At 39.7% G+C, this 72089-nt stretch overlaps 2 protein-coding genes across 2 annotated transcripts; one reads left to right on the forward strand and one right to left on the reverse strand.

The window, feature by feature from the left end:
• Window positions 1-17415: 17415 nt before the first annotated feature.
• On the forward strand, window positions 17416-26956 carry LOC131254357 (protein DETOXIFICATION 53). Its single transcript, XM_058255347.1, has 2 exons — window positions 17416-17565; window positions 25565-26956. The coding sequence occupies exons 1-2, from the start codon at window positions 17416-17418 to the stop codon at window positions 26954-26956; spliced, it is 1542 nt and encodes a 513-aa protein (XP_058111330.1).
• Window positions 26957-30296: 3340 nt separating this feature from the next.
• On the reverse strand, window positions 30297-46985 carry LOC131253582 (UDP-xylose transporter 3). The gene is made up of 8 exons (XM_058254635.1): window positions 46800-46985; window positions 46552-46702; window positions 41522-41706; window positions 39163-39230; window positions 38554-38686; window positions 36824-36985; window positions 36093-36365; window positions 30297-30668 (listed from the first exon to the last, which is right to left on the reverse strand). The coding sequence occupies exons 2-8, from the start codon at window positions 46670-46672 to the stop codon at window positions 30555-30557; spliced, it is 1056 nt and encodes a 351-aa protein (XP_058110618.1). The 5' UTR covers window positions 46673-46702; window positions 46800-46985; the 3' UTR covers window positions 30297-30554.
• Window positions 46986-72089: the final 25104 nt, after the last annotated feature.

Here is a 72089-nt window from a genome sequence, read left to right on the forward strand (position 1 = left end):
TTGAGCCTCCATCAGTAGCGAAGTCACGCGAGCACACTCGGCTCTGGCATCAGCAGTGACCTTTCTAGTGAGTCCCAACTCGCCTAACAGAATTTCAGCCCGAGCCAAGGAAGCCTCAACTTTTGTTCCTGGCTTAGCTGTCTGCTTTTGAGCGGCAATCAGATCTGAGCAGGCCTTAACCAAACAAGGGGCCAACTGCAAAAGGAAAATGTGACGCTAGACTAAGTCACCAATAAAAGAAATCACAAACACAAAAAAAGAAAGAAAAATCACCGACGTTACCTTAAGAAGTATCTTCGCTACATGACCAAGAGTTTGTAGCGAAGAGGTGTTGTAAAGACTAGCGAAGTCTCTCTCGCTCCCATGAGCGATGGCACAAGGGATCATCCCCGATATCACATGCTAGAAAAGCGAAGGCTCCTGTTGAGTCATCCCCCCTCCTTAAGTCTCCCCTCTCTGCTCCTCTCTTAGTTCCGAGACTCGTTTTGCAACGGGTCCCGACTCAGAAGCCACTTGAGACTTGGCAGGAGCCGCTCCTGCCTTTTCCGCCCTCTCTTCAAGGGCAGAAAGCACGACGACGGTCGAGACGAGTGGAGCAGGGGCGATTGGGGCGGATGACTCCTTAGCCTTCGGAGCTGTCTTCACCTTCTTTGAAGGTCGAGGCTTCGACAGAAGCACCGACCTTGGAGGAGCCTTCATTTTTTACGCCGGTTTAAGAAAGGGCCGAGCTTCAACCATCTCTATATCAGATAAGGAAAAGAGTTAGGGAAAATCCAATAGAAACACGTTAGGAGAAATAGAGGATACCTGTCACGGTAAAGTCTAGGACCGAGAGAAGAAGACGCTCTGGTTGAAGAAGAGCCTTCCAAGACTGATCTTTCGGACTTAGTGCCCTCAGATCCTTGATCCGAGCTAGAGCACCAGCTCCTAGCTTCGGCCTTCTCTTGGGGATATCTGCAAAACGTGTTCAATCAGACTCAAGAATGTTAAAACAAAAAGATACGGAGAAAGGAAATGCCGAGTCACCTACTTTAGAAAACGCCTGGGGAATATGAGACTCGAAGAGCCTAGGCTCGGCAGTCTCTCAGCGACCGCATGCTTAGAACCACCTCTCTCTCCAGTGTTTGTTAGAGGTAGGAGGGTCGGTTATCAAAGGACCACCCTTGTTCCGCCAAGTGCACAAGAAGTACCAGCCTAGTTATTGAGGGTTTGGTCGTACTTTGTACAGATAAAGGTACTCGTCCATAATCAGTGAGGGTTACTTTGTCTCAGCCTACAATATTAAACATCCAAACAAATTCCTTCACCCGTTCGGCATTATCTGCCCAAGAGCGATTTGGAGTCGGGAAAGAAAATCTCGAGCAACGGGTTGGAGGGGTAGACGTAAGTCACATTGCATTGCGACCTGAAAAATTGCGACCATCCCATCAGGAGGATGGTCAGACAATTCACTTGGAAGGGGGAGACGAATAATAACCGAGTCAGAGACATGATACCCGACTCGAATCCTGTCTAAATCCACTTCAGTTAAAACCGAAGGCACCGGACCTCTCTGATTATCTCCAACTTCTCCTCCCTCGGCAACATCTCCCTCTTCGTCTGACGACTTAACGACCCTGGCCAACCTTCTGAGAGGAACCGATTTAGTGGTTTCTTTTAATTCCTCATCCTCTTCTTCCAAATCATCCCCAGGAAAACGGAGGTTGGGTCTCCCAGGGGCAGTCACCAGAGATGCCCCTTCGCCGGAAGGACCTGTCGAAGCAGGACGTTCCGCTGAAGTTCCAGACATTCTTTCAGAGAACCTGAAAGCTTCTTTGGCACTAATCGCCATCTCTGCCAGCAATAAGGGTGATTCTGAGACATTCCAGAGATGTCCCGTTTCGTCCTCATCACCGAAATCCCTTCCCGGGGACTTGAAGAATGCATTGCCATTAAAGATTTGAAAGGGAAAGAGAGGAAAAGAAAACTCACTGGAGAAGCAAAAAATGCACAGTTGGGGAAGTAAAAAGGAGAAGAAGGGCGAAAATAATGGAGGAAGTAGCGAAATGCGAAAACAGGCAGGGAGAAGAAGAAAGGAAGAAGAGAAAACGGGAAGGGAAAGCATGCGCGAAAATGGAAAACAAATCCCGCTCTCCCCTTTTATACCTGAGCCACGTGGCAATGACATTTAAGGAGGAGTCAAATCGATACCTGCTTCAACTCCCCCACCCGACACGTGGCGCACGCCGACTAACGCAAGTAACGCCCTCACCACGCGTTCGATACTCATAAACAGACGAAACGTTCTGACGGCTATCCGCTCGTGCGACCTCGAGGACCGAACCGACGCCAGTCAAGAACGACACAAGAAGCATTAAATGCCCCATCATAACCTCGGTCTCCAGGGCACACCGACTCAAAAAACTTGTTACTCCTTAGTGTCGATAGAGCTAACACAAGGAGTAGGGGGCTTACTGTTAGGGAAAAAACACTAAGTCCGGAGACCCGGTTATGGAATGGACTAACTCTATCGGCACCGCCCGAGAGTCTGACGCAACGTGCTGGACCGAGACGAGACAAAGCCTAGAGGAGAGATTTAGCTTGGATTCCTCGAAAACGAATCCCGACCAAGACCTTAAGAGTCAGAAGTCATAAGCAAAGTAAGATACATAAAGTTGGCTCGATTAACGAGGTAACAATCTCTAAAGAGGCTGATTGAGGCCCTAAAGCTAAAAGCAACCTGACCGACCATAAAACTGACCTATACAAGGCCGGTTACAGTGTTGATTATCAGATTAAGGAAGAACATCTGCCATAAGCCGATCCTGTTCCGTCCGACAGGAGGCAGAAAGCTTTATCTTTGCAACCAGCCGAGACTCGTCTGTTACTTGAGTTGGTTAAGGCCGAGCCGAGTGAGGAAAAAATGGTATAAGCTTAAATACCATTCTGAAAATCTTGTGAAAGGATTCTCGATCCCGAGGATAGATCCTCGGGATCGAGAAGCATCTGTAAGTAGATTACGACTAAATCAAATCTCCTAGAAATCAGGGAGAGGATCCCTGTACGGCGGGATCCTCCATCTCTTATAAATGAGAGACACTTCAAGGGTGAAAGGTACACAAAAACTCTCTCCCCTAAACATTCAACACTATAAGATCCAGATTTCTAGCTTAACTTTGGCATCGGAGGGTCCCCTGCTCTAGCCAGGGTCTCCTTTGTCTTCTTTCGGTGCAGGTACTCAAAGGTCTAAAGAGGGTGGACCAGATTTTTGCATCAACAAATAATATTTTTTTAAAACAAATTAATTAAAATATTAGACAATTACTCCTTAAAAAGTCATATTGTGTATCAAGCAATTTATTTGGGAGAAAGAAATCTGGTGTATCTTAATAGCCTGAGTCATTGGAAATAATGTGGACCACTGAAACCCAATGGCATTGGAATTTCCTATGCCTTCAACATAGACAATTTATACTCAATTATAATTAATTTATAAGAAATTTATATATTGATCGGGTTCGGGTCAGGTCGGGTAACTTGACCTCAACCCGAGCCCAACCCAAGTGTTATCGGGTTGGCATTTGTATGGCCCAAGCCTAAGATCAAACCGGATACATCCTGCCCAAGCTCAACCCAATGTCAGGTCGGTCACGAGTTGATCAAGGTTAAACCTCTAACATGCAATCTTCCATGCATTGTATTTGACCGGCGGGTGCACGGATTAAGTCAGACAGGGTAACAACTTAGTATACGAGAGTCTGGCCGATCCACTCATAACGTTGGTCATCCATCCATTTAAACAGGTGGCCCACCTCATGACTGGACCGTCTCGATAATGTGGCCCACCTAGATGGATGGTAATGAAGGAATCAAAATGCTAATGTGATCATTTCTCAATCAATCCGATGGCAAGTGCATCAACGATCCAGACCATTCATCCAGTGGGCCTTATTGTGAATGATCTATCAATAACCACACCTATTTGTGATATTGACTTGGTTAGGCTGACCCAGGTCAGGCCTGAGTCCATCCTGATTTGTGCTCGGTTTCGAGTGAGCCAGAGCCACATGGGTTGAACCCAGGCTGAGTTTAGGCCCACTAAACATTTTGAGCTCGAATGGTTGCATCAAAGGCCCAAAAAGCCGGACCCTAAATCAACATTGGTGGCCCAAATTTTTTTATCGTGGTCTCCTATCCAACCCCAAATGTAATATTCTAGCTCATTTGCTGGTCTGGACCTAGACTCGGCTTATTAGACGATTCAGATCAATATTAAAAGTTCAATAAAAAAGATGATTCAGATCTAGTCCGTCAAAATATGGCCCATCTCCCTAATTTAGGAATGAGGCTAATATATCCCCACGAGGAATTGGAAGGCCCACATCTCCCTTCATCACTTCATGCAGGTCTTCTCTAACCATTTGTTTGGCATGCGTGCGCTTCCATAGGGCCATGGCTATCAACGAGCTAGTTAGGGTCATCTAAGCCTGGCTAGCCGAATAAAACCTCGGCCTGAGCCCGGATAAACAGTGGGGGAGTGAGCGTCTACCTGCCTACCGTTGAAAGCTTCTCAGGGTATCACACAAGTTATGTATTCAACCTAATGGAGAGTTGTATATGAGTCAGACGGAGTGGATCTTGACACAGCTCGGCTCGGCTTGACTAGTAGCTAACCACAGCTCAGCTTAGCTTAATCCTCGAGCGTGACTAGCTAGCTTGCCTCATCAGTCAGCAGCTTGGGCCAATTCGAGCCTATGTGATATTTTCTTAAACAAAGAGTAAATCTTCAGTTTCTCACATAATGCAAAACCATAACAATAATTTAAGGGTATTTCTTTAAACACTTGGTGGGTAGCACCAAAATCAAGATATGATAGTAGTTTTATAATGTAAAGTTTTTTTTTTTTTATGATTTATTTCGTATCCATTCCTTCTTAAGCATCAACTGATAGCGCGGAGAATGTATACACCCAAAACAACACTTTGTTGAGCCATTTCATCAAACACTCAACGAGCAGCGGCAGTATCAAAATAACCAGAGTCACCAAGCTAGTTCGAGTTGAGGTTCGATACAAGTCGAGTCGACTTCGGATAAGCTCAAACTCGACTCGAAATTTTTTCGAGCTCAAAAACTAATTCAACGCGGTCTAAATCCAATTTCGAGCCAAGGGGAGTCCAGTTGAGCAAGTTGACCGAGCTAACTCGGCTGGTGTACAACTCTATTGATGATTGTGGTTTCCCTTCATCCAGGTCTGCTTGACCCTAGAAACAGGTTGGATGACAGAGAAACAAAACTGTGGACCCCAGGAAGATTTCAATAGGGGATGTCATTATCCCCATTGTTCCATTGTTTCATGCGGTGTGGTCCACTTGAGATTTGGATATACTTCAATTTTGGGTTCATGACCTAAATTGCTTTGGAAAAATGGATAGACGGTGTGGATAAAACACATGCATCACAGTTGACTCCACATTGTACTGCCACCATGGTGGTAGGTGGTGGCAGGGTCACCAGACAATCCACGACCGTGTAAATAGATCCCATGCTCTTCATTACCACGTGGGATCAAAGTGGCCCACCTATGATAGACAAGCATGAGCTTTCTACCATAGATTACATATGGCCTGAACATAACTACGATTGGACACCTACAGCCAATGTAATTTAGCTCATACCGAATGAATGGTAAGAATAAAATTGGTCCATTTTATGGGCCCTTATTTGATGGCTGTGATCACGCTATCAGTACTGGATCCTCCTATCTAATGTCCAACCTTCACCAAAGGTGGGCCAACTTGGCCTCGATTGATTTCGAGATCATCTGGCCTGAAAAGTGTCCTTATGCACCATCACATCCAAATGGGGCTCATCATTCCGGCCATCCACAATGTTGATTTTGAGTCCCTATCATCGACTGAGATTTTTCAAAGTAACCCGGATTAGAGTTTTTTAACCATTGATCAATCTCTATCATCGTGGTCATATCGAGAGTTGCGAAACAGACCATCTTGAAGATCTAGTCCATTGAATTTGGGGCCGCTCTCTAGTTTGGAAATGGCCCCATCGTGAGAAATTGGTGGGGCCACATCTCCCACCGTTACTTCATGCACTGATCTTCTTTAACCACCGGGGTGCATGTGCATCTGTATGGCATGGGCTGTCAACAAGTTGGATTCGGATCATCGAAGCCCAGCCCGTAGAAGAATCCTGCCTAAACCTGGCGACCAGGGCTGGCACGGGACAACTCGATTCGTTCCACATGTTTAGATCGGACTCGATCTGTATTTAGTGGGTGAATTAATTTGAATTGAGTTGAAGCAAGTCAAGTCCTGCACTCTCCCACAAGGGATATTTACCGGTGTATCGGGGGTGTGACTACAAGAAGGCTCTGGCGTAGGAAGAAAAGTCCGAAGGTTCGATGGGTCCACTCATACGAAAACTCCCTAATAACCTTCTGACTTGCACGCAAGGTGTTATTGCCGAAGCCGAGCTGACTTCGGATTATCTAAGCCTGGTCCGTAGAACAATTTGGACCCATGCCCGGGCCGTGATGATAATATATGGCCTGAACTGAATCCTACATAAACCTGGCAACTAGAGTTAGGCATGGGACAACTTGATTCGTTTGATATGCCGACTCAACTCTAACTGAGTGGATGAGTTGATGCGAATTGAGTTGACTTCGTTCAATCCGAACTTAAACTGAGTCAAGTTCGAGTCACCCAGTAACTCGACTCGACTCGACCTGAAATCCAACTTGGTACTGACTCGACTCCTACGTGTATATTAAAAAACTCAGACATTTCAGATTTGAGATGCCATGTAGCTGTTGAAGAGGCTACAATTCTAGCAAGTGAATGTAGGTTTTGAGTTGTGATTTCAGCTTGTGGATATCTGCCATACCTGACTCAACTCAGTGCTGACTTGACTCGACTCTGTACTTGTGACCAGGTCAGACTCGGACTTGGATTGGGTCTGACGTGCTAGACTCAATATCAAGTCAGATCGAGTACAAGTAAAGCCTAGTTCAAAACCAAATGGAATCACATGAGCCCTAACTTCGCCTAGCTTGACCTGATGCCTATCTCTACTGGTGACCCACTTTTGGAGTAGTGGTGATTGAATGTACGCCATTAAGAGGACGTGGCTTCAACTGTGGGGCTCACCTTGATGTATGCGTATTATATCCATACCGTCCACACATTTAAGGCATGGGCCACAAAATGCAGCATGTCCATATCTCAGGTGGAGCACCACATGAAACAGCGGTGATTGAACACCCACTATTAAAAACTACTTGGGGCCACAGGACTCTTTATTTTCTATCAATCCTGTTGATCTGATTACACAAACTAGATGAAGGGACCACACCAATATCAGCTTTATCCAAAACTTTTGTGGCACACAAAAAGTTTTTAGTGGTCAACTGTCGTTGTTTACTGTAGTGTGGACCACCTGAGAATTGAATATGCTACAAGATTATACTCATCCCCTAAAATGATCTGATGAAACATATGGACGGCGTGGATATAAGGCACATACATCAAAGTGGGCTCTGCAGTCAGAGATCCACTGAAGCTGGCCCACTGTAATGTTTATTTACCATCCAACCTGTTGGTAATGTAAGACAGGCGTGGATATAGTTAATAAAAATAAATAAAAAAAATCAGATTGTTCTAAAGCTTTTGTCGCACTCAAGAGTTTTTAACGGTCAATCACCAATATTCCCATACGGTGGGGTCCACCTGACATTTGTATCTATTTAATTTATTCCCTGTAACCTAAAATAATATTGTAAAACGGATGGACGGTATGGATACACAAAAGATACATCAAGGTGGGCCCCACGGTTACGGCCTGACCGAACCCGCTCCTCATGCGTGCATTTTCACAAGTGCCAACCTGGCACATGTGCGGGAGATGTAACGGTCTGGCCCTTTGTAACACCTGCTTATGCACGTGACTCTCAATGAATAATAACTGAGTAATTTCGCGCGATATGTTGAAAATATCGTGATATTTCTAAAATCTCGGTTATATTTTTTCATTTGACAGTAGCCCAGGTGGAATCCAATTATCCAAATCTGAAGTTGAAATTGTGGATGAGACGGAGGAATGAGAGAAAAACTTTGGTACTCTGGTACAGTTCTGCCCTACAAACACATGCACATTAAAAATTGTACACTTGGCATGTTCAAACTCAATCAACCGTCCAAATCATGGATTCCACTATAAGTGGGCCACAACCAAAAAACGACGCTGAACCAATGAAATACCTTGCCGATCAACAGACATCTAATGAGCAACAATCAACGGTTCAAATTTGGCAGGCAAATATCCACTAATGGGAAGTAAAGATCATTCAATGAATCGGAACCATTTGGGGTTTCCATCTAAAACTGATCCAACGATTCAGATGGTTTAATCCGAGTTACATGCATGTGATATAAAGTAATTTCTGAGTGCATGCATATGAACTATTACATACTCTGGCACAGTGTGATGGTACATACATATGCACCCAAAGACTATATACATTGCACAAAAATAACTACATCAACCGTCCAGATCATGGGCTCCACTTTAAAAAGGCCACACGCCAAGGACAGACACTGAACACATAACCCAATTAGCGGATGAACAGAAATCTAGTGAACGATCTTCAACGGTTGAAACTTGGTAAGCAGACATCCACTAATTAGAAACTAAAATCAATCAATCAATCAGAACCATTTTGTGTTATGGCCCATCTAAAGTGGGTCCCATGAATCAGACGGTTCAATTCGAGCTACACATGCGATATGCAGCAATTTCTGAGTGCATGCATATGAACCATCAGAATCTGAAAGAGCATAATCATGCAAGTGGGCCACTGTATTTTTCAATATATTGATGGCCCTTCGTTGATCCAAAAGCTACTTCTCCTTGGTGGGAGGCCTATAGCTACTGATTAGGGACCTTAATATAATCCAGATTGGCTTAATAGAATCTCACTAATCACATAGTAACTGGTCCATTTGTTTATTCAAGTTCTTCGGGAAAATACTATAAAATGTGGAAAAGCACAAGGAACTGATTAGATTAATGGGGCCGTTTACAAAATTAAATAACGAGGGGCACGATCCGGTGGTACTGATACCACCGTAAACTATGGTAGTACCAGATTAGTTGTAGGACCCACGAAGTGTAATCACATCATCCAACCCGTTCATCAGATGTGCCACCCGAAAATAATCTCATTATAGAAAAATTATTTTGATCCAAAATCTAAGTGGGCCACAACACAGGGAACAATGTGGGAGGAGATACTTACCATTGATTTTTGTCGACGGGTTGTTTATATTGAATCCGGTCTGTTCAAACCATTCATCAAACCTGGATGAAGGTTAGGCCAAAAGAAAGATTGTTTCGTAACTCAGGTGGGGGATGGTGTAAATCAAGGGTGGGTGTCCCCTCCCACCTTCTTCTCTTTTCTGAGGCCCACCTGAGATTTATATCGAGCTGGTTTTTGGATCCATTAAGGTTATTGATGTGACCCATCTGATGGACGGGTTGGATTTGATATATACATCACGTAGGCCCCACACATGCCCAGTACTACCTAAAACTTAGGGTGCTACTGGATTACACCTCAAATAAAAGGGGCCAAGGGCCCACTTCCATTGAGCCCACTAGCAATTTGATTAGTGGACAAATAATAAATCTAATGCTTGAACCATGACCCTCATCATATTAAAGCATAAAATAAGTACAATTCAAGCTGAATTAACTGGGACTTTGTCCATGGTGGGGCCCACCTAGTCAAATCGCCTGACTGGATCTGTCCGTAGATCTGGGCCGCCAGCACACGGATAGTACAAAGGTACAGCTAAGATGGACGGGCGTGAATCTGCCGGCACGACCCGACCGCCACCGTGGAGAATATACGGCCATGACAGGTTATTGTTTCTAATCCATTTAATTAATAAATAAATGGGGTCAATAGGGGTATGTAGTGGGCCGGGTTTGATCGCGGCATTCTTATTTGTTGGGGGCCCACCCTCTAGCTTGAATATCAAGACCAACTTGGACCATCACACCCACAAAGAGGCCCATTAGTGGGCCCATGTTGGGAGGCCCATCGTCCAGCTTGAATATGAAGACCAACTTGGACCATCACACTCACAAGTAGGCCCATGTTGGGCCTGAACAAAAAAATGATCTAACACTTTGGGCTTATCCTGCATGTGGGTCCCATGGTTCATGGGCCATTTAGTTTTAACTACGTTATATCAACGGTTTGGATCTCTCAACCATTGAACTTGCTTGTACAAACTAAATTTGCAAAAGCTCATTTGATAAATAACCGAATGTTTTGCTGTTAGGATTAGAGCTCGGCGTCCAGCCGAGTTGACTAAGTTAGAGCTGACTTAACTCGATCCGGTTTAGAAATAGGCCTGACTGGACTTGGCATCGTGTCCAACATGCTTGACCCGATTCAAGTTCGGGTTTAGTAGTCCGACCCTGTCAAAAGTACAAAAGTCACATTGAGTTCGCACCGAATTGGAATTGGATCAAGAGATGAGGAAGGGAGGGAGGGAGTGGAGAGGAGAGACAGAGGAGGGTGGTGATGGTAGTGGGTGGCTGTCGGGCTTGGAAGAGGAAGGAGGGAGGTAGGGAGAGTTTAGAATTGGGTTCAGTTGGGTGCTGCGAGTAAGGTCATGGTTAGAGATACTTAGAAATTAGAGTTTTTTATGATATATATATACTCGAATATGAGTCGAGTATGATCGGATCGAGTTTTGAGTCGAGTCGGGTCAAATTACTAGGTAATTTGGACTTGACTCAGTTAAGTTTGGATTTGGCAAAGCTTAATCGATTTGGACCGACTCATCCATTCGGTTTAGATCGAGTCTGTCTAAATGAGTCGTAAGACTCGAGTAAGGTGAGTTGAGTCTTTCTGTGCCCAACTCTAGCTAGGAACTTCGAATCAGTGGATTTTTTTATTTTTTATTTTTGGGTGCATGTACCATCCACTATGAGAACCTTTCAATCAATGGTTTGGTTCGATAAACCATTGGCCCCACTTGTACAAACTGATAGCAAAAAACCTCTATTGATAAAATGCTCAAAATTTCCACCATTAGGATCTTAAACCTCATGCGATTTTGGTACCCGAGCCATCTACCATGAAGTCCATCATATCAACGGTGTCGATCGCTGAAATTTTGGCACCACTTGTGCAAGCTTAAAAACCCAAACCGCTTTTGATAAATACCCACATATTCATGTGGGGGTTTTAGCCAACAGATCCCAAAACAAGGGGGTTTGGCGAAGCTCCTCCCCCTCTCACTCTGACTCTCCCTCATCCTCCCTTACCCACACAATCGTCTTCCTTCCTCTTTCCCTCCATCTCTGTCAGTCCAATCGGCGAAGCTCCTCCCCCCCCCCCTCTCTCTCTCTCTCTCCCTCCCTCCCTCTATCTCTCTCTCTCTCCCTCAATCCTCCCTTACCGACACGGCCGCACCGACGCACGGCCCGTCTTCCTCCTCTCTGTTAGTCTAGGCTCGATCTCTGCTCGAACTCGGCCGAGCCCAGACTGACAGGTTATTGTTTCTAATCCATTTAATTAATAGATAAATGGGGTCATTAGGGGTATGTAGTGGGTCGGGCTTGATTGCGACATTCTTATTTGTTGGGGGCCCACCCTCCAGCTTGAATATCAAGACCAACTTGGACCATCACACCCACAAAGAGGCCCATGAGTGGGTCCAGGTTGGGAGGCCCATTACCAACTTGGACTTCTTAATTGTTGGGAGGCCCACGGTCCAGCTTGAATATGAAGACCAACTTGGACCATCACACTCACGAATAGGCCCATGTTGGGCCTGAACAAAAAAATGATCTAACACTTTGGGCTTACCCTGCATGTGGGTCCCATGGTTCATGGGCCATCTAGTTTTAACTACATTACATCAACGGTTTGGATATCTGAACCATTGAACTTGCTTGTACAAACTAAATTTGCAAAAGCTCATTTGATATACAACCGAATGTTCTGCTGTTAGGATTAGATCTCGGTGTCCAGCCGAGTCAATTGAGTTAGAGCTGACTCAACTCGATCCGGTTTTGAAATAGGCCTGACCCGACTCGGCACCGTGTTTAACATGCTTGACCTGATCCGAGTCCGGGTTTGGTAGTTTGACCCGGTCAAAAGTACAAAAGTGGCATTGAGTTTGCACCGAATTGGAATTGGATCAAGAGATGAGGAAGGAAGGGAGGGAGTGGAGAGGAGAGACAGAGGAGGGTGGTGATGGTGGTGGGTGGTTGCCGGGCTTGGAAGATGAAGGAGGGAGGGAGAGTTTAGAATTGGGTTGGGGTCGGGTGCTGCCAGTAGGGTTATAGTTAGAGATACTTAGAAATTAGAGTTTTTTTATTATATATATGCTCGAATCTGAGTCAAGTCGAGTCTGATCGGATCGAGTTTTGGGTCAAGTCGAGTCAAATTACTAGGTAATTTGGACTTGACTCAATTTGAGTTTGGATTGGACGAAGCTTAATCAATTTGGACCGACTCACTTATTCTGTTCGGATCGAACCCTTCTAAACGAGTCGTGCGAGTTGAGTCTTCCTGTGCCCAGCTCTAGCTAGGTTCTTCCAATCAGTGGATTTTTTTATTTTTTATTTTTGGGTGCATGTACCATCCACCATGAGAACCTTTAAATCAATGGTTTGGTTCGATAAACCATTGGCCCCACCTGTACAAACTGACAGCAAAAAACCTCTATTGATAAAATGCTCAAATATTCCACGGTCAGAATCTCAAACCTCATGCGATTTTGGTACCCTTGCCATCTACCGTGAAGTCCATCGTATCAACGGTGTCGATCGCTGAAAATTTGGCGCCACTTGTGCAAGCTTAAAAACCCAAACCGCTTTTGATAAATACCCACATATTCATGTGGGGGTTTTAGCCAACAGATCCCAAAACAGAGAGGTTTTGGTTAATATATACTAATATACCTGAACAATGAAATGGTCAGACTTAGCTGTATCATCATCTGTGATACAGCCATTTGTTTCCCAGAAACATGTTACATGTGTAGAATATCCAATTCGACCAAAAGGTGGACCACACCAAGATTAACCTGATATGGGAATCACGTAGATCCACTCATTGTGTGGTCCAACCAGTGCACTGAATCATACCATTGGTTGTCAACTGATTTTGATGTTGTGTCCCAAAAAATTAGTTTATCCGTCTGATCTTCATATCAGGTGATCATCATGGTGTGGTCCACCTTTTTAACGGATTTGATAATCTACAAATGCAATGGTTGTACCATAAGATGTATGTGAAATAGCTATATATATATATATGAGGGGGCCCACCTAGTGAAATCTCTTAGGAGGCCCATCACCCTACAATCAGCAAGATAAATATTTTTAGAAGAAAGTAAACACATTCATAGCTGAAATCAAGGAGTAATAGGACAAGCTCTCATCATACTTTTATGCCCCTCGGTGGGCCCCACCTCACATGGCAATGGCCAAAGAGGACCCCTTCTTTTTGGAGGGGAATTAGATGGTCCTCGGCCCGAGGACACTTTGTTTTTGGGTTTGGTGATCTTAACCGTTGGTTTCTAGGCCCCGCCGTGGATGGCCATGTGTTAATCTCCTCCGTAGACAATCTTGTTCTTTCAAGTTGTGGCCTCAAATGTAAGGTTCCAGCTGTAAAGTGGCCCAAGATCAGCGGCTACGATCCTCGATCATGGATTTTATTTGGGCGTCGTCCATCCACTGACGTCGTAGGAAAATCACGATATTTTGAAATGCTTCTCATATTGTCGCGATATATTGATACTTAACTGTGAGGTCCACATTGCTTTGATCGGGACGGTTGATCTCATCAGACCCACAGGAAGAAGATGGATGGCCTAAAATACTGCCAGACTGGAGGAACCTAAACATTGAATTTCTGCCCTTTTGTAAAGAACGGTATCTGTATTTTTAGTCCATTGGTTAAAGGATGATCAGAAAATTTTAATTATTATCCTGTCACAGTATTCAACATAATATCAACGGTCTAGATGGATGAAATACGGGCTCGATCTGTAGAAAATGATGCATCAGGACGACTCCTTATCAGAAGAGTATCCAGTGTCTATGCACGTTGTCCGAGAAATCGTACAATGTAATCAAAATCTCGTGATAAATACGAATTATATGTTTGGATTCTCGAGCAGAGGACTTGCATGTTATACTCGACCCTTAATTCTGTATAAGTGGGCCCATAATTCAATGATCCAACCGTTGATATGATGGATCTATCTTGGATGGATCTTGCATTAAAATATTTTAAAATTTGGTTGTCCCAGACTTCCGGTATTAGACTATTAGCCTATTAGTATTCACAGGCTACAGATTGAAGGGAGATGCTTCGCATCACACCACCGGTCCCAAGAACGAACCGTGGGATGATCTTGCCTTTTATGGACCGTCAGTATTTTCTAACCGTCCATATGTATACCACTGCTCCAGCTGGGAGATTCTTGGTGCATCAGCTATCCAAGCCGGGCCCATCTTATTAACGCTTTGGATCATGAAGCCGTCACTCCTCACTAGACCTCCATTTGAAATCACGTCTTCAGTAAGGCACACGTGCGAATATGACTTAAGTGTGCGAGATCCGAGCTTTCCATCACTGTACAAAATAAACTGCGGCGTAGCCAATCCGAGTAGTGAAATGGCCTGATTTTTATGATAGAATATCTAACTAGTGTGGCCCACCTGACGGAAGGATTAGATCTCAAAAACGTGTTCCATATTCGCACGTATGCTTGCGTGCATACGGGAAAGGCTCCGCACGCGTGTATGCCCAGCAAGCTGTAGACTAATGAAATGGTAGGGATCGTAGTGACGGCAGTTTAAAATCAAGCAAGTTGGGCCTCGGTCAAGTGCAACACACTCATCCACCGTACATGTTGAATGATGCAAGAGACCATCTGGATCATGGGGCCCACTGTAGATGGGGCATGGCAACATAATCACATCGTCCCGTTGGAAAGTCCATGGTATGGAATGGACGGTTAAAAAGAGAAGCAGCAGCGGCCTGGCTTCAACAAGAAAAATCAGACGGTTCTGATCGTCCCAGCAGTATGATTTTCGACCATCGTCCTGAAAAGAGGGCCTCACGATTTAGATGGTTCATAATCGGCGAGAGCCTCACGATTTAGATGGTTCATACTCGGCAAGCATGTATGACTTCGCTCTGACTTTTCCGCAATGGGCCATCATTTGACGGTCTGGATTTGTTTGCATGCATGCATGCACGCGTACAACGGACGTGGTCACGTGAGCCATGCTCGCGTACCTCGTATACGGCAGGCAGATATACCGCTAACCAGTCGCTACACGTGGGCAGAGAGCATGAGATCCACACCGTCCATCAGGTCCGCTGCCTCATATTCATTATCGAACCCGAAAATCAAGCTGACAAAAAGTCCACGCAGACCACACCGTCTAGAAAAGTTGGGATGACAACCCACCGTTATTTACGTATGGACTCGTCGTATTGTTTATATGCCATCCAATCCATTAATCTAAGTTACTTCATTAAGATGAAGGAATGTACAGAAATTCACGCTATTTCAGATCTAAGGTGGGCCATAACACGTGAATTTAGAGGTTTGACGGTTGATATTACACTATTCCTTATGATCTGGTCCACGTTCATTTTGGATCTTACATAATTTTGGGATCGGTCCAAAAAACGGATTTGTGCACCTGATGGACGGATGGATCGCATTTACATAAAGTCGTTCCCCCTACATTAGGGGTAGGTACTCGCCTAGGTACCCACGCGATGTATGCTCGGTTTTGCAAAGAGGATGGCTGACCACCATTTCGAAACGCGTTTGACTCACTACAGTACACGTGGCACAAATGTGGCCCACCGTAAATCGACCATCGCCTGAAAGCCACGCGAGTTAGGTGATCCTAGCCATCTGATTTAGTCAATTGGATTTAGACCACGGAACACATCAAATTGATGGTCAGGATTGTCGGATTCGATGTGGTACGCCCTATTCACGATGGGACCCACGATTTGGACAGTCCAAAATGGCAGAAGCTTGTACGTCACCTGTACGTCATCTGAGCTGTGACAAACTCACATTGCAGTCGTCCATAAATAAATAAATAAAAATCTTCATAATCTGGCTGACCAGTGTATGATATACATGCACTTAAAAACTATACCGATGTCGTACGATTAAGTAAATTCAAACGGTCCAAAATTGTGGTCACAGATTAGATGAATAAAGAAAATAATTTTAATAAAATCAACCTTTTAAATCGATGATTTGTAGATATTTATTGGACGGTTAAGATCAAAACTATTAATGGTCCAAATTCAATAAATGGATGCCAATTAATCAGCGTTTGTCAACGAATATGATAATAAATCCATCACCTATCCACATTATCTTCCACTAATTGGACGGCTTACTTTGAATTATTATATGCACCATGTTCAATTTCACAGTACCCGAGTATGAACCACACACATTTCCAGAGTATTAAATATTTCTCAATAAATAAATGACTATGGTTAGTTGTATCCTTGTAGTCATGCATCCATTCCCACTATTTCAATTTTCCAAACACACTCCTGCGGAAATTACGATACACGTAGCTTGTATCTTTGTATACATGATCTTGGCTTCTGAAAGTGGGACCCACAGATTGGTAATCCAGATACTGGAATGTTGTATCCAAACTTCAAAGTCGTATGGGTTCAAAGATATCTTCGAAAAAATGTTATTAACCTTTCAATTGTTGGGGTTCAGATGTACGGTTGAGAAGGGATAAAACAATGGTCCATGATGAATTGAAGGGTCTTTGAAGATGGTTTTTAGTAATAGCGATATATCTAATGGAGATGAAATATCAATGGTTTAGATTTTATAGAAAAGGGTGTTATTTTCTAAATTGATAGGTCAGATATAGTGTAGAAAGATGGGACTTGTATTGTTTTTCGCTTCCCTGTCTAAGAACACCACCATGGGGTAACGACAAACGAAGCTTTGAAGGTGTTAAGGTTTCTTGGATATCAGCTGGCAAGTTTAAAAAAAGAAGAGAGAGAGAGAGAGAGAGAGAGAGAGAGAGAGAGAGAGAGAGAGAGAGAGAGAGAATAATAACAGAGAAGAAGAAGAAGAAGAAGAAAAAGAAGAAAACGAGACGAGAGAGACCCAAGAAAAAAAGGAAAAAAAAAAGAAGTGAGACTAAGATTGGAGAGAGAAGCTTATATTTTATGTAATCTCATTGATTAGACAAGACCCATTTCTTGTTTAGTCTCCTTTTTGTTTAATCCTACTTTCAACAATTCATTTCTTACTCTCTCTTTCTCATCAGTCTCCCTTTCTTCTTGGGTCTCTCTCTGTATCTCTTCTACCATGTGCCCAAGCAATGAGTCCCAAACATCTTTATGTGGTGATCATTGTATTGTCTCTAAAGGAGGAGAGAATGGAGGATTAGAGAGAGAAGGAGGAGGAGAAACAGCAAAGATCAATCCTCTCTTTGCCTACTGGCCGCCCTTCAACGAGGTAATCCGATAACTCTCTTTCTTTCTCCTCCTCTCACAGAGTTCATGATTTTTTTATTTTTTTTTCTTCCTTAATGATGTGTTATGAGAAATGGGTAAGAAAGATTACTTCATTTCTCTCTCCTTATCTATTTTTCTTCCTTTCCTCTATCCAAATTAGCAATTTTTTTTTTTCATCCAAGGTATTGGGTTTCTTGCAAGTTAATGAAAGAAAGCAAGAGAAGATCTCTCTCTTATGTTTGGGAATTACACACTTCAAATATCACAATCTCTCTCTCTCTCTCTCTCTATTTATCTATCTATGATATTTGAAAGATATATATAAGTTCGTGTTAAAAGATCACAATCTCTCTATGGTATTTGAAAGATATAAGTTCGTGTTAAAAGATCACAATCTCTCTCTATGGTATTTGAAAGATATAAGTTAGTGTTAGAAGATCACAATCTCTCTCTATGGCATTTGAAAGATATAAGTTATTGTTAGAAGATCACAATATCTCTCTTTCTTTCTCTCTCTCCTATCTATCTATGGTATTTGAGGCAACACCAACGTTTCTTTTGGCTTAATGGCTGTGTAATAGGAAAGAACAGTGGGTGATGATACAGTAGAGCCGTGTATTATTACATTACACGTGGCATGGTTATCTTTTGATCAGGATTTTCTATCTAGTGGGACAGAACATGCATGGAAATTGATACAGTATATGCATAGATCGGATGATCTTAGCTGTCTATGCAGTTGCCTTTAAATCAACGGCTGGGAAGAAAAAGAGATGACAATAATCGACATTAAGCGATTGCTATGGCTTTTAAATAAATATGATTTCTTAAACATCGTCCATATGTAATGAGGCCCACCAGTTGGACAGTCCAGATTGATGGATAACCCAGCCATGTTATAGAGCGTAAAGAGATTACTCTACCATACTACGGTTCTTTGAAAATGACCTGAAAATCTGTTTTGTGCATGTCATTTGCTAAGTCCTTTTGACCAGGGCAGACAAAATACACAGTCACCGTACATTTTTTAGTTGACTAAAATACCCTCAAGCCTGTCCCCACTTTTTGGTCACCTGACTTCTTCACCTTAATTACCATCAAGATGGTCACATCATGTTAGCCGGACTTTAGAGAATCAAGGGTATTTTTGTCATTCAAACTGTATAATATTTGGGGTTTGCATGTTTCCATGAACACCTCAAACTTATACATTGTTTGGATGACTAAAAGGGCATTACAAATAAAATTTTTACTACTAAAAAGGCATCATACATACCAGAACACAATAGTTGAAATCCGTTCATGATTCATGTGGTCACCGTAATGTGTATGGTACATCTAATTTATCCATAACGTGCTTCCTTTGCTCTTATAACCTTAAAAAATAGCTCGTATCCCCGCATGAGGGAAGGATGAGACCTGTACCATTAAAAACTTTTAGATTGCATTTGAGACCCACTGTGATGGGTGGAGAACATCCAATCCATCTGATGTGTGCATACTTTAATTCACACACTAATGGATGACACCCATTAAATTTTCTTCACTTGCTGTCCATCACCCACAGCATCACCCTTAGACATTATTTTCAAATGTCCATCCATCCATTTATTTTCTCATTTCTTAATTATTCTATTTTTGCTTTAATTCGGGTGCGGGAATCCTGGGTAGTACTAGAAAATGTATGTGCATACACACCATCTCATGTATAATATTATAAATAGGATATGTGCCGTATGAATGTACACACGCGCGCGTTGGTAAGCACTTCACATGCATGGCATTCCATATTATGGTAATGGATGTGCATGTTTGTATAGATATTTTTATTTTTATTTTTTAAAAAAATCATATATTTGGATTTTTCCAATTTCCGCTATTAGGTTTTTGCCTGCTATCTTAGAAAGGAAGTTATCGAGTTGGAAAAGTTAATGTTCCACTTTTATTATAATTTGCAAATTCAGTGAGCTCTGCGTTGTACTTGTGCCGATTCAATGTAAGAACGGTCACGGGCCTAAACCGGGTTTTTCTTATCGTAGGTCGATGTCTCAAATCCCGGACCGGTCTTCCACCCATCTCGTGGATTGTTTCGGTCCAACTATCATTCAACTAATTAAACTAGTTCCTCGATGACAGGACTCCAAACAATTAGTTAAGTCAACTCAACTTGATGGGGATTTAAAGCCGAGTCGCTGTAAAACTCAACTCAGAATTGTGTCTTGGTATTGACTTGACCAGACTCAACCAGTTTAATCTGTACCGGGTTGACAGGGATTTTTTTTTTGTTAGCTTCACTGTCAGTTCACACATCACTGTTAGCCACCGCCACTGAGAATCAATACCAAGACCTCAGTGTTGAAAGAGGTATCTTTCACTCAGTCTACCACTAGAGCTATGGATCTGGGTGTTACCAGGTTGATGGGGTTGATTCATGACAAATCAAACCGACTCACTTGCATGAAACAGTTTGATAAAATGTGTCAGGAGGGAGAACAACAACTATAATCGGTTATATCCACAAGCATTGCTTGTGTTTACTTTCTTAAATTTATAGATTTTGTGTATACTAAACATTAATGACTTATAAAATATAATTAATTAAATGATTAAATATTGAGTTGAGTCAACTGACAAATTCCTCAACCAATCTGATGTGGTTGCATCAATGGAAAATGGCCTCAGATCAATGGCTATCTCTTGATGATGTATCCATTAAAAATAAGTGGGGACGCACCTAGCGGTGTACAGGAACCAAGCTAGCATGGTTAGTTCGCTCTCCTCGACTAGAAAAAGCTTGATTCAACTCGGTTCGAAGCTGAGTTCGAGCTGAGTCGGGCTGAATTTTTGAGCTCGAAAATGAGTTCGAGCTGGCCCCAGCTCAACCCAACTCGGATCGAACCCAACTTGAATCAAACTCGGATCGAACCAGTTCGGTGACTCAGTTACTTTGATATTGATGTTGCTCACCTAGTGTTTGATGAAATGACTCAAAGAAGTGTGGCTGGTGGCAAGAAGGATATGTATATGAAACCAACACATTTTTTTTTTCCTTGATTTTTATGTTGCTTAAAAGGTGTTTGATAAAATACCTATAAAACCATTGTTGTTGTCTCAAATACAGTGAGATTTTGAAGGTGCAGTCTAGGTATTTGTGAAAATGTTGCAATGGTGAACTCGGTTCGAACTCGCCCGAGCTACTGATCGAACTGAGCCGAGCTGGCCAGTCAAGCTTGAGGACAAAGCTGAGCCGAGTTCGAGCTGAGGTCAGCTAGTGGCTGAGCTGAGTCGAGTTGAGGCCAACTCGACTTGGTTCAACTCGATGTACACCCCTAGATGCACCATAGAGGTAACTGCATGAAAAGGTGGATCCTAGGGCTAATTTCATCATAGATTAGAGTATTTTAGTCATTCAAAAGTTTTGAAAATATAATTGATCTAAGAAAAGAAAAATCTGAAAGTTTATTTTGACTTTTAATAATAGTATAGATATATGTATTGATAACAACAGGCGGCAACCCATTTACTAAATCAAAAAATATCCAAGTCAAAGCTTGACTAACTATCGGATTCATAGGTTCATGATCAACCCATAAAAATTCTTATGTGCTTAAGCTCAGCCTAACTTGACCCACTCATGAAATAAATGAAAAGGATTTCCAACATACTTTTCCTACTTACATATGACTACTGTCATTTATTTATACCGAATATTGAGTATGACACACATGGAGAGAGTAAGCAGTTTTCAAGATGCGGAAGGAGGGAGTAGAGATTAGGTGAGACAACCGAGGTGGGTGGGACCCCTGACTGTGGGGCCCAGTGTGATACATCCATGCCATCAGTTAAAGCTCATTTTAGGACATGATACAAAGAATGAAGCAGTTCTAAATCCCAGATGGACCATTGTATAGGAAACAATGGTGAACGACCATTACAAACTTCTTGTGGGCCACAAAAGCTTTGGATCAAGATGGTATTTGTTTGGTCTCTTCACTTATGTGTTTGTGACCTTGTCAATAGGTTGGATGGAAAATAAACATTACAGTGGAATTGATGAAGTTTTTCATGGTGGGGATTCAATCACAACTGTTTCCTATTGCGTGGTCCATCTAAGATTTGAGTAAGCATCTTTTTTAGGATCATGTCCTAAAATGAGCTCTTAAAATGGTTGGACGGTGTGGATTTAAGACACATACACCACTGTGAGTCCCACAGTTAGGGGTCCCACCCACTTTGGTGGATTGGGGGTCTCACCTAATCCGCCCCCCTGGAAGAGGGCATATCAACTCTAATAAGGAGAGTTATTTTGATATCCTAGCATAGTATGACACTTGATAACATACATGCATTGCTCTGGATCTTTTTCAACATATAACATTGGCCTTTAATGCATGATAACCTTGATGCTGACAAACTTGACCCTTAATGCATGACTCATCCATTAACACATGATAACCTCGTTTTTGACAACCTCAACCCCTAACACATGAAAATCTCGATCTTGACAACCTCGGCCCTTAATACATAACAACTTAGACCCTGACCCTTAACAGTACAAGGACGTCGTTTGTGGGGCTAACTATCAAGTATGTGCTAAGGGTTGAGATAGTTATGTGTTAAGGGTCTAAGTTGTCTTGTGTTAAGGGTTGTAGGGCCAACCATGGTATATGTGTTGAAGAACTACTCTGTCTATTGAATTCAAAATTTAATTTAATGCAATGAGCCAAAGAAGAAGTTACATCCAAAAATTTTGTGGCCCCCAAAAAGTTTTCAATGATAGGTTTTTAATCTCATTGCTTTCTATGGCTAAAGAATGAGTTACATCCATAGATAAGGTGGACCCTACCATAAGAAAATAGTTAGAAGTGAACGGCCACCAGCTGATATTATGATGAAATAGAAAGTCCTAAATTAATCTTATTAGAGGAGTCTTAGCATGATTACAAGTAATTTTAAAAAAAAGATGAAATTCTAAAAATTTTAAAAATAAAGAAATATGAAAAAAATTAGAATGATTAAAAAAAATTTTTTTCTTAAAATTTCGTTTTTGAATTAGAGGTGTATTTTTTCTTGCGAAAAAGGACACACACAACCCATTGACCTTAATATCAAAAGTTATGGTCAATTTACAATTCCCCTATTTGGATTGAATTTCTTCGAACCGAACACACCTAGGCCCAGCTACATCATGCCCTACTTAAAATTGTGCCTACATCTAATAGATTACTTTCGCTTTCTTTTTATCTTCCATGCTAAGAATGTATCTATGCCATGTCCCGTGCTAATGATCAACACAAATATCACATGTGTTGCTGTGCTCACGCTTCACGATTATGGGAAGGCTAAAATCAAGCCCCCACATGTGCAACGTGGCTGGGGTGAGCAATATCCAGTCGTTCATCTTGTGAGTGCCTTGATTAATGTCCATCGGTTCATTTTAATCATTCTTTTATTCATCACCGGCTCACCTGATGAGTGGCATGCCTTATTTTTTGGCCTATGGCAAATTCACTGTGGGTCTCTTTAATGAACGGTCCAGATCTTCCATTGGTGCCTTGCATTGTAATGTTTGGCACTTGCGTTTTCGTGGCCCACAGATGGGGCATGGAGCATTCCATGAATGGGAATTATTTGATAATATGAAAGAGTACAATGGTCAGTGTACATCGAGCTGAACCAAGTCAAGTTGGCCTCAGCTTGGCTCGGTCACCAAGCACACCCAGCTCGAACTCAACTCGGATCGATGACTGAGCCAGCATCTCCAGCTTGGCTCCGCTCGATCAGCAAACGGACTAGTTTGAGTTGAGTTCGAGCCAGTTTCGAGCTTTTGAGCCGAGTTCTGTGGCTTGCGAGCTTATCGGGCATGCGGCTTACCGGTGGTCGGACTCGGACTGGCGAGTTGCAGCAGTGGCATGGGCGACTGGGTAGGGGAGTTGCCGCTGGACAGTAGATGTGGCGACCAAATAAGGGAGTTAGGGACTTAGGGTTTAGGGAAATGGTCGGACGGCGGTCGTGCGGGTAAGGGAGGAGAGAGAGAGAGAGAGAGAGAGAGAGAGAGAGAGAGAGAGAGAGAGAGAGGGTTAACCGGTTAGGGTGAGAGAGAGGGAGGAAGGTTAGGTTAGGTTAGGGTTCGTGCCGGCGGCTGTGCAGGTAAGGGAGGCTGGGAGGGGTTTTTTTTTTTGAAGGGTATATATACCCTGCACTGAGTCGAGTCGAGTTCGAGCTATATTCGATCCGAGTCGAGTTGAGCGGGTGTAAGATCGAACTCGGCTTGAACTCGTTTTCGAGCTCCAAAAATCAGCTTGACTCGATTCGAACTCAGCTTCAATCCGAGTCAAGTCGAGCGAGCGAACTGAGCTAGCTCGGTTCGTGTACACCCTTAACAATGGAAGATACATAGGCCCTTAGAAATTTCACACGTGTCTTAAATTAAGCAAATTAGATTTTGAAATCAATAATTCAGAATCAGTCCAAGGGCGTGTTTGGATGGTGGGAAAGTAAAGAAAAGAAAATAATATACATTAACTTCTCATGATGGTACATTTTACTATTTTTTATATTAAAAATAGTAATGAAAAATGTATAATAATTTATTAATATTTTATATAATAACTCTTCATCATGAGATATTAAATAACCAATGTCTTAAAAATATTAAAATTTATAAAAATACATGTTTAAATAATGTTTATCAAGAATTTAAAAACCTTTTAACAATATTGTAAACGTTAAACTTAATGATATTATTATGAGATTTTCAAATCTTAGCATATATTAAAATATCACCATGGATACGTGGTACTGTTGCAAATCTCGAAACATAGGATATAGTTAAATGTTATATTTATTTATTAATTTAAAATATGTAATTATTATTTTGATGGAAGTGTTCAGGATATTAGCAAAACCTCAAATTTTAAAAATCACTTCAGAAAATTTCAACCCAAAATTGTTGAGAATGAGATTTGTCACCATGATACTTATATGGTCTATGTGACTCCAATTGGATGGCCATTACAAATTTAATTTTTTCTTTCTTTTTTCACAATCTACGCATATACTAGTTAAACAAACTTCTCATTTGAAATTTGTATATATACTTGGATATCATCAATCTTCTTGAATTTATAGAAATAAAAAAAATATTAAGAATTTGAAATATTTATAGAATAAAAAAAGAATTTCATAAAATAATTATTACGATTTTTATAGTTAAGATTTTCTCTCAAAGAAAAATGATTATTATCTAATAATTATGAGATTTTCACTTACTATTCAAATAAAACCTTATAAACGAAACCTATATTTTTACCTTGCTCCGTCTTGGAAACATTTATTCACCATATTAAAGAATCCGTTATTTAATTTATATATTTGAAATTTAAATATACTTAACTATTTATAATAAATATTTTTGAAATTATTTTGGCGATATTTTCCTTATAATACCTGGATAAAAGATCATAATTTTAAAATCTCCCAGAAAATTTAAGGCCTGGAATTCTCGAGAACAAGATTTGTTACTATGGTGGGGAGTCCATTCAATCCAGGCCGTTCGTTAGGTCCAGACCTCAGTTCAGGCATGGCCATGTGAAAATTACACTGATTAGATGAAGCTCTCCATTTCGAAGTTGGCCTTTTACAGGGCACGAATTGAATGGTTAGGATTTTCCAATCAAGAAGTTATTTAGAACTGCAAGCAATCCATCACGGCCCCCATCAAGTGGATAATTTCAAATTGATGGCTGAAATAATTTCTACAAACAATTTTGACCGTTCATTTTGTAGCTGACTGTCTAAATTCTCAAAATCTTCTGATCACTGTACTTTTTGCTCAATGGTCCCTGAAAAGTGAGAAGATAAAATGGACAGTCCAGATCTATTCATTGGACTATCCATATTTCCCTATACAAGTAGGAGCACTGAATCATTTCTCCTCCTAACTTTTTCGATTGAATTTTCTTATATTAATTACATGTTCTTCGCGTGTATACTAGCAGGTTTCAGAGGAGCTAACATCCCTCGGCAAGATCACATACCCCATAGTAATAACAGGCTTTCTCTTATACTCAAGATCCATCATATCCATGCTTTTCCTGGGCCATCTAGGAGACATTGAACTAGCTGGTGGGTCCCTCTCAATTGGGTTTGCCAACATCACTGGCTACTCAGTCATCAAAGGTCTAGCCATGGGAATGGACCCCATCTGTGGCCAGGCCTATGGGGCCAAGAGGTGGGCCATCCTCAGCCAAACCTATCAAAAGACCCTCATTCTCCTCCTCCTGGCTTCCATCCCTATCTCCCTACTTTGGTTGAACATGGAACCAATCCTACTCTGGCTAGGCCAAGATCTAACCATCACATCAACGGCCAGGATCTACATAACATTCTCACTGCCTGACTTACTGGGCCAGGCCCACTTACAACCGTTGATGATTTTTCTAAGGACCCAAAGTCTAACCACACCTCTCACTCTAGCAGCTACAGCTGCACTTATACTACACCTTCCAATCAACTACCTTTTGGTGGTCCACTTGAATTTGGGTGTGAAGGGTGTAGCTCTTGCCTCAACATGGACCACCTTGAATTTGAATTTGGGCCTGTTGGTTTACTTGGTATTCTCTAAGAAGGCCCTCAAGCCTTGGGACGGCCTGACGGCCGTCGGGTTTTTCCGAGGCTGGTGTCTGCTACTGAAATTGGCAATGCCGAGCGTGGTGTCGGTCTGCTTGGAGTGGTGGTGGTATGAAGTGATGTTGATCTTGTGTGGGCTGCTGAGCAACCCACGCGCAAGTGTGGCGGCGATGGGGATTCTGATACAGACGACGGGCTTGATTTACGTATTCCCCTCATCAATCAGCTCAGGCCTTTCAACTAGGGTGGGCAATGAGCTAGGCGCCGGAAGGCCCACCAGGGCCCAATGGGCCACAAAGGTGGGCCTTGCAGTCGCAACGGCATGTGGTCTATCGGCATTTGCTTTCACAACCGCCGTGAGGAACGTGTGGGGGAAGATGTTCACATCGGAGCCGCAGATCCTTGTGCTAACATCCATAGCGCTCCCGATCGTTGGATTTTGCGAGCTCGGCAACTGCCCACAGACAGCTGGATGTGGAGTCATGATGGGTAGTGCCAGGGCCACAGTTGGGGCCCACATAAACTTTGGCGCGTTCTATCTGATCGGATTGCCGGTTGCAGCGATCCTGGGGTTCGGTCTCAAGATCGGTTTTTTTGGGCTTTGGTTTGGGCTTGTTGCGGCCCAGGCTTCATGTGTGTTTATGATGGTGAGAGCCATCAGATGCACTGATTGGAAACTTCAAGCTGAGAGGGCTAAGGAGCTGACAGAGGCTGCAGAAGGGGAGAATGATGACTTGGAGGCTAGTCTACTCCTTCACTGAAAGAAGAACATAGTCCTGAAATTCTATGAATAATCAATTTCTGAGATAGGCTGTCACATGAAAATTGTGAAAGCAACATGTTGTTTCGGAAATTTATTAAAATATACATGAAATTCAAAAAAAATTGCATTTTATATCAACTAATAATAGTGATAACTCCATGTTTGGTAGGAATGTGTTGGTATTTTATTATAGGAATTTTGACCAAAATGACCTCGTGGTGTGGCCAAATGCTCTAAAAAACAAGCTAAAATAAAATAAAATTCCTATGATGACCCTTTGACCATTATAAAAAAAAAAAAAAAAATTAGGACGAAATCACTCCAGCTTGGAGCACTTGGGCTGTAATGATGTAATTGAAGTATTTTATACTCTGTCCATCTGTTTTATGAGCTTATTTTAATGCTGGACTCCAAAATTGAAGTGTATCTAAAGATTAAGTGGACCAACCCACAGGAAAAAGTGTGAAATTCATGCTACTATTGAAAATTCTTGTTGAACCACAAATGTTTTGTATATGATTGAATTTTGGGACCATGCTTTAAAATAATTTGTAAAAACATATGTGCGGCATGGATCAGACACATATATACATGGACGGCCCCACAAAACTTACTATGCATGGTTGTGGTTTATCGCAAGTCGAAACGGAGTTTAATTGTGTGCATGAGAAGCTTCCAAGGAATCAAATCCTGATGCATGACATTACATTCGTTTGATCACGAGGCCCATCTAAAGGTAGATCCAATTCGTTGATAATGTTCGCAGCCTAGAATTTCTTTAAGAAAATGTTATCTGCATGTTGTTACAAACTATCTATGGCCCATAATGAAATGGAATTCTCAACGGTGACCGAATCACTACCTACTGTTTCGTTATGGTGTGGTCCACGTGATAGAAAGATGTTAGTCATTCTCCGAAGACCAAACTTCTTTGTTTGGAAGCTTCTTCTCTAGGACCCACCACTACCCTGGAATTGTTGTTTGACATGATCTTCTTTGGCGTCTTCTCTTGAAGCTTCTTCTCTGGCATCAACTTCAACTGAAAAAAACAATATTCAGCAATCGAAATTCTGTATAGATGATGGTCCTCCGTAGGTGGAGCAAATTTGAAATGGTTTTCTTTAGTTTCATTTTTTGTTTTCCGTATAGATGATGTTGTGGTTGTGAATTGAGGTTGTTACCGAGGGAAGATGTGATTTTGATTAGGGTTTTGAGGTTGTGGATGTCATGTGGAAGACAATGAAGAAGGAAGAGTGGTAATTTTTAAATGAATTGAGTTGGTTGTCACATTGAAATATGAAGGAGAAATTCAGTAGTGGCTGTAGGTGTAAGGGTCGAGATTATCATTCAATAAAGGTCGAGGCTGTGAACATATATGGATGACAACATAGACCCATAATGGATGATAACCTTGACCTATGGTGACTAATTGTCAACCTCAATTCATAATGGATGATAACATTGACCCGTAATGGATGACAACCTTGACCTGCCTTAACGGAATGCCAACCTCAACTGATAATGGATGACAATCTCGACCCATCATGACTTGTTGACAACTCCACTTGCTCGGATCAATATATTACGAGTCGTACAGAAATAAAAAGGAATGGCAGCGCAATTTACCCGAAGTGCTCTGCCCAGTTTTAATGCCTGCACAGTTTACCCAAAGTGCTCTGCCCAGTTTTTAATGCCTGCGCAGTTTATCGGAAGTGCTCCACCCGGTTTTTAAAGGGCTACATGTTAGAAGATTTTGCCACCTATCCCATTAGAAAAGAGATGTTTAGAAAGATTAGTTTCAAATATCTGTTGGATTTCCCAGTGGATGGGTGGATGGTTCAAGGTCAAATAATACTTTGCCTAGTGACATGACTTTTGATATTCAAGGCACCATCATAAAATTAACTAATATAGACTTTACACTCATTATGAGACTTAGGTGTGAACCTCATAGATCAAAGGAGTTTGAAATGGGTCAACCAATAGAGCCAACGGGGAAAAAAAGAAATAGAAATAGGGAGACTTATTTGCCAATAGGACCTGTGAAGAATGAGCATTTGTTATAATTCCAAGCCATAATAAATGTGTATCAACCCTTGATATTAGAAATTCAGATCTAATATCACTTGTCAATCCTGCATTTTGCATAAGCATGTTTAATGAAGATGAAACAATCAAAATAGAAAACAACCAATCAAGCAGTCACAAACACGTGATTTTACATGGAAAACCCTAGCGGAAAAAAACCACGGCACAAAGTGACAGAGATCTCCATTATAATTGAAACCGAGTCATAATATCTTCTTCGATTACAGAAGCAACCCGATCTCCCCTTGCAATGCACGTCCTAAGAAAAACCTTACTCCTTGAAAAAAGTCCCTTCTCAAGCCCTTACAAGTGTCGAAAACCTTTTCATCCTACAAAACCCTTGCTCTATGAGAGAAAACACTTGTCATCACAAGCCCTAATTGAATCGGGACTTAAATAGCCTGACTTACACAAAACTATGTAATAGAATCGGCAACGTTCAGCCTCACTATCAGTTGAACTAACAGTCTTGCTCCGCTCCCAACTTCTGATTGAGAAATCCTACACTATAGTTTGGACCGAACTTGTACGTCAAATCGAACCCAGTTTGGTTCAATTGACAGAACCCTGCTTCAGCTCCCAAACTGTGTAAGATTCTGCACAACAATCCCTCGTGACCTTTAAAGGATTTTAGGTACATTTATCATCCACATGAAGGTGAGGACATTAGCAAACCTTATAAAACTGTATTTGAAACTCGGGGAGATGAAAACCTATTAAAATTAGGCTGTTCAGTTCTCAAATGAATACTTCTTTTGAAAAACATAAAATGCCAACAACTCTGTCAATTCCCCGACCTGAGTCATGCTGGCCAGCGAGTCTCTAAGAAACTTGGCTTGAATCTTGCCAAATTGAGTTGACTCGGCTAAGTTTCCGTACTATGATCCATTGTTTGTGGAGCATGGCAAAATAATATGATCTCAACCATCTGATTTCTGCACCGAAGTGGACCATGGATCTTTTCTGTTTTTTGTCCATTGAACCAGTCACCATCAAGTTATTAGTTTGGGAACATCCATTCGAATCAATGTTTAGCATAGGTCCTCCACATTGGGGCCCAAGGTTTCGCTGGCCAGGATTCATGCCTTGTGGAAGGTGGATGAATTTTGCTCTTAAATCTTCAATACCTTCTCCTCTTACAAAGCTACAAAATCCTAATCCACATACATACATAGGAATTAGGCTTTCATAGGAGGGGCCATGACAACCAAAGAATCATCTCTTTTAACGCAAGAATGACACCTAATTAATTGAATCAATCATCATCGAACATCAGACCCTACATATCAGATGAATAATAATCAATGTCAGGTCATAAACAATACCCAAAACTGCTAAGAAAATACATTTCTTTCCGTCTCCTATAACTACATTTAAAGAGTTCTTTTAATGGCCCGCTATTTGTAGATGCAAAGCATATGGACATTTTCCTTGCTGAAGTCTACATGTTTGAGACTATTTTGTCCATTGATTTTCTCTAATGTCGATGATTAGAAAGATTGGAGATATCATGCATGTAGATCTTTGTCTGAGCTCCACACCGGGGCTTTAGGGACAATATCCGCAATGGTACCCGATCCATTTTCAACAGTCAATAGAGGATCGGCTTCAGCTTCTTTTGCCTGAAAACAATTCAAACAGGAGGATGAGTGCACAAGCATGACAGAAGAAACTACTTCAAGAGAAAACTGGTGAGGCTCATTCCTTCCACACCCATGTGGTGTGACCAACTAGATGGACATCTTGATCACTAAGTGGAGGGCTGAGTTCCTAGTTTAACCTCTCTTATAAAGAATCAAACCAAAAGACTTTTTGTACAAAAGGCACCACCAACTAGCATAGTTTGCACGAAATCGAATTCCAATTTGAGATGCTCGTCTTTGAGAGCCAAACACAAACACACTACATGCTGGCATGTGAACCTTGTACATGAGTTGCCTCATACACGCCGTAGTTTTAACTTCTAAAACTCAAAAACTCAACTTGATATCTAGCTAGGTTGGGTTGACTCAAAGACTTGGAAGAGTCTTTACTTGATTTAATATTTAATAATTAAATTAATATTATTTATTAATAATTTAAATAGTTATATGCGTATACAGTGTAAAAATAATGGATGGACATGAAAGAACGTGGTGCTTGGTTTAGTGGTTAGAGGCATTGTTGCCATTCCTTGAGATCATAGGTTCAAAACCCATTTCTTACTTTCTTGTTAAAAACACTTTGCAAGTGACTTACTTTGAATCATGTTGAGTCGAGTCGAGTGAGCGAGTTGACTCAATGAGTCACACCAACTCAAGGCCAAGTCAGGCTTAGAGCCAAGTGTCACAAACACTCAGCTCGAAACCTTGCCAAGTCGAGTTAACTCAGATGAGTTTCAAATCAAGTACTGAGTTTTTTAACTATGATACATGTATGTCAGGTTTTAGGAAAGTTTGTCTCAAATTAAAAACACAGTGCAATTATGCATTGGCAAACACACGTCTATTTTTTGTTGCAAGGAGGGGTCCTTTCTGACCACTTACCTTGGTCTTCCATTATGCATTGGCAAACCTACTAAACATATGTGGGACAAAGTCATTGAGAGATGTGAGAGGAAGATGTCCAAATGGAAATCGAGGTATTTATCTATGGGTGGGAGAATGATTTCGATTCAGCTGTCTATGTCAAACCTTCCAATTTACTTTATGTCGCTATTCAAGTGCCCAAAATCAGTTCCAAATGTCTTGGAAAAGCAGAGGGATTTCCTGTGGAAAGTCTCGGAAGAGACAAATTTCATCTTATGAAATGGGAAGAGGTGTGTAAACTGCAAGACCAAGGAAGAGCAGGTCTGAGGAAGCTAGAGGAGATTAATCAATTGTTGCTTGGGAAATGGGTGTGGAGGTTTGGGGTAGAGGGGGGCGCTAGATGGAGAGCGACGCTAGAAAAGAAATATGGGGTAGATGCTTCTGGGTGGTGGACTAAACCGTCTTCATTGTATCGTGCTTCTTACTTATGGAGGTCGGTGGCCTCCTTAAAACAAAAAGTTTGGGATGGGATGGGTTCTGTGTTGGGAAATTACGAAAATATTCGTTTTTGGGAAGACGTGGTTAGGAGAGTTTTTGAGTGTATCTTTCCCCAGGTTAGCGAGGATAGCTCTTGAAGCAAATGTAAAGGTTAGTAGCTGTTTCTCATGGCAGGGCAAGGAAGTTATCTGGACTCCCCTGTGCAAAAGGAGTTTGGATGAAGAAGAATTCCAAGAATGTTCCTCGTTACTTTTGTTGTTGGGTAAGGTTGTTCCGGTTGCGTCAAGTAGATTCACTAAGATGGTTAAAAGAAAAATCAGGAAAATTTTCTGTTAAATCAATGTATCGGGTTTTAACTGAAGAGGGGGAAACTGAAGGGATTTTCTTGACAGCATATGTTTGGCAATATGGCACTCCATTGAAGGTAGTGGTTTTGGTTGACTTGCTGGAAGGAACAAGGTGCAAACCATCGACAATCTCTGTAAGAGGAACATGGTTCCTCTGAATATATATTTACTGTCATCAAAACACGGAATCAGTGGACCACTTGTTCATTCATTGTCTTTTTGCAAGGGATATATGGATCTCCTTCTTTCAGCTCTTTGGGGTACAGTGGGTGCTTCCGGCTTCCATTGATAGTTTTCTTCTATCATGGCATGGAGGGGGTATTGGGAAAGCAGAGAAAAGATTATGGAGGCTGAGCTGCTTAGTGGGTTTGTGGGCTATACGGCTTGAACGGAATGGCCAGTCCTTTAAGAGTAGAAGTGAGAAAGTGGTTTATGTCTTCATAAGGGCCAAATCTTTTGTCATAGAATGGGCCTCCGTCTCAAATTCTATGTTTCAGTTTCTGTTGGGCTGGCACTAGTGTTTTCTTTTTTTTCATTGTTTTCATTTCTATTCTTTTGTATATTCTGGCCATGGTCCTTTCAATGAAATATTATCACCTTTCAAAAACAATTAAAAGCATGCGCATGGGAAAACACAGCTGAATCCAGTACTAAACCCTAAGCCCGACTAATATGCACGTGCCCAAAGGGTAAGCAAGAACGCAAGGGTCACAGAGGGGTAGCATAATTCAAAAACCCAAAAACTTGACTCGATGTCCAGCCGGGGCTTGGGTCAACTCGAAGATTCTATTCAATATTTAATTAATAAATTAATAAGAATATTTAAGTAATAACAGCTATTAACAGGTTATAAATATAAAAATTGACATAATGGCTATGGATGAAATGTACGGCTCGTTGGTAGAGTTGGTTGACTCTTTTACAAGGGTCAGGTGTTCTAATCTCTCAGTCTGTTATTTTGTTTTTTTATTTTGAAAAGCAACGACAATCAGTGACTTGGCTTAGATCATGCCAAGCCAACTCAACAAGTCCATCCAAGTTGAGGGCACCGGCAAGTTTCGTGGTGACTCTGCTTGAAATTTCATCAAGTTGACTCAAGTGAGTTTCAAGTCAAGTCGTGGAGTTTTAGAACCATGAGTAGTTGCCAAGCGCAAAACACATGCATGCATGGAAGTTTGTGCTCGAGTGCATAGCTGCAGATAAGAGAAATGAACCCGGTGTTCCACGTTTAACAAACACCACTTACATGCTAACACGGTCATGCCCTGCTGCATGTTTGCCCAACTATTGCATGCTAACCACAAACGGGCTTTGCAAATAGTTAGGGTCTTTGAGCATGCAGCGTGAGACATATAGTTGCGAAGCATGAAGTGGTGACAGATTCGGATGCAGGAGAATTGACAGGTCTATTTCAAAATTTTGTGAGTAGAAACAGCTAGGAAGCAGGAGCACAAGTCAAAGCACAATCTGGAGCAGGAGTGGCATGTGGGTAGAGCCTATTGAGCTCACTCAAAAGGCTAAAAAACTTTGCCAAACTTCCTTCGCCATCAATTTCATTTGCACATTGTGGCCCACCTACATGATTCTTCTTCATCTTCTTCTTTTAATATTTTTTAAGGTAAGCTGGGTTCAAACCTGAGATTATAAACAACCAAACTCCAAAGACTCATGACACTAATTATTATACTACCAATGTGGTGGGTGCCATACTGACAATTCTCATTCTCGGTAAATTCACGGGAGATGTTCAGATTGAGGGTTTTCTCAGGATATAATCAAGAAAATCTTGCCAAAAATAAAAAAATATTTATTCTAATTAATAAATAAAAATTTAACACAAACACGCGCACGCGCACACTCACATATATAACAATTCCTTAAGGTTTTATTATTTCTCACGATAAAAACATGATATGTCATAAATCTTCCAATATTTTGAAAATCTCGTGATAATATTGCAATAATAACGTTTACTGTATTTTTCACGATATTATGTTGAGAATGTCGAAATCTTGGTGATATTTGTCATATTGGTGGGTGCCAACGAGTGGAAGATAGCACGTGCACAAGCTTGTGCACACTATCATATGATAATTCAAAATTTACACGGACAATAAACAGTTTAGTAATCGTTTCAAAATAAAAATAAAAATAAATAAACCATTGAGTAAATGGTGGGCAAGGCGTGCGAACACAAAATTTGAAGAGTAGGAAATAGAACTCCATCAGGTCAGGCACCTAAAAAGGGATTGCAACCTAACTCCTGCTTCAGCAATAGAAACAATGCACCGGTAGAAGGCTTTGATTCTGGTCAAAGTTATGATGTTTCGAATCGAAACATCATGCTTAAAATGAAAATGTGAGTTTGACCTAAAGCGGGGATGCAAATTGATGAAAGACATGTTTGATACCTTATCCCCAACCTGCACATATCGATACAAAAGCACACAAGAAAATTGAAACATGTGGTTGGTTTTAACATGAGGCATACAGCTTCCAAATCAGATACCTCACATGCATTAAATATTTTGGGTGTGAATATGACATTAAATATTTTGGTGTGAATATGAGGGGGTTTGAGGTTGTATCTTGACTTGGGCATATGCATGTGTTGGGCATTTCTTAAAACATTATCCAATATGACACTCCTTTCGAAGGATTATGAGCAAAACTTTCATCATCCATGCATTGGAAACAAGAAAGGGATTTTTACAGCAACATCCTTCAAGAATGTTTTGACCAAACAATACCTTGATTAACTGAAACACTAAAAAGAAGTTTTTCAGGAGGTGAAATGACCAAAATGCCCTCATCTATTTTTTCTAGAAAGTGGTGAAGTCGAGCATCATGGGGTCCACATGGTGTGTATCAAATCGAACTAATAAATATCAAGGTTGATCCAGTCAGCAGGTGCACCACACCATAGAATGATCTAAAACACCCAGAAAACTCTCAATTCATGTGTGGTCCACCTGATTATTGTACTTCCTATTTTTTGGTTCCTTTTATCACCTGTACATCAGTTGGATGTCATACACACCACATAGGCCTCACAACACTTGACTTCACCATTTCCTAGGAAAGAGGATGAGGGCATTTCAGTCAATCCACCATCCAAAAAAGCACTTTTTTGGCATTTCAATTAGTCAAGGCATTGCCTAGAATCAGTATTCTCAGAAAATTTAGCATTAAAACTCCCAAACAACAACCCATTCAGTCAACTCATTAGACAAGGTTATTGAATCACACAAGCAACCAAAACTTCCTATTTCCAACTGGACAGTTCCAAGGACAAGACATGGTTCTACCGTAGGTGGAAGTCTGCCAGCAGCATTTTTGACAGTCCACATGCACCTCCATAATCAGCCACATGTGACAGCCTAGCACATGGATGGTGTGATCATCCAAGCCGTGCATCCAGTTTTTAAGCCACTGCTATTTTTGTAAATGTGACGCACCTGGTGAGTTGACATGCCTAATGCCAAAAGAGTAATCTAAGCAAAGGGCCCACCTGATGCACAACCTGGATGCCCCACAGTGTGCCAGGTCAGCACCTACAACTGCATCTGAGGTGACTCATCGACTTATCGAAAGTCATGCTACCACTATATCATTTGATGAACAAATGAGCACTCAAAAGGACAATATCTGATTAATGGATGAAATATACGTAAAAAGCAAGAGCAGATGGTACCTGTGACAACTGTGCAGTTGCTTCACTAGCCTTCTGCTGGCTCTCGATCGAGCAGAAGTAAGAATAGAGGATCATTCCAATTAGAGCAATCAGTATACCGAAGATGTTCCGCCAGCTAAATGGATCGTGAAGTAAAACATATCCAAACGCCAAAACCAGACATGTTTTCAGATGTCCCAAGACCTGATAGGTGACTGGTGATGTCTTTCCAATTACAAGAAATGTACTGAAGTTCACAGAAACAGAGATCAGGCAAGATAGGACAATGAAAACCTGCAATTAAAATAAAATACCCATTAAAAATTATGAACGAAGAACATATGGGGACATAGCAGCTACAAACATGAAGAATGTTACTTGCAGACATGCATTTGCTGTGTGCCAAATCCAGATACCCTCACATGTTAAGAAGTGGCACTAGTGTGTGAGGACTTGGCTATTCATATGCACCGTGAATGTGCTCTAGCTCAAAAATCAAACGAGTCTGCTCATCAGGTGGGCCACACATGTATGTTAAATGTAGACCATTGGTTATTATTTTTAGCCATCCACTTTTTTTGTAAAACATGCAGATGCACCTTGAGCAGACTGAGCTGATTTTTGGCCGCGGCACATTATCAGTGGATCCCACCTGTATGAACAACCTAGATCATGTGTGCTAGGTTGCACACCACAGATTGCATCTCTAAGTAGTATTTATCAAAACATTCTATCAACTATTCAATGCTTACCAGCACTTGAGGTGTATACTTGAAAGCAAAAACATTCTGATTGGTCAAAAGCCCATCAAGAAATGGACCAGCAATGAACAGTGTCATTGCTTGATAGGGGCAAGATTGATACAATAGTTGGGTCGAAGAGACCTTAAACCTCTTCTGAATGGTGTTTGTCATCTGGGAACTTGTTAAGATCTTAAACAATACACATTATCAAACCTTACAACCTTGCAAATGCTAAAAGATCACTGAGACAGATGTTTGCATCTGAAATAGCATAACACATGATTCTATTTACACGTGCACTAAAAAAGGGAAAGGAGGTACCTCAGGTCCTGTGCTTTAGCAAGTATATAGATTTACTGAGGTATGGGATTCCATACATGTGGAGCCCATGGTTCAGTGATACAGATCATGGATCTGATCAGCATCGAATCAATGGAGGATGCCAATAATTCTCAGATTGGAAGATTCTTACTTTTTTCAGCAGTGGCTTACTAATAGATGGTTAAAAGAGAATTACAGCAATGAAGGAAGATAGAGCGAAGATAAATAGGATCTTCCAATCTAGGCATGTGAGAGATCCCCATTCACAACAGGGCCAATCAGATCAATGGTATGGATTGAAGAACCATGTTCCCCATGCATCCACATTTAGAGAATCATGCACCCCAGCAAGCTATGCTATCATTGAGGTTCAGGATAGCCATCATCTCAAAAATGTCCCCATAATTGGGAACAAAGTTGAGGATGAAAATCATCAGAAGCACAAAAAGGTCTTCTGAGAAAGTATTTATAGGAAAAGGCAAAACAACTGAAAATTTTCAATCTGATAGCAAATGCTCATTACATTGCTGGAGTTCTTATAGCTTCCTGCCTTATATAGAGTGAAGATCTTTCATCCCTTCAAGATGCCTTGTTGAAGAGATTAGAAGAAGAGTGCCATCATTGTATTCAGATGGCATGTAGTAAGTACATAACTATACATGTTGCGTTACACCAAGTTTAAATCCAGCTAAAAGGATGTTGGACAAGTTTAGGATACTACAGTTTGCTGAGGTACCCAATTCCCTACATGAGGAGCCCAAAGTTCACCCAATTCCAGACACGAGCAACCCATAGTTACCAAGACCATTGAAACGATGGCTCCACCATTGATGGCGGATGCCACAAAGATATCCCAGATTGGAAAATCTTAACCATTCAATATTTGGCCTTCTGTCCATTGAATGTGAACCTTTGATGTATTTTACTTCATCGTCTATCTTTAAATTGAAGGCTCAAGTCTACCAATCTGGGAGATTTTGGGGGTATCCCCCATCCAAAGTAGTCCACCAGATCAACAGTTTGAATCACTGAACCATGGGCCCCATATGTAGGAAATCAATTATCTCAGCAATCAGCAAAATAGATATTTTTGGGAGGACCTGAAACTATGGTTCCTCATGGATGTAGCGTAGATCCTGACACTCAGAAACCATGTAAATTCTAGTTGACCAAGGGTCTGTTTGTTGCATTTTCAGCATACTCAATTCTTTGCAAATATGTTGTGATCAGAAAATACATCTAGAAAGTGACAGCAGTTTCGCTTTGAGACCAAACATCTTTGTTGGAGACCATTTAACCCATTATTTGAAAATTCTACCACTTTGCTTTAACATGGAGTCTTTAGGCTAAGTGAGTTCATCCAAAGGGTGGAAATCTTGCAAAAACTCCAGCAAAGGGTACACATTGAAAGAGGATACAATTTGAGCAACGCAAGTTGTAATAACTGCAAGCAGAGATAGTACAGAACCCAGAACATTGAGCTGCAGGTCCGTCACAGTTGCAATTCCAACACCCAAAAGAAGGATGATAAGTGAAAACTGGATGCTCCTACTGTAAATTGAGAAACAAACTATTAGCCAAAAAGAATCATAACCAGACAAGATAAATCAAAGGATGAATCACGTATAAAGTTTTGTGAGTTAACCAATTAATACGCATGACTGATACAAGAGAGCTTTGTCAGCAAGAATATGTGCTTGGTGTCGATTCGAGTTCAAAAAACAGAAGTTCAGAGATGTGAGAGCAATCAAGGAAGTGGGTAAAGAAAAACATCAAGAGAAATATAGAAATGGGTGGGACAAGTGGATGCCTTAAAACTTGTAGAGAACATTGTTCAGCACAATGCAATCACAAAGAAATGGAAACACCACTCTCCAGTGACAAATATCTTCATGAAGAGAAAAGGTGCATTTCCATCAGTGGTTTGCTACAGAGATGAGGGAGAAAAGTTCTGCAACATAAATCCATATCTAACAAATCGACATCTTTACCATTTCAACATAAATGTCAACAGTGTACAGACGGACCTGAACTTTTTCCTGAAGAAAAGAGTCTCCAGAATAACGGTGCATGGAATGATGGCTAGCTTTGTCATCTGCAGAGAAAAAGAGATGGAACAAATGATGAGAAAATTAATTCCCTGCTCTCCAAGACTAGGAGGAGAATTGGAACATCTGAGATTATGAAGGACATAATTTCAACAAGATAGCAGACAAAATATTCAAGCAGATTAAACAACACATACCTCCATGATAAGTCATGTGGAACCCATGGGTGGTGAAATCCCACCACGGCGTGCGTGGGTGTGTGGCGGGTGCGTGTGTTAAAAAAAAAAAAAAAAGTCATGTGGAACCACATTTGAGCATCGAACTAGGGCCAAGGTGGACTCAACGCCTCTATTATTGAGAGATCTGGCCATCCAAACTGTGTTGGGGGCTGGATCTGAAATCTGGACCAGTTTTGGACCCATATAGATAATCAGATGGTCCAAAATGGTGTGTATATTTCAGTGGCTCCACATGTGGTCCCATATGTGTGGCAGCAAGAAAAGTTCCAACCATAGGCCTCTGAAAGTCATGCAGTGAGTATTAGAATTTTATGTTGCCTTGACCTTTTATTAGATAGTTTTCTTTTGTTTCTAAAAGTTCTAGGTGGATAGGATTTCTTTATTTGGTTGCATAGACAGGTATATAAACTCATGTGTATGAGACAAAAGATCAACAATTATGCCTTTATTTGATTGAGTCAAGTTTATTCTCTTTTTTGTGACCGGAAAAGATTCCTTTGTGACTTCCTGCAACTGGAAATCTGCATTGAAGTGACATACACTTTTTCTGATTTCAGCAATTAGTTACTGTATAATCCTGCTATATCCAAACAACCCCCGCATCACTATCCAAAGCCATTTATATTCACTCAGCCCCTATTTCAGCAGAAAATCAGCATCAAAATCATCCCCCGACTCAACTCTATATCCCAGATATTTAACTCCAGCTTGTAATTTGACCCAAAATAAGCCTCTATACAGCAACAAATGGTTTCCAGAACCTGCCCCTAAATTTCAGCCTATAATTTTTCCCCAGCAGCCCTGTTTCTTAATGTGAGATGTTGATGAGAAGTGGCCACTCCCATGCTTATTATAATAGAAATTTATCTTCCCACGCTTATTATGCCGGTCTCTGTCCATTTTCCTATGATTACTACGATTGTCCATATCCATGTTCTGCCTTTTACAACAAAATCATCCCAATAAATCAGTTATTTGGAGATGGTGATTCGTAGTAAAAAGCATATGAGAGATCAAATAAGCATGAGAAGATGAAGTGAACGATGTCAGAAGAAGCAACAGCACACGTTAACATGGGAATGGTGATAATCAAGCCAATCTGATGATTAGGCCGTCATCACCAGCTACCTTGGAAGCTGGTGAAGACATTATACAGGGTAATATATGGCAAGCAACCAGCCCAAAATCGAGGATGAGTTCTTTCAAGCTCAGGGTGAGTGAGGAAATAATGCATGATACATTTGATCATCGAAATAGGATTTCAAGCCTCAGGTAATGGAGTTACTTGCCTTACTCTTATCCCGAGTATGCTACTTGGCCCCTCCCATTTTTTTGAAGGACATAATTGCATCAATTGTAACAAACTAAAAATTCATGTATCTGAGGTCATCTAGCAAAAAAGATCTTGTAACCCAAGCGACCAGAGTACATATTCTGGAAACGATTACTGCAATGATCATACGTGATTAATCTTCTAAATCCAAGTTCTAAGGATAGAGGTACGAGATGGATGGGTCACTACACATACGTCAACTCATGTTACCATAACAAAGTAACAATAATGCAAGTTGAATTTGTTGAGGTTCACTATAAATTCTAAATAAGCCATAGATCTATATTGCAAGTCTCCAGAAAAGGGGGACCCCTACCCTCATCCAAACTACCACACTCGGGCTCTCCAAATATTTAAAGAATCCACTAACATAGCTTGTAATAGTTCACATATCTCTTACTTCGAGGCAGTTATCTGGCAAGATAAGTACAATTTGCAAATAATGATGCATTGAGAAGCAACAATGACCAATATTTGGCAAAAAGAATGTAAAAGAGAGTACAAATTTGTCTTTGCTCAGGTTGTAGTTATGGGGTTGTATTTTTTCCCATTCAGACTTTCGTCCTAGCAGTTTATCAATAAAATCAACTCAATTATCCTTCAAAAAATATTTGGCAAAAAGAAGAGAAAATACAAGTACAATATAAGCTGAGGTTTAGAGGGAACAAACGTTTCTATATTAAGGCACAAAGGAATACATTCATAATACAGAGATTACCCAAGTAACATTTGACATTAAACAAACGATCGTGTGAAGAAATTAGACCTGATAGAAACCAACTGAGTTGAAACCCAAACTAAGATTTAAAAGTCCAATGGAGATCCCATTGAGTATCCCGAAGCCCATAACAGCTCTTGCATCGAATGGTTTGTGCTCGAATAATTTCATCCATAATGCCACATGAAGTGAACAGAATGTGACCAAAAGATGCCAGCTTGTCAAAGTTGTAGCTGCAAACAAGAAAAAGATGGAAATGGCGAGGCACAAGTTAACAACATATATATCCATATGATTGGAACTATTTTCTATAGTAGTTAGATAGACAATTACTCATTGAGCGAGTTTTCCTTTTTTTGTGACTTATTATGTTTCCAGTTCTCGAGTACCAAAAGATGACTAATGCGAGAAGGTGGTCTATCGAGTTATTTAAAAAATGAGCCCTAAATCATGTGGTTCTAATATCATTTGAGTGAGGCTTATTTCTGGAAGGGTTATATGGCTGACAAGATTTATGGATATTTTAGTCATCATAAATATTTTATTAAAACAGACATTTAGGATTAGTCTTAGTGAGTGGTTAGGATTACATTGGGTTTCTTTTGCTTCGGGAAATATCTGCATGACCTGCAATGGGCGTTCCTAAGGTCGTGATGCTCTGTCTGTTTTTTTTTTCTTTTTTGTTTTTTGCCTTCCATCCCTCTTCTCCTACATTTTCTCTGTCAGGTCTATGATTTTTGCGGAGTGTCTGTTTCATCCTGCATCAATCAGATGGTGACTATCCTGTGGAAGTGCTTAACTTTAAATGTGGAAGAAGATTTGTTGACATTAGGATGCCTAGTTATAAATATGAACTCACATATGGATACTAGGAATGAGGATATGACCACATTTTGAAACCCAACACATGGATTCAGAAAATTGTGCAAGCCATAAGGCCCCACCTACAGATGACCTGGACACAAAATCAAGCAAATCAACTCATTATGTATGCCACATGTGAGAAAATAATGGATGGTTTACAAGATGTACTGTGTTCCACATCAACCTAGATGTGTGTGGTCCAGCTAATGAGCCAATGGGTCTAACTTTTTGTCAAGTCTGTTACAGTGGAGCACACCTGACACATGGCTTGGGAACATGTGTAGAGATGTTAATAGGCTTGCCAAAACTCATTAGTACAAATACAACAGATATCTGCTATTCAGGAACTAGGCACAAACGTACTGCAGTTTCGGCCAATATTGTAACTGTATCTGCTGCCACCCTCGTTATGCAATATGGGGGTGAACCAGCCCGTTATGGAAAAATGGGGTGTATCCAAGGTATTCTGTAACAGTAACGGTGGCCGTGATGGCCACCACCATTAACTTTATGATACAGGTTGTAACAGCTGTTACAATATCTTTTTTCTTTTTTCTTTTTGAAAAAAAAAAACTGAGAAGCCTGTATGTACCCTGTAATAGGCTATTATAGCCTTTATGGGGAGCGTAACAGGCCGTTACGGATCTTTTTTCCATAACAGCTGTTACGGCTATTACAACCCCATAACGTATAACTGTTGCCAGCATTACCTTTATGTAACGGCCTTTGTGGCCCCATAACAGCCGTTACAACACACCATGGGTGTATCAGCCGATGTGGTGCAAATACGGCCTTAAGGACAGTGTTGTTATATGCAATTATGCAATGGCATTTGTAACCGTACGATGGCATATGTGACTGTGCGATGGCATATGCACATAGCACCCTTTAGTCGCATATAATCGCTTATGCCATTTGACAAACAATACTTGAGGATGAAAATGCAATATTTCAGTGGAGTTCAACAAATCAAAGCAAAATGAATAATTTTGAAAAATATCGGAAGAAGGGGTAGACCATCAGTTTTTTATTTATTATTTATTTTTTTATCTTATTTTGTTGTATTTCAACATAATGGGCCCTAATCCACTAAATCATGCTTGATCTGTGTTTGACTGGTGCTTATATGGTTGACTTTTGACAGCTCTAGCCTATGGACAGTATTTTTATCAAAGAATGGTCTGATACATCATCGGATACATGTTAAAACCACATAATTGATAGATTCTGGTGTTTTACATTTTTACTGTATTCCCAATATTTTTCAAGATTTCCTGGGACAGGCCAATACTGGACCTTATCTTCCATTATGGGTCCAATACAGTTAGATATGCCCCATCTTGTATCATTTTGGGCCCTGTTCATACAATGTACGATACTAATATCCAAAACCTTGTATACATTTCAATTTGGAAGACACCTAAAGAATAACATAAAACACGACAACTCCCTATATGAAAATTTGGTATGAAGTTATCACTTATATTTCATATCAAGTGAAATAAGCAAAACTTTACAGTACTTGGCTGGGCATGTTCTGATCGTTTTCAGACTGTTTTAGCAGGGTGGCGAATTTATTTATTTTTCCAAATTTCAGCCATTTTTGGCTAGTACTTTTCAAATTGCAGTTGTTTTGGTCTCGCTTGGAGATTCTTGCTTAGAACATGATGATATGTTTGGCATCTCAGTTAGGCACATCCAATGTTTTAAATATCAATTACATCGGCCGATATATCTTGTATCCCACTTGTGCGATACGAAACGTACAAGTAGTGTCGATATATCCTAGATGTTTGATCCGGTGAGCATTTTCAATTTCCGATCCCTTTTTTTGTTGAAATTATGTTAAATCAGTGTCGAATGGTTATAAATTCATTCGTGCTTCATGTTTTGTATGAAAAATCATGGAGTTGGAGCTTTGATTTCGATATCCATTGGTTATTCTTGTTCTCCTTTTTTTTTTTTTGAAATTTTCCTTCAACCAACTATCAATTAGACTAATTTCTAAGTATTTAGGAGTATTTGATGAAATGAATCACATACGCTCTAATAATGATATTTAAGTGTAGGTGATCCGATTTGGGGAAAATTGGGGAAAATTCGAAATTTCTCCAATTTCTCCCAAATTGCTTGCAATGTTGCACGCATGTATGACGGCTAATCCACTGATTTGTTAAGCCCCTGTCAATTTTGAAAAATAAAAATTACTATTTTTAATTAAAATTTAATTTTATATATATATATATATTTATATATGTATATATACATATATATGTGTATATATATATATATATACACACACACACACACATACATACATACATATTTAATTTTATATATATATATATGAAAGATGAAGTATTTAGGAATATTTGATGAAATGATCTTCACATACACTCTAAATGTTATGCATTCAATTTCAATATAATTGCATTAGTTCAGTTAGACAACACATAGCTAAGGACCTCATACAAAGGAAACCTATTATGTGCACTTCTTTTTGTAGATGTTATGATTTAATAGTGTGTTAATGTTATGATTTAATAGTGTGTGTTAAGGTCCTTGTTAACAATCCCTAAAATTTCATTGAAAATTCAACAATTTTCACAATGTTTTCACATGTTTCCCAAAAAGTTCGATAACTTACCCGATACAAACAATATATCCCGTGCAATAACTGATATGTATCTGTATCTTAAGGATGTGATACGTAACGCGAAACCGACATTTCGAACACACGGCACATATTTATCAGGACATGAAATGAGGTTAAAATATGGAAATTTTGTTGTTCTTTAATATTGAGAAAAGCATTGCATATTTCTCTTTCTGCAACTTCTCAGTGTGTTATGTCCACTGGAAAGGCCAAAGCCACAAAGCATCCAACTTGTGGCACCGTACCATCTTTCCAGCCAACATGCCACTTGTTTGTGAAATCAGTACCATGAAAATGATTGAACACGCCATGGAGATCACACTTCTCCAAAATCAGGCAGATCCACTCACTAGGTGGGCCACAAAGGTATGTTGATTCACACTCTCCCACTTGATGAGATGACCAGCATATTTTCGTGGCAGGTGATCCCCATGGTGGGGCCTACAGTTTTCAGGGTACTGATATCCTACACAAGTGGTGTGTTGGAGGGAAAGATGGTACAGTACCACAAGCTCCGGTACCTTGCCAACAGGTGATCAACTCTCTTGAACTAAAACTTAGATGGCATTGACAGACATTTCATGTTTAAGAAAAAAATGGCAATGCTGTTTCCAACCCACTAAAATTTTTGACATTTCAACAACTAAACCAATCAAGCAGAATCAATAGCTAGATCCGAGAAGTGAACTGCAAACGAATATGGCATTTGTCGGCATTTCATCTTTAATTTAAAAATAAAAATATAATTAACAATAGAAACGACATACCCACCCCCAAAATTTGGTATTCTCAGCCTCCTACAGCAGTAATTTGGTCTTCACTACCTTTTATTTACCTATTAATGCTTCTAACCAGGTCATTGATTCTAGGGTCTAATTGTCAAAATTAGGGTGGAAATACCATTTCCCGAAAGAGGTGTGGTCCAGTGGCAGCGGACGGTGGTACTGGGCAGAAGTGGGACCCACATAGTCTATGTATCACATCCAACCTGTCCCTCGGAATCGTCCCATCAAATCACCACAAATTTGAAAATCAGCTCGACCCAAAAGTCAGGTGGGCCACAACCACAGGAAACAAGTTCCGAGGGGGTGCCCACTCTTTATTTTCACTGGGTCCCACCTTAGCTGCAGAACAGCCTGATTTTGTCAAAGCTCTTCATCCAGGGCAGATGAAGGATCTGGACGGCCTTGATCCCGTCTACAAAACATGGTGGGCCCCAACGGACGTCAATGGCAGCTGCCTCCTCTCAACTTGTCTCCTGTGCAGTGGCCTACCTGAGTTTTTGTTTGTGCTAATCTTTGGTACCTGAGGGTATCGTGAGGCGATGCATCTGATGCATGGGACAGATGCCGTGAAGACATCAGTGGGGCCCACATCTACCCAGTAAGTGTGCCCTCATGCCGGAAAAACATAAGGAATTCCACTAACCCCACTCGCAGTAAAAGAATCACATTCCCAGAAGAAGCAAACAAACAAAATGGGAATTTGAATTCAATAAAAGCTCCATCATATTCACTTCCTTCTTTAATCTACGAACAGTGGAGATCGTTCCGCTTACCAAAGGTGAAGCCGAGGGAGCTGATGAGGGCCTTGTTGCAGATCACGATCGAGACGGAGGAGACCACCGACAGGGACAGCGCTCCGACGGTTCCGAGCTGAAACCTCTCGCTCTCACTCATCTTCTTCAGAGGATCTTCTGCGATCTAGATCTAGCATTTTAATTTCCTCTGGTCATTGTCACATCACAGAAAAGGGAAAAGAAAACAGAATTGAAAGAGGAATATGAAAATCTGAGATGCAATTCACCTCATTTGGAGAGGAATTGACGAGAGAGCGAGAGACAGAGGAAACGTAGATGAAAACGCCAGATCTGCTTCTATCTTTATGAGCAGAGGAGAGCAGAAAACAGAGAGAGAGAGAGAGAGAGAGAGAGAGAGAGATCTTAAGAAGAAAGCAGAGCGCGGGGCTGCATTTTGTCACCCTTTTCACGCCGCGGTAAATGGGATTTTCTTTTTCTTTCTTTGTTTAATTTTTTAATGAGGAGGCCGCTTGCGAGTGGGGGTCGCAAAGGCCCGAGTTTGGGCCGCGCCAGGCCCGGCCTAGGCCCGCTAGAAACTCAAGACGCAAGGCCCCGCCCCGGCCCTGACCCCTCATAAACCTAGCATAGCAGACCGAGCCCTACCCGAAAAAAAAGGCTGGGCCCAGGCCCGAGTCCATCTAACATGAAAATTGATAAATATATTCATTTATTAGGTTAAACATATATGAAAATATACATATTTTTAAAAAAAATAAAATTAATAGTCTAACATTTAGAATAGATGATTACTTAACTAAAGATTAAAATGATATAAAATATTGCATATAAAAAGTCAGATTCAATTGCATTAGGTTTGGTCAAGGGAGGCTAAAATGACTTGAGCCCAAATCCATTTTAAAAATTATTATGGGGTAATAACATATCAACCTACAACTAGAAGGTTCAAACCCAACCTAAAGTTGGGTCACGATCGTTGGATCAAGCGGGCTACTGGGCCCATTGCCACCCTTGTGAAAGCCAGATTTGAGAATGTTGCATTCCCCATCCATGCGATATGGGCTACACATGCAAAATGTGATAAACTGAATGTATATGGAGTAATGTGGCCTACTTGAATCACAAGGACAGGTTTGGTAGAGAGGTCTGTCCCAGCATCATGATATATTGCAATATAACATGTTAGGACTTTAGCCTCTAAATCCATTTTGATTATCTGTAATGTCTTTGTAATCAAAGGGTTGAAATATCAAATATCTGATAATTTTTTTAGCATACTTCGTCTATTAAAAGTCTAGTCATATAAGTAGTTTGAATCATTATATATATATAAATAAATAAATAAATAAATCCAATGAATATAGTCCAACTTATCACAGTGCAATACCTTGGGATGTATTCCAGCAAACCCTTTTTAGAATATGTCGACCTAATTCCATTTACTATATTGGTGCTTTAGCCTTATTTAAGTGGGAATTCATCAATTTTCAAGGTGGGTCAGGCGCAGGCTTGGACCTTTCATGCTAGGCTCATGCTAAGTTTCGATTAGGCTCAAGCTTGGTCCTACTTCAACCCAGCCATTTTCACCCCTAAATTGACTCCATAGTACAAGGCATAGGTCGAAACAAGTCTAATGAGTCACCACATTATCTAACATACACATTGGCTCAGGTTCAACAAGATCCAAACCCAGTTAACCCAGTTATGGTACTCCAAAACCCTACTTTATCACGGCTCATAAATTGGAAAAAGTTTAGTCAACTAAATTTCTCTGGTAACACTTAAAAAGATATTGATTTTATCCCAAGACTATAGGCAAATAAATAAATAAATAAGTCAGCTTGACCTAACAGAGTGAAAAAAAAAAACTTTAAATGTAACTCAAATTTCACGTTATTATATTTTATTTTATATTAGTTCTTGTCCAACCGTTTGGATGACAAGTTACTGTCCAACAACCAGTAGATAAGCTCCAACCTGTCATCCGTGGGCGACATCCAACCTGTCGAGTTGGCTGGCCCCGAAATGAAGACCGTCCATTGCAAATTAGGTGGGCCACACTACTGAAAATAATGAATGGTTATGATAAAAGGATAAATTATCTAGACCAACTGATGAGTGGATTGTTCTGAAGTTTGCAAATGGTAATCCTTACGGTCCACAACGTTGTATCTTATTTAGCTCATACAGGCAATTATATGACATTCGAGCCGTTGAAAAGATGGGCCCCACACTGAAGATCATTGGGTGCAAAAGTCAGGCTAATCCATTTATCAAGTGGACTGCAGTGAAGAAAGCAACGGCCACCAATGAATTTACTCAATGTAAACGTGTGGCTGATCTGATGAATGGATCAGCCTGATTTGTGCCCAATGATCTTAAAGGTGGGTCCTACCTTTTCAACGGCTCAGATGCCCCCATACAAATGACACATTAAGAATAAGACAAGCTCGAAAAATCCACCATTTTAAAACATGGGTGCATAATCGAGTGCGTCGTACAGCAGTGCATTGGCCCTGACCGCCTCTTGGATGGTCCATACCCCCAAACATGGCCCTGAGAAATTCGTTGCATTATTCAGGAGTTGTGGCAATGTCTTCTGCCCACCCAGGAAGCGGATTGGCTGGTGTACCACACACCACCGACTTGGTTGGTGTGTTGATGTCAGCAAGTTTTGTGGGTCCCATCATGAGGTATATATTATATCCAAACCAACTGTCCATTTTTCGAGCTTGTCGTAAGGGTTGAGCCGAAAAATAACACAGATCCAAAGATCAAGTGGACCACACTGAAAAAGGCAGTGGGGGATTAAAAGACTACCGTCGAAACTCTTTTGGGTCACAAAAGTTTTGGATTAATATGATATTTGTTTTTCCTCTTCATTCAGGTCCGTGTGACCTGATGAACAGATGGATGGAAAATAAATGTTATGGTGGGCCCTACAAATATTTCAATGGTGAGAATTATTGTCCCTGGTTCTATTTGTGGTGTGGTCTACTTGAGCTTTGTATATGAATCATTTTTAGGATCATACTTTAAAATGATCTTGCCAAATGGATGAATGGTGTGGATATAATAAATACATCATTTTGGGTCGCATGTAACTTTGATCTCCTTTGAACGTTTGTACAACTTCAAGACATGGAAGCCATGTCGGTGGTGTGTTGGACACCAGCCCATCCACCTGCGCATGAGAGTAAGCTAGGATGGGACGACTAGAAGCATCTGATTGACATAAGCTTTTCTCGATGTGACCCAACTAACGTATCCCTATCAATGTGTGGCCTACATTTGTGCAATGTCACCAAGGTAAATTTATGTGGGAAGTTTTGACCAAATTTTGAAGTTGGCTGCTACCTTAGCTAGGCTTGGGACAGACAATAAGAGCATAAAATTTTGCTTATTTGGTCCGTGCAGCTAAATGGTATATAATTAGATTAAATGGATTAGTATTATTATTACACACTAACTTTGTATGTCTATAAATATCATGGTATTTTGCCCATCCAATCCCTATATTTGTGATTAGATTCTTCCGCGAACAAAAATTCTATACCAAGTAAAACCTTGCTTGGACCATGCAATTGTAATTAAGAGACCAAATTCACAACTAATGTTAGTCATTGCACATACATACAGCTTGAATGTCACTTGTAAAGGATGCATATGAATGGACCACTTAGATAAAAACACATGCATCAACGTGGGGCCCACCGATGTGGTGGATTTTAAAATCCACTAAAATTCCGCATGGAACCAAATGCAATTTCATTCCACCTAATTTCATCCTCCCCGCAATCCCCAAATGTTCAATAAAATTTACATAGAACCAAGTGCAATTCCATCCCACTTAATCCCTCCAAAGCCCACCTACCAAATAGGCCCTTACATAAGCAATGTAATATATCTCTGTGTGCGTGTGTGTGGATTAATTGCAATCAATCATTGTCTAATAATTTATTACACAGGTTGATTATTATCAACTAGAAACTGCATTATTTTGATATTTTCTAGATCAATGTTGTTATTGTATTTCAATATTTCTCTTTACGAAAAATTACAATATACGTGGCATGAATTTGAAAATTCCTGAGCCTACTTGACTAAAGATGTGAATCCGCATATTATTGATTTACATTACCGATCCATGGGCCGCATCTATCAAAATTGGAGTTAGAGGCAACTCATGTTGATTTGCTCTCAGATTCTCTAGCAATGACTTGGCTCATGGTCGAATGACTTGGTCCAAGTCGCTAAGTCTTAAAACCATGCCTTGCGTTGGTAGCAACGTTGGGTTCTTTCCTTGTCGATGGGTCACGTGAGTGCTTATCACTTTCCTTTCATTGAAAGCAAGATGTCTTATGTCCAAGGTATTTGGTAAAGGTAATTATTAGCTCAACGGCCATCAATATGCTCATTTTAGAATGGCCATTAAGGCCCTTTAATGGTTGAATGTTTTAAAGCAAAAAAGGTAAAAATAAAATTAAATAACTTATATTAGTTTACTATTGGCTATTACAAGCCCCTTATTGATCATTTTTGAGTTTTGTTAATGTCTTCACCTTTATAGGGGTGTTAGTTGACTTCCTAAATATTGAAAATAATAGAATAAAAAAATATTAAAACTAGATAAATTGGTGGAAAATAAAACCTCACACCTATTAAGATAATTGTGAAAGCAATAATCTTGATCAATGTAAAATGTGTCTTTTTATTGGACGAGGCACATACTAAGTTGCTCTCTTTTAGATAATTTGCACCTCTCAATGTAATAGAATATATCTGGTGTAGAAGGTTTGTAGTGCGTCATCCCCAGGATACAATTACCCAACGTATGATCTTAACTGTATATATATGTCATATGAAACATAACACCAAGAACACTACCACACTTTCATACGTCTGGGGAGAAGAAGAAAGATGAGAATTTTGAAAAGAAAGAGGAGAAGATATGTAAAACTCAAGAGACAAAAACCCATTTCATATACGTAGAAAGAGAGATATAATCCCACTATGACATTATTACTCTACATGTATGTAGAGGCAATTCATGCGTGTGGGGATAAAAAAATGTCTAACCAACTAAAACTCAAAGAAAGGGATTGCTCAAGCCTACCAGGGTCTGATCCCCCCTGCGTATAAGTATATGTGCACTTACGTCTGTTTAACTAGTTTTCTAGCTAGTTTTCCACTAGGTTGGCCTCGGGCACTCATACGGGCCAAAGCATAGTAATGCATACACCTAAAACACTAAAGAGATAAAAGACTTATAAAAAGTTTACATTCTCCATACCCCATCCAATGTCAAACTAAATTTTTGTCTTTGAAACTAAAAAAAACAACACATGGTTTTATCTTTTTTTTTTCAAAATTGTCTCTCTTTTTTTATTTTTCAATTTGACTATTTTCTTTTTGTAAATACTGCTAGCATTGAATGCCATGTGGTAAACTCGATCATCAATCGGAATGGTTCATTTAATAGTACCATTGAGAGAAAATCTTGGCACGCTAATCTCACAAATTGGATGATCTTAACTCTTTGAACAGACAAATTTGTTAGAATTATCCATTATGATCCATAGGTCACATGGTTAGAATCATCAAACCAAAATGGTACTTTGGAGTTATAAATAATATAATATGAGATTCTTGACTATATATTTTAAAAAGATGATTGAACCTATTTTATTTTTCTGATCAATCTTGATTCTCGATTTTTCATGATATTGATATGATGTCCATGATCTAATTGGTATGATTTTTGCATCATGCCTTATGCATAGTTGTACGAAGGAGTAAATATGTTAGATTGATGATTAGGCATCACATGTGTCAATTAGAAGCTTTGTGGTGTTGTTAACGTCCCCATAAAGGTGGGGGGATGTTAGCAAAATCATTTCTTTTTTCAGAACGGAGTTACTGTTATATATCGTGTAATAGGTTTTACTTTTATCAATATGTAATAGTTATAAATGTAATCGTTTCAAAACGTTGTTTAATTCATTTTTCAATTTTTCTTTATCTCTTGTAAATATTGATTTCTCGTGGAATTCTGCTTCTTTATACTTAATAAAGTGAAATTAGATTCGTGATTTAATTATGATAAAGAAGTCATTTTTTTTTTTATAACCAAACTACTAAACTTAAATAATGATTTTTAAAACAATTTTTCAGCAGATTAAGGATGAATAATCGTATTAGTTCCATATAGCTCCATCCATGTAGTATACATGAAAATTACGAGTTGTAATTGTGATTATTAATCTAATGACTACCACTTGGAAAAGTCATATGTCAAAAGCGAACGGAATAGAATGTGGCAGTCATTTGATCTAAGTTATTCCATAGAGATAACAATGACCATAAAGACCACTGGCACTACCATTACAACATGAGCTATAAAGACCATTATGAATTTTTTAAAGAAGCTTATTTTAGCCTTGAAATGGACCATTATGAGGCCATTATGGTCGTTACAAGACTCTTTTTTCATACCAGTCACTATTTAATCATTTTGGAATACATTGATCTAATTGATGGCCTACAAAACGAACAATTGGCTAAAAAAAAGAGGTTCACATTCAATCACGGAAACTCGCAACAAATAGATGGTCATAGTTAATTAAACTTAGTGTTTTGGTCTCCTTGACATCCACGTGGTGACCCATCAGATCGAGAATCTCGTCAAATTAACATTTGCCATATAGTGCCATGAGAGAATGATCATAATAAAACATATAAGGGTGTGTTTGATTTTCTAAACCTTCGGTAAATACAGTGCGAATGAGTAATGATTATTTCCTTTGGTAAGTGCGGCATTATTACCGATGCTTGATTTGATGGTTACTTTTTTGAGCTCTAAAACCGATGACACTGCCAAATATATTTGGGGCCCACCGTGATGTATGTGGCTTATCCACACCGTCCATCTGTTATGTCAGTTGAATTTAGGGCTTGACCCAAGGCTGATACAAAGCTCAAGTGGACCACACCACAAGATTTAGGGAACCGAACATCTATCGTTAAAAACTTATCGGTGCCACTATTTCCCTTAATGTGGGCCACTTGAGTATTGGATCGGCCTCATTTTTTGGCTCATGCCTCAAAATGTTACATTAAAATGGATGAACAACGCATATATATCATGGTTGTCATGCCCCAAACTCGGAAACCGGGCTCACAAAATTTTCGATCGCCGAATCCAGTGCTGACAACCTCCGCAGTACCCTATTCTTGGCTTCTAGCATTCATACGCCAGATTCCGATCCTGGATACTACAAGGAGGATTTTTTTTTTTACTTTTTTTTTTTACATTTAACTCGTAATAAGCATAACCACAAGCATACTCAAATCACAAAGGCAACATTATCATCATATATCCACTAATATAAACATTTGAATACAATACTGAAAGGGAAATAGATAAATCGAAAATCAAGCTCCAAAAGACCGCTGCACACTCCAAGCTCAACACTGCTACAACCTAATATCACCTGCACGCATCTATCGTGCATAAGCTTATAGAAAGCTTAGAGGGTGCTGTAAGTGTGTGCACAAGGTAAGTGCCAAGTATTTAACGCAATGTCATAGTCATACAATACCGAATATACTAGTAATCCATAAATCGTACCATATCGAAATAAGAAGAAATATTGACAAGATCATGAATTATCATGGTAAATAGAAATACTGACAAGATCATGACAAGATTATAAATCATACGATAACAAAGTAAGCGAAAATACAGACAATTCCATAAGTCAATTAATATCAAAATATGCAATATAGAACAGCTATGCAAATGATGAGTCGTAAAGAGCCAGGTATCAGATGCTGAGAATGCGATACAATATACAATTCCTAATAAGTCCATGAATAGCATCAGTTATATTTAGACTATATAATGCAGAAACATAGTAACCCAAAATGTCATATGCCATGAATGTAATGCAATATGCGGTGCAAATGGAACGACCGTGCTGAAGTGTGAAGTCAGGATGATAGTACGTAGTATCACAGGCTAAGGGGTCCACCACAAAGGACTTCTATCCAAACCAGTCCCATACCTAAATTTGGATAGCTAGACTCAACGTGGTAAACTCCTGGTCTCAGGTTAGTAGCGCGCCCCAACCGAAATCCTGGCCATTGCGAAGGTACACGTAATAAATAGTTGCGCACCACCAGCCCGAGTAGATAGTGAATGAATGAATGAATGAGTATGTAGCTCTTGCTCAATAAGTCCACATATCAGTACGGTTCCTCTCTGGGAAATCACTGAGGTCTATTACACTCCAAACCAGATTGCCGCCCCATCGCGCGCAACAAGGTGAGTGGAAGAGACCTCACTATCCGCCTGTCAATATCGGGCCCGACTCGTCGATAGCGGACCCATTCCTCGAGCTGGTCAGACTCAGCCTAGTATTGCCCCCTCCTCTCGGGCAGGTAAGGCCGCACCCCCTTTCAACCGACCATGACACAATGGGAGACGTGGCCTAACGGTATACGGCCCTCATACTCTCATGTATCCACTCGGTCTAGACGTTGGAGCAACCTCTGGAACCAAGAAGGTTTAGGGACTTTCACCCAGGGATATCTATAGCATCCCATGTAGAACAGATTTTCGGTGTCCCATCTGGCCATCCACGAAATACCTGTGGAGGCTACAGCCCTGATGTCGCTAGGGCGTACGGTGGTCATGTCACATAAATGCGAGATGCATGAGTCACACAGTCCAATCATGCATCAATCCTACACATACCGTGCACTCAGGTGAGACAATCTCTGCCTATCAGGGAGTCTCATAACAACCTGCCCAATGACATATGCAATGGTCAATCACATCTCATAACAAACATGCAGATGATGCGTGTGGGCATGTGTTATGATGCTATGCGGTCACATACTCATAATCGGTATCAATATCGACATCGACAATCGACCTTGACAATGTGGACATTTAACCAACATTACCCCAAGGAATGACCCACATAGAGTCTAACGTATAGTGGACTCATAGCCTCACACAAGGGCCAAATATACAACATCATAGGCCTCACTCAAGAGCTTAATACACATCATAATGGGTCTTTTACATGGGCCTAACATACATCATAATGGGCTCCATCGCCTAGCCCTCAAATGCATCACAATAGGCCTCATCACATAGGCCTCACATACATTACATAGGCCTCAAATACATCAGGTCGAAGCCGAATGCTCACCAGAATGGGCCTCAATAGTAGGAATCGGTGATCGGAATCATCCTCGATGATTGACCTTGATAATCAGAGTCGGCAAATCGGTCACGACAATCGGATTGATCGATAATTAGAGTTGGCAAATCGGTCACGTCAATTAGAATCGGCAATCGGCCACGACAATCGGGATCGATCGATAATCAGAATCGGTAAATCGGTCACGAGAATCGGATCGATCGATAATTAGAGTCGGCAAATCGGTCACGAGAATCGGATTGATCGATAATCAGAGTCGGCAAATCGGTCACGAGAATCGGATCGATCAATAATCAGAACCGGCAAATCGGTCACGAGAATCGGGTCGATCGATAATCAGAGTCAGCAAATCGGTCACGAGAATTGGATCGATCGATAATCAGAGTCGGCAAATCGATCACGATAATCGGATCAATGGATAATCAGAATTAGCAAATCAGTCACGACAATCAGGATCGATCGATAATCAAAGTTGGCAAATCGGTCACGATAATCAAATCAATTGATAATTAGAATCGGCAAATCAGTCACGATAATCGGGATCGATTGATGATCAAAGTTGGCAAATCGTCACGAGAATCGGATCGATCGATAATTAGAGTTGGCAAATCGGTCACGTCAGTCAGAATCAGCAATCGACCATGACAATCGGGATCAGCCTAACAAAGGGCCTAAGGGAATGTCACAGTGAGGACCTTCAACCATCATTGCCCATCAATGTGGACATTTAACCAACATTGCTCCCAAGGAGTGACCCACATTAACATCATTACATACATCATGACAAAATCACATATCTCAATGGGCCTTGAATATATAACAAGTGGGCCCTGCACCTGGGCCTCAAATACATCACATTGGCCCCTCATCACATGGGCCTCAAATACACAACAGGTGGGCCCTACACCTGGGCTTATATTCATCACAGGTGAGGCTTGCACATGTGCCTCATATGCATCGAATGGGCCATGCGACATGGGCCAAATACATACCACAATGGACCGCACGATATGGGCCTAATAAACACCACAATGGGCCGCATGTCATGGGCCATATACAATCTTAATGGGCCACATCTCATGGGCCTAAAATACAACAAGTGGGTTGCATCAATGGGCCACACCAATGGGTCTCATATACATCAAGTGGGCCGCAAATATACATCACGGGCAGGCCTTGCAAATTCCAAATGGTCCTCACCAGATGGATGGCTAGCATTAAACACGTACACCACGTGGGGGCCAAGTGAATGGACGGTGTGAAAATATGATACATCCCAAGGTGGGCCGGACAGTGCAGGGATAAAACGGATACATTATGGTGCGCCCTACACTGCCCACCCAAATGGACAGTGTGGATAACTCACATACATCACGGTGGTCCCACGTGACACACTAATGATGATTAGCACTGCCCAAACATTGACCATGTAAATCAACGTCGTCCAGCACTATCTGGACGGTGTGGATGAAATAAATACATCATGGCGCCCCAGCAAGGTGGACGGCTTGGATACATATATCATGAAGGTAAAGTCCACGTGAGATGTGAATGGCGTGGATGGAACGCATACATTATGCAGGTCCCACGTGGACAGCACGTGCCAGCAAGGCAGGCCCCACACGTCCGGAGGGATGGACAGTGTATAAAAATCACATACAAATCAAGGTGGGCCCGTGATCTGGCAGAACGAATGCACGTTTTGGATATAACACACGCCTCATGATCAAACCCAACAGATCTTGCTGGCGTCATCTGCAGTAGTTGAAGCTGCTGGTCGTCCATCCAGCAGATGGACGACCCAGATACAAGGTACATACCTCATGGTGGTCCAACAGATGGGCAGTGTGGATCAACACGTGCAGAGGCCACACGGGCAGCATTGCTGGTCGGTGCAAAGGCCACAGCAAGGACACCCCACGTCCTATGGACGTTGCGGATGAAACACATCCATCAGGGTGGGCCCGGTAGATGGATGGCATGGACGACAAATACACCATGGTGCACTCCACCTACCACCGTCCAGGGGTGCTGGACAGTGTGATGTTCAACACATTTTCAAGGTAGGGGCCCACAAATGTACAGTGTGTATGAAGCACAATACATTAAATGGTGTCACGTGTGGACAGCACACGCTCCAGGTGGTTTTTCCACCTTCCACAGATGGACGACATAAGAAAAACATAAAATGACAAGGTGGGCTGCACATACCACCGTCCAAACCGGGTATACAAAATACATAAATCAATGGGTCCCACCCCCCATCACATGCAACACGTGTGGGGTGGGCCACGTCCTACCCAAAAGGACGGATGGTCTGGATATAACACAGACCTCATGACTGGACCACTGACGTCAATACATCAGCTAGCTGGTGTGAGGGTCGTTGGCCGACGGTCCCGATGATGGACGGTTTGGATATGGTGGGCCACGTGGATGGGATCTACGGATGGATGAAACCCATACAACAAAGGTGGGTCCCACGTGGGGCCACCATAATACACTATAATATTATAATATATAATATTATAAAATATGTATATATATATATATATATATATATATATATATATATATGTATATATATATATATATATACATGCATCAGTGTTCAAGCCCGCTGAATATATATGTGCATCAGTGTCCAGGCCCGCTGGACGGCCTGGACGTGATATAGAATAAAGGTGGGGTCCACGTCCCACGTGGACAGACCCAGCACATCATCAAGGTGGGGTCCACGTTCCACATGCTGGATAGTGGACCCAACACATCAGGTGGGTCCCAAGTAAGTGGGCCACCCCACGATCAAGCAGATATTTGTATTTTATTTTATTTCTTTTACTTCGTCTTGGCCTGTCCAGGTCGACCCATTTGACGGGCGGCATAAATAAAATACAAACATCACAGTGGGTCCACGATCGGTGTGGATCAAGTGGGCCACACCCATGATCATCTTCGCCATGAAAGAAAAAAAAGAGAGAGAGAACGAGGGAGGATGGTTGAAATGGGAGGGACCCCCCCACTATGGGCCCCTCCTAGATACAAAACATACATCAAGATGGGTCCCACCATAAGTGGGCCCTAAAATCATCAAAATCATACAAAAAATCACCCACAAATAGTGAAGATTCACCCACCTCAAGATCTCGGACTCTTCCTTCCACCGGTGTGATCTAGAACTCCAATGGAGAGACTTCAATGGTTGAGATTGAACTTGGATGGTGGAGATGAAAGGTAGGAAGATGGGCCATACTAGATCTCTTATGGGAGCTTAGACGTTGGAGTTGCTTGGGAGAATGAGAGAGAGAATGAGAAGAGAGAGGGAGAGATGATGGGAGAGGAGTGATGGGAAAGAGGGATGGGTGATGTGTACTTGACATGTAAGGGATGGGTTTGTAAGAAAGAGAGTTGACTTTAAGGGAGGGGTGGTTGTACTTGACATGATGTGGTGATTGATGGGATTGATTTGACATGTTCTCTTAAGGATTTTGCAATTGTGCGACATTTCCTCGAACTGAACACGTGCCTACATCTCCTGGCCCGGGTATCGCCTCAACGCACGAGCCACGGCGTTGGAACCGCGGCGACGGTGCGATCGCAATGATATAAGTCTCAGGTCGATCCGACTCAGGAATACGGGATACGACTCAGGGTCACACGCAACTGCCGACTATAGGTCGCGAGTTACCGAAATTCGAACAAGAGGACCGCGCAAGCCTAGGGAATGGTACGGGCTAGGATACGGGTCTCACAATGGTGGGGCCCAAAAATTTAAACCGATCTTTTTTACTTGATTTTTGAAACTGAAATGCAAGTGCATTTTCAAATGGGGTGGAGAAATAATAATTACTAATTCACTGACATTTACATGAGATTTGGAAAATCAAACATGCTCTAAAAGAAACGTGTTGTACATTAGCATTCTTTAATGAATCATTGGTATAAGTTTATAGAATTTATGAGTTATGTTTATATGTATGTACATTGATGTAATTTTAGCAGAAGCAATTGTTCCAACACGTAATAATGACCTTTGTTACTTTCTAAAACCATCAAGAGAGGCTAGATCTTTTGGACAACATGCATCGAGATATCATCTTTATTATACAGACATGACCTAACTTCTGCCAGATCATCCTCATGCTCAACATGTACCTCTTCACATTCTCAACTCCCTCTCGAAAGCCCAACATCCCCTAATAGCAGCAAATAATGACATTATCACCAAGTCATTTACTATATATGGAAAAATTTTCTTTCATTTGCCAGCTCTTTCCCTTGAGGAAAATGAATAACCTAGCAGAAGTTAGGTCATGGTTATATAATAAATATTTACATTATATTGCCAATTTGTTATCTACATGTCTTCAATTTGTATATAAATAGAGAAGTTTGATCGACCGAACTGCCTATTTGATCAACCGAGTGAACCCTGAATTATACAAATTGGTCTCTGGACAGTTCTAGACAAGTTTGATCGATCAACCCGGGAGGTTAAAGCAATCAACTATTTTCGGGTAATATTTATAAACTCTCATGTCCCTTTTTAGCATATTCGAGTAATTGAACATGTGGCTATCAATCGATTGAAGGTTGCTCAATCGATGTCAATCGATTAAAGCTTAGATTGATAGTGTGTGTAATTTTACTAATTACGTAAATTGTTTCCTATTTCGGGTGTTATCCTATAAATATGGATGTAATAGGAGATTAGTATATGATTAAGAGAGCTTAAACATTTCTAATATGGTTTTGTAAGGAGGTTAGGGTTTTGTAAAGAGTTTCACATCAGCAAGTGATTATATCTATTGTAATTTGTTATTTACAGTGGATTTTGTTATTGTTTTGTGTTATAGTTTTTTCTTGTAAGGATCTTCCACGTAAAAATTGTGTGTTCCTATGTATGCTTTGTTATGTTTATCTTTCACTTATTTAATTCAAATTCGGGGTTTACTTCTGTGATTCCCCAATAAGTGGTATCAGAGCTATACATTGAGATTCGAGTTTGAATCTGAGACATGACAATGAACGGATCTAACATTAAGTATGAGATAAAGAAGTTCACTGGAAAAATAATTTTAAACTATGAAATGTGAAAATGAGAGGCCTTTTAGTTTAGAAAGGATTGCAATATATACTCCTTGTTGTAGTGAAGTGTTCTACGATTATGAGTGAAGAAGAGTGAGAAGAATTAAATGAGATAGTGAAAACCTCGATTCAATTATGCCTATTCGACGAGGTCCTTTATAATGCTATTGATTGAAAGACCATTACGGGGCTTTGAAAGATGTTAAAAGGCTGATACATGACAAAATCTCTATCAAATCGTCCGTATCTGAAGAAGCAATTCTATAATTAAAATATGGCTGGAGGTCTGATATTAATAAACACATCAGCGCGTTTAATCAGTTACTCTGCAAATTGACGAGTATGGAATTGAAGATTGACGATGAAGTTCACACCGTAATTTTGTTTAAATCTTTTTCAGAGTCTTACTAGAGTCCCGTAGACACTGTGCCATTGTAAGGAAACTATAAACGTTGAAATTGTCATTCAGCCCTTCATTTGAAGTAATTGATAAAAAAGGACAGTGGTGGTGGTTCCTCTACGAATGCGTTGGTAGCTAGAGGAAGAATTTCTGAGCGGGATAAATAAAACTCGCGATCTCAGTTCAAGTCTAAGGGTAAGAGGAAGATGAAGTGTTGAAATTGTAGGAGGCAATGGCATATGGAGAAGGGTTATCGGAATCCTAAAGCCGCAAAGGGAAAAAATTAGATAAAACGCCAAAAGAGGCCAACACAGCGAAATCTAGTAAGAAGGTGGATGGTTGTGATGTTTTGATCGCATATAAATCTGGACATCTCAACAATGAGTGAATTTTGGATTCAGGGACTTTATATCACATGACTTTTCAACGGAGTTGGTTCACCAGTTACGACAAGTTTGATAGTGGCCAGGCGTTTATGAGCAATGACTTTGCTTGTAAGGTTGTTACAATTAGATCAGTGCACATTAAGATATTTGATGGAATAGAGTATCCTGATGGATGTGACATACATTCCTGAGCTAAATGAAGAATCTAATATGCCTGGGAACTCTTGATGCACTTGGGTGCAAATTCATTGGATTTAATCATGTCCTAAATGTTTCAAAGGGGGCGCTCATTATAATGAAAGCACAATGGAATGATAACCTTTATAAGTTGATCGAGAATACTATATCGGTTGGAGTTATAATGTTTGTGGCAGAGTCCACATCGACACATTTGTGGCATGCTCGCCTAGGCCACATGAGCGAGTATAGTATGAAGGTACTTTCTAATCGTGTTTTTATTTTTGCATTTAAAAGCGTTGATTTTAATATACGTGAGTATTGTATATATGGTAAATATCATGGATACCTTTTAAGTCTGTAAAACATGTAAGGGTGTTCTGAAATATGTGCATTCGGATGTATGGAGTTGTCACTATTTATTTCTAGAGGGGGTCATCATTTTTTATCTCATTCATAGATGACTGTTATAGAAAGGTATTGCTTTACTTTATGGAGTATAAATTCGATGTTTTTGTCATCTTCAAATTGTGGAGATGATTATAGAAAAATAGTTATGGTGGAAATTGAAAGGGTTGAAGATAAACAATGGTGGAGAATCCACTTCGAATAAATTTAATCAATTTTGTAAATATAAGGGATCGTATGACATAATATAGTCATGCACATATTAAAGCAAAATGATATGGCAAAACGTATGAATCAGGCTCTCTCAAAGAGTGCCCGAAGCATGTTGAGCAGTGTTGGGTTATGCGATGAGTTATGGATTGAGACCGTTAATACAACTTGCTACCTAGTGGATCATCTCCATCTACAGTAATTAACTATAAAATTCTATAAGAAATATAAAGTAGTTATAATGTAAATTACTCAAGGCTATGAGTATTTAGTTGTAATGCTTACTCTTATTTACCATCAATAGAGATATAAGGTAGAATATAAGGCGAATAAGTGTACTTTTATTAACTATAGTGATCGTACAAATGGATATAAGCTATATGACTAGGTCACACAGAATATAACGATAAGTTATGACGTCAGGTTTGACGATGATTTTTTGTTCCGTAAGGATGAACACAAAGAAACAAAAAAGTTAGCAATTATTGACATTAAAATTAAAAAATATATGACACGAGAATAAGTCGAGCCGTAGGAAGAGGTACAAGAGTAGGTAGAGCAACTACCTATGAGAAGCACATCTCATATTGCTCACTTTCGACTTTTCTTTAGAGCAATATCTCATTATAGATGAAGAAAAGTCATTATATCTCGTGTGCCTTACTTGAGCGCCATTGGCAATTTGATATATGTCATAGTCTCTACGAGACTGGATATTTCACACGTAGTCGGTATTGCGAGCATATACATGTTAAACCCCAGCAAGTAACATTAAGAGGCATTGAAATGACTATTTTATTCTACGAGGTACAACGGACTACATCTTGACATTAAAAAAATCATAGGGAAATTGGTAGGCTATGTGACATCGATTATGCCGGGGACATGGACAATAGAAGGTCGACTTCTTATTAATCGTTTTTGTTAGCAAGTACAGTGATCAGTTAGATGTTAAAGCTTGGATTTAGGTTACTCTTTTCACAATCAAAACTGAGTATATTCAGTGACAAATGCATTCAAAGAAGGTGTTTAGTTAGTGAAATGATGAATGGGTTGGGTCTTTAATATGAAGCAATGCCGGTTAATTATGACAACGAAAGAACAATCAATTTGACAAAGAATTCAGTTTACTATTGTAAAACTAAACGTATTGATGTTCATTATCATTTTATCTGACAGGTGCTTAAAGAATACGGTGTTACTCTTAAGAAGATCCACACGAGCATTAATCCTGTGAATATGCTTACAGGGGTGGTTCTTGTAGAGTAGTTTAAGTTTTTCTCAATTTCTCTAGGTCCGAAAAAAGTTTAACAAAGACGGAGTGTGCACGAGAAGCGACGACAATGGTGAAACTATGATGGAGGTCATTAGAGATGGAGCTTAGAACTGTAGTTCATGATGATTAAAGCCATGGTGAAGATTTTTGTCTGGATGTCTTCAATATGTATAGAAATATGAGAGTTTGATTGACTGAACAGCCTGCTTGATTGATCGAGTGAACCTCGGATTATACAAATTGGCCTTTGGACATTTCTAGACAGGTTCGATCAATCGACCTGGGAGGTTCGAGCAATTACTATTTTTAAATAATATTTGTAAACTCTCTAGTCCCTTCTGAGCATGTTCGAGCGATTGAACATATAACTGTCGATCGATTGAAGGTTTCTCAATCGATGCTTAGATGACAGCACGTAATTTTACGTAATTACGTGAATTATTTTTTATTTCGAGTGTTACTTACTTCTATAATTTATGATTCTAACATTAAGTTAATAAAGAATAAAAGAAAAAGTATTGCTCAAATTAAATATTCCTAAATTATCAACAGTCTTATGAGTGTTATACACTACACAATGTCTAATATAGCCTATGCAGTAAAAACAATTAAGCAAATACACTAGTAACCCTGAAAAAGAACACTGAAAAGTATTGGTTAGATGTATAAGATATCTAAAGGGTTCAATACATTATAAGTACATTATGCGAAATATCCCGCTGCACTTGAAAGATATAAAAATACAACATGAAACTTGGATCCAAATGAATATAAATTAGTTATAACCTAGATCTTTACCCTAGGAAGTGGATTAATCTCTTAGAAGTATAAAAGCACAAACATATATACTCATTTCTTTGTAAAATCTGAGTTTGTAACTCTCTTATCAACATAAGAGGAAGTTAAGTGGATTAAAATATATTAATAGATATACGAATATGAAACAATCCTATGTTGACAATCTTACTTTGATATGATAATCAAATAGCTATGCTAAAAGTGAAAATTACAATGAAAAATCCAGACAAATGTGTTTAAAGCACAATTATATAAGAGAACTTATCAATGGCATCATCATTACCATTTAAAATATAAAATAAAAGAAAATTTAACAATTTTTATTATTATCTAAAAGACTAGGCAAAGATCTAATTATTTCCTCATTGAGGAGAATTGGACTGCAGGCCTAATTATAAAGTGGATTAAGTACTTGGAGGATTAATTACTCTCATTTAATTCAATAAGGAAATCAATTATTTGAAAGTACTATTTTTTATGATTTTATTATAAGAAAAATTCATTTCCTATGAAGATAGCGCAAGTGTTGCGTAAAGTACTAGCTTGATATTTACAACATATTAATGAGTTGTAGATTAATTCGAATTGAGATGGAATGTTGGACAATCCTTGCATAACTCACCAATCTGAATGTGAAAACTAGTCACTTTTTTTTATGAGATATAGGTCATCTCTAAAGCACATAATAATACTAAGATTGGGCATAATCTTTTAAAGTACCAACTGAGAGTACTTAATCTCTTTAGTTGTATGTGTATGCATGATATTAGTCTAATTCACCTACAAGAATTCTTAGTTCAAGGTTTCTTTGCTAACATTTTTCAATTAATTTTGACTAGTACATAGTATCCAAAAGACATCACCATTTATACATAACTATTCTATATGTATAAATTCTTAACACTCATTTTATTTTTATTTTTTAAAAATTGAAATATTGTTGGCTTGGTTTTAAAATTTTTGTACGTAATTTTTACTTTGAAAACTTATCAGGCGTTGGAAGTGAAGTTGAAACGTAGTTTGTATATGGACATTCCTATATAAATATTACTTTAAATTTCACTACTCGATTAAGGGCTTGTAAATGTAAGTAAATGGGAAATGGATTTGAAGGTAAATGAATTGGGAGTAAATGGCTTATACAACTATATTTGGATGGGCGCAAATGAGATGCATTTGAAATCAAAAGATTCTATTAGTATGGGAGTTATGAGAGGAATTGGAATACATTTGAATTTTTTTAAAAATATATTCACAGGAATATATGTGATATCTTAAATCTGCTTTAATATCCCAACTTAGTGTATATATATGTGATATTTAATAGAATGATTGTAATAAACCCATTAAAATATATACCTTGGCAAAAAATAAGGAAATTTTAAGCCTCAGGTAGACGGCAAATGAAATGATCACAGACGAGCAACTTGCCAACATTTTTTAACCATCCATTTAAATGGTCATCCTTTGGATGGTTTTGATCATTCTTTTGGTGTGATTTTAGTGATGTAGCTGATATTTCGATTATTTTAGAGTATCATTAGCGTGACATGTATATGGTGGACATGTGCATAATGATACATTTGTTTACATGTGCAACTTTTCAAGGGAGCTCAAAAAGGCATTTCACCCCATTCTCTTCCAAATCCTCCGAGGGGATTTCATTTACATGCACATTTACTCTCATTTCATTTACATACATTTACTTTCATCCAAACACATCTCAAATACAATTTACCTCAATTTACTCACAATTCCACCAATTTACCTCCATTTACTCCCATCCAAACAACCCCTAAAGTAAATGGTGGTCTAGCAAGGTATAAAGCATTGAGTTGCACATGTGCACTTGCACCTACAGACAAAAGGTTATAGGGTTATTTGTGTGCATTGTGAAGATTTAGTGGCACACTTGACACTTGACACTCGGCGATGGGGCTAAGTTGGGCTATTGGGCCTCCATCATGACTTAACTATTTTTTAGACGGAACTATTTGTTGAATCCTCAAGCTTGATGAGGCAGATGAAAGGTCATTGATCTCTAAGCCTACTTAGTAAGTTAGAGTGTCTCTTAACCTAGAAGGATGTAAAAATCATTGTATTGGAATTATGCATTATATTAATTAGGGCTGTCAACGGGCTAGGCCTAGTGTTGGCCTCGACCCGAATTTTGAACTGCTTCAGGCTAGGCTGAGCCTATTCAGAATGTTGATTTTGGCAGGCCCAAGCCCAACCCATTGACAGCCCTATAGTATTAATTGCATATATAAATTTTTTTTTTCCATAGATAAAGATTAATATAGGTACTTTAACCACTTCAACTACTATTTCTTTCTTTTTCTGCTTGTTTTGGACATCTAGAGCTAAGGTCAAGTATTATGTTTTTGTTGGATAGGAGAAGCTCTGTGGAAGAGTAGCTTGAGTCGGGCTTAATGGAATTCCAGAGGTAGTGTAGCTGAATTCCTTGTACAATTTAAAGGCTTTGATTATTTTCAAGAAAATATATATTAATGTGTACCTTTAAGCAATTCTTGACATCTTATAAGATACAAGGACGTTTTAAAAAAATAAAATAAAATAAAATTACTTCCTACATAAGGTAGGGTATGTTGTGAACGTGCCATAAACAAAAAATAAGAGTTGTTGCTCAAGTGAGCTAGCTCCACATATACTTAAATTTGGATCAAACCATATTTTTTTCTAAACGATATGTGGACAACAATATCCATCCATCCCAGCGAACATACTAAGGTAGGCTACTCAAGGTTGGTACTTAAGCCCTAAATTTTGGTAGGTTTACTTATGGGGTGGGCTATTGTATAAAATAAATGAATGACTAGAAAAAAAAAAAAAAAACACTAGTTTTCTCCATTCATTTGTTTCATACATTATGGCCCATTTGATGAGTGAACATTGCTGTTTTGTTTTTTATTTTTATTTTTTATTTTTTATTTTTTCTTTCAAAATACCTACATCTTGTGGCCCACATGATATTGCTCAAATACCACAGTCATTGGCGCATGCCTTGGTAGGGGCTATACATGCATGTGGGTTTAGCAAACTTACATTTTTAGAAGCTAGAGATGGGAGACAACCATATCTAATGTTACTTGTGATCAAACTGACGTAGGTATGGACGTGATGAGGTCGATTGCCATCTTCCTTATGAGGATAATTACTATGAATCCATGGAGAGCTTTTCTAGACTTCTCATAGAGATTCCTCAAATCCACGAGATAAAAATAAGAAAATAAAAATAAATTCTAAGAAATTCAAAAATTAACTAATAGATTATTAAAAAAATGAATTTACACTCATTTAAATAGTGATACCAAACCGGAATATGTTTCAGAATCGAACTCCAACTCGAACCCCTAAAATTTGTGACTTACTATAAATAATGAACTTACTATTTATAGACAGTCATGATTCCTAATAGTCTTCATGGTCTTCAGCCAAAAATAGTAAGTGCCCTATTTGCCCTAACTACGTTATTCTCCTAAATTTTCTAACACATTTTCATGTTGGGCACAACTCCTAAAGTTAAAACTTACTATAAATAGTAAAAACAAAATTAAAAAGGATTTTGACCATTGATATGATGAAATCTGGTAAATTTAGTGTGGGCAACCTGGTTTACCAGGGTTGGGTGGCTAAAGTAGCTTCTCCTACCCAAAATCATATCTACGACCTCGAATAACTCATTTTGGTTTGCAAAATAAGCCTGTTTTAGGGTTCCATCAGTCCTGATCACTTCCATCTTTGATCGGGCTTTTTCTGGTCCATCTTAGTTATGAAAGTGTCCATGACCCGCTCAACATAAAAACACGTAAAGAACTCTTGAGAAGATAGGGATTAAAATGGAGTTTTTTTCTTCCAAATAAATTATAGTTAAGGAATGACATGATCAGCAGGCCATCTAAGTGTGGTATCCTCAACCATTGGATTTCTCAAAGTAGGCTGATGGTTTGGTAATGCAGATAGATCATCTGATGCCCCACTATGGTGGACCATGGCCTAAAAGCTTCCTCATAAGGACAATTCATCAAAGTGTCTCCATGCTTGTACATTCACCATTTCTTAAGTGGTGGTGACTCGTCCTCAACACAGAAGCCCCAAATGGATGTCCACTGAGGCAGTAAGGATGGAGTATATATTAATAATTCCTAACATCAACCTAGCGGCCCCAATAAAGCCAACCGTCCAAATTCAAGAATCGATGTCAGATGGCTGAGATCTTTTGATGGTTTTAAGTTTTAGAGCGTGTAGTATGGACGGTCTAGTTTAACCAACACCGTTAGTTTGGTTATTAAAACTTCATTAATTAGTGTCTCTATGAAATTTTAACTTAGAGATTTGATAAATTCGTTGTTTGTTTTCTCTTTTATCAAATTCATGATTTTTTGTTTTTATTGTTTGGCTGATGTTGTGGGGGATAGGTTTCCATTACTTTTTAAGTCTTTGGGTCTGTTTGGTACGTGGGCTTAAATGGGATTAGGTGAGATGGAATTGCATTTGGTCCGTGCAAATTTCATCTGGTATTTGGAGAGTACGAAAAAGATTGAGATTAGGTGGGATGTATTAACCAGCTAACAGTGAGTGTGAACTGACAGTGGGGTGTACTAACCAACTAACAAAAAAAAATAATAATAATAATAATAAGAGATTAGGTGGGATGGAATTGTATTTGGTATGTGATATTTACGGTGGATTTTGAAATTTGTTACACGTGGGCTTACATCGGTGCATGTGTTTTATCCACGTCATCCATCCATATATGCCCTTTACATATAATATTCTAATTATATTCGTGTACAAATGACCAACATCCATTGTGAATTTGGTTCATTGATTACAATTCTATTGTCCACCAAACGGGATTTTACTTAACCTAGTGTTTTTTCGTGGCAATAATTTTGTCCCAAACATGAGATTGGATGGCCCAAAAACTATGGTATTTCCAAACATGCAATTATTGTGCAATAGTGGTATTAATCCCATCCAAATACAATTCCATACCATTTAATCCCACTGACCAAACATGCCCTTGAAATCACATGATATTTTACCGTCTAAACCATCAAATAAGGTTTATTAAAATTTATGATGACTAAGTATAATATATCTCGATTCAACCATGGATCTGAGCCACTCATCATAGTTTTCATGTTTGACCATGTCTCAAAGCAGGTTGGTTTGATAATTCTAACTACGCTATCAACGGATGGGAAAATGGAATGGTCCATATTGATTGTAATAGAGAAGTTATGATCATTGATCTGGACCATCATCTATGGGCCTACCTTTGGTTACTCATCCTCTTAAAAGACCCTTTCACCATATGATCCTAAACATCCGAAATTGTTAGGAAAATGGATGTTGGTGCTATACTAAAATAGGTTTTGATTAGTGATCTCCATGGTATTTGGTATTCAACCTACCCTTGAATACCAATAATCGCTCCCATAAAATCACCTTGATAATATGATTTTAACCATCCAATTAGTGGCTAGAAAAGTATATAATCCATATTAATTAAAATAGAGAATCGTAGGCAATTCGTATTAATTAAAATAGTGAATGGAATATTCGATAATTGATCCGGATTGTTCTTCATATGGGGCCACCGTTTATTCCTCGTTCCTCTTAAAATTCACTTTGACGATCATAACCATCCAACCAATGACTAGTAAAATGGATCGTCTAAATTCATTAAATAGAGAAACGTAAATAATTAATTTGGATAATCATAACATGGGCCCACCTTTCATTGCTTATCCTCAAATCACTTCAATAGGATGGTCCTAACCAACTTATTTATAGCTAGAAAAATGGATAGTATGCAAATAAGTCTGAGTTATTGATTTGGATCATCTACCATTGGGAGCCCACTATTGACTTGACATCTCTCTGAAAAATCACTCTATCATGATCCGAACCATCTAATAAATAAGTAAGAAATGGATAATCTATATTTAATATACCAAATAACATTTTTTGACCTCTTAGTATGTGGATATCGCTTTTGATTGCCAATCTCTTCGAAAAACCACTTTGATTTAAACCAAATGTCTAGAAAAATAGACATGTTTTTGATGGGTAGGAATTGTTGCGGCTAGCAATGGCTCAGGTCTGAGTAGGACTGTACATGAACTGAGTTAACTCGATTAGCTTGCTCAACTCAACTCGAAAAAGCTTGATTCGACTTGTTTGAAACTAAGTTCGAGCCGAGTCGAGCTGATTTTTTGAGCTCAAAAAATTTTCGAACCGAGTTTCAAGCTTGCCTGAGCTCCACTCGACTCGGATCGAACCCCAACTCAATCGAACTAGTTCGGTGACTCGATTGCTTTGATATTGATGTTGCTCACCAAGTGTTTGATGAAATAACTTAATGAAGTGTCGGATGGAAGGTATGGTTATGAAACAAATACCCTTGGGTCTAGATTTTGATGTTGTCTACTAAGCATTTGATGAAATATCTGTAAAACCATTGTTGATGTTTTACCTACAGTGAGAAATTGAAAGTGCACTCCATGTATTTGTGAAAATGCTGCGGTGAACTCGGCTCGATCTTGGCTTGAACTCAACTCGAACTGGCCCGAGTTGCTGATTGAACCAAGCTGACTAGTCAGGCTCGAAGACCGAGTCGAGCCGATCTCAAGCTAGGTCAGCTAGTGGCCAAGTCGAGTCGAGCTGTGCCAAGCGCAACTCGGTTCAACTCATGTACACCTCTAGGTCTAGGCCTAGAAAAATCAAAATTTTGAATAGGGCTATTCTGAAGACTCTATTATAATAGTTCAAAATCCAAGCTTGAGCTCGACCCATTCATTGCTGGGCCTAAGAACCATTATCTAGCTTTATCCTAGGAGAATCTTGAAATTCCAACTTCATGAATTGTAGACTTTCGTTTTTATTTTCTAAATTGGATAATTAGCGTCAAGCACACTACTAATTCATGCATTTGACAATTAAATGCTTACAAATTTACATCCTTTTAACAAATAAAGAGGAAGAACAAGTATAATTTTTGAAATTCATGAAGTACGAGGGACACAAGCAAAAGTATATACACACAAACATAGCAATAAATTGAACAAAAGAAATAAAGAGAGCAAAAATATTACTAAGACATTATTTCTATATGAAAAAACCATCTCAATTAAAGAAATAATTTAAAACTAAAGAGTGGTTGCTGGCTACACTATGCAAGAATAGGATTATGTACAAGTTTTCTTCTCAAGTCATCCATTACTTGAGAGGCCGTGCGTGCTATACATCTTTGTGTTCCACTTGAAATTGTCTCTGATAATCCACGAGCTATTCATTCCGTTGCTCTGGCAACCAATGTCATATATGGACTATAATATCTAATACAGTTGTCAATGAGAGAAGCTTGGGGTGACTTCGGCCCAAAGTTTGAATTGTTTAGGTGAGCCTATTCAAAATTTTGATTTTGCCTGGTTGGCCTCCTTAATAACCATATGTTTAAACATTACTTTATTATACATCTAAAGCTACAAGTAGAACTTGTAATCGAGAGGGTTCTTTTAGTCAAAAGATGCATTAAATATTTTTTGGTCTCC

This window comes from Magnolia sinica, chromosome 8, assembly GCF_029962835.1.
Source record: "Magnolia sinica isolate HGM2019 chromosome 8, MsV1, whole genome shotgun sequence".
Classification (NCBI taxonomy): domain Eukaryota; kingdom Viridiplantae; phylum Streptophyta; class Magnoliopsida; order Magnoliales; family Magnoliaceae; genus Magnolia; species Magnolia sinica.

Coding starts and splice junctions, on each gene's coding strand:
- LOC131254357 (XM_058255347.1), top strand. CDS start 17,416: ATGTGCCCAAGCAATGAGTCCCAAACATCTTTATGTGGTGATCATTGT. Junction 17,566..25,564: donor ACTGGCCGCCCTTCAACGAG/GTAATCCGATAA, acceptor GTATACTAGCAG/GTTTCAGAGGAGCTAACATC.
- LOC131253582 (XM_058254635.1), bottom strand. CDS start 46,672: ATGAGTGAGAGCGAGAGGTTTCAGCTCGGAACCGTCGGAGCGCTGTCC. Junction 39,231..41,521: donor ACTCAGTTGGTTTCTATCAG/GTCTAATTTCTT, acceptor TTTTCTCTGCAG/ATGACAAAGCTAGCCATCAT. Junction 36,366..36,823: donor AGTATACACCTCAAGTGCTG/GTAAGCATTGAA, acceptor TTTTAATTGCAG/GTTTTCATTGTCCTATCTTG.